The 72,089-nt window shown below is 37.3% G+C and overlaps 2 protein-coding genes and 1 long non-coding RNA gene across 9 annotated transcripts; 2 read left to right on the top strand and 1 right to left on the bottom strand.

The window, feature by feature from the left end:
* Positions 1–11,757: 11,757 nt before the first annotated feature.
* Positions 11,758–50,335, top strand: LOC18436688 (alpha/beta-Hydrolases superfamily protein). Of its 6 annotated transcripts, none has more exons than XR_016044275.1 (14): positions 11,758–12,150; positions 12,418–12,507; positions 14,263–14,324; positions 14,717–14,817; positions 29,901–29,990; positions 34,570–34,692; positions 36,753–36,830; positions 42,631–42,716; positions 42,900–42,948; positions 48,557–48,613; positions 48,778–48,831; positions 48,948–49,031; positions 49,453–49,522; positions 49,636–50,335. XR_016044275.1 is itself a non-coding variant. In XM_006846912.4 (14 exons), exons 1-14 carry the CDS (start codon positions 11,894–11,896, stop codon positions 50,104–50,106), a joined length of 1,749 nt encoding a protein of 582 aa, XP_006846975.1. In that variant the 5' UTR covers positions 11,758–11,893; the 3' UTR covers positions 50,107–50,335. The 6 variants fall into 6 exon arrangements, 3 of the variants coding, with proteins under 3 accessions (XP_006846975.1, XP_088707845.1, XP_088707844.1); XR_016044276.1 differs by having other exon boundaries at positions 49,605–50,262; XM_006846912.4 differs by having other exon boundaries at positions 48,701–48,831.
* Positions 50,336–54,432: 4,097 nt separating this feature from the next.
* LOC148779872 (uncharacterized) lies at positions 54,433–55,974 on the bottom strand. The gene is made up of 2 exons (XR_016044278.1): positions 55,706–55,974; positions 54,433–54,760 (listed from the first exon to the last, which is right to left on the bottom strand). It is a non-coding gene; the product is annotated as an uncharacterized LOC148779872 (long non-coding RNA).
* A 7,711-nt stretch (positions 55,975–63,685) lies between these two features.
* On the top strand, positions 63,686–65,986 carry LOC18436687 (BTB/POZ domain-containing protein At3g50840). 2 transcript variants are annotated; one of them, XM_006846911.3, is made up of 3 exons: positions 63,686–63,962; positions 64,065–64,134; positions 64,233–65,986. In XM_006846911.3, the coding sequence occupies exons 1-3, from the start codon at positions 63,886–63,888 to the stop codon at positions 65,742–65,744; spliced, it is 1,659 nt and encodes a 552-aa protein (XP_006846974.2). In that variant the 5' UTR covers positions 63,686–63,885; the 3' UTR covers positions 65,745–65,986. The 2 variants fall into 2 exon arrangements, with proteins under 2 accessions (XP_006846974.2, XP_020524562.1); XM_020668903.2 differs by having other exon boundaries at positions 63,737–63,962; positions 64,035–64,134.
* Positions 65,987–72,089: the final 6,103 nt, after the last annotated feature.

The following is a 72,089-nucleotide window of genomic DNA, read 5'->3' as shown; positions in this document are numbered from 1 at the left end:
ACCAATTTTTGAGTGACATACTCGATATCGAACTCACTCAATAGCATTCTCCACTTCGCTAAACATCTATTAAGGACTGATCTTTCCAATAAGTAGTTGAGTGGATATATTTTTTAGATGAGCTAAGACATAGTGTCTTAATTTTTACGTAGCCCACACAAGCATTAAGCAATGCTTCTCCACATCCATGTATATCGTCTCATAGTCGACCTTGGGTTTATTGATGTAATACATGGTTTGCTCTTTTCCATGGTCATCATATTATCTAAATATTTCCCCCATGGTTTGTCTTTCATAGATATGTATAGGAACAGGGGTTTGTCTGGATTAAGAGGACTAAGGACAAGAGGTTTAGTGAAGTAGTCCTTGATTTAGTCGAACACCTCTTAGCATTCATTGTCCCATATGAATGGGGTATCTTTCTTAAGGAGCCCATTGAAGGGTGCGCATTTGTCTACCAATTGTGAGATAAAACGCTTTATGGCTTCTATGCAACCTTAAAGCTCATAGATTTCTTTAATGTTCCAGGGAGGGCGCATTTCGGTGATGGCCCTTATTTTGGACGGGTCCACCGCAATGCCCCTTTGGCTTACTATAAAGACTAGTAATTTATCAGATTCAACTCCAAATGCACATTTTTGTGGATTGCTTTTGAGTTGATGCTTCCAGAGTCTTTCAAAAATGGTTCTCAGGTTAGTGAGGTTATCAGACCTGGCCTTTGACTTGACCAAGTTGTCGGCGACGTAGTCTTCCATGATCGTCTGCATTAAGTCATGGAAGATGCTAGTCATTGCTTGTTAATAAGTTGCCCCTGCATTATTTAGGCCAAAGTGCATGACATAGTAGCAGTAAGTTCCTTGTTATGTTATGAACGATGTTTCGGTCTGGTCTTCTTTTGTCATGAGGATCTAGTTGTAGCCCGAGAAGTCGTCCATGAACGACAACATCTCGTGTCTCGCAGTGTTGTCGACCAAGGAATTTATATTTGGTAGGGGAAAGTTGTCTTTGGGATATGCTTTATTTAGGTCTCTATAGTCAACACACACTCTGATCCTCCCATCTTTCTTGGGTACGACCACTATATTAGCCAACTATTATGAGTAATCGACAAGGGTGATGAATTTTTCCTTGAGCAGTTTATCGATTTCTTCTTTGATTTTGAGCTCAAGTTGGGTCTTTGACGTTGGAGTTTTGCCTTACTGGCTTCACCCCTTCGTTGAACACTAAGTGATGTGACACCAATGTGGAATCTAACTTTAGCATATCATCGTATGACTAAGCGAAGGCATCACGATATTCCTTAAGAAACGAAATCATGTTTTTCCTCTCTTCGGAAGATGGGGAGTTTTCAATCTTGGTTAACCTTGGGTCTTTCTTAAGCCCTAGGTTGACGTCGATTGTCTCTTCGATGGCAGCCGTTGGGTCACCATCAAATCTCTTCTTGAACTGCTCAACATGGGAACTGAGTTCCTCAGGTTGAGGGATTTCTTCGGACTCTTGGTTCTCTTGGTCTTTGTCTAGGTTATCTGATTCATCATCTTAGGCTTTTTGCACCGTTAATGGGCTGTCTTAAATGTTTGCTGTTTTTTTAAAAAATATTTCCTTATTCATTTTTATCATGTTTCGAATTTTCACCGATTTTTTAAATATCACAAGAGGTGTCCCTTATGGGACTCACGAGAGACATATTGGGGACCGGACGCGTAGGGTGGTTAGGTGACCACCATGCGCTTATCCGTTTTTTTGCACCGGGACTTGAAGGTGTCACTGATACGCTTCCAGTGATTCTCAAGATAGGGGAGTGATTGATCAATTTTGTCCCTAGGTTCGAACATGCAAATGAGCACGATTGGCTGTGTCAAAGCCAATTGTGTATACTTTCAAGTCCAGGCTAGCGAAAAGGTCTTCAATTCCAGTTCTTGTGTGTGCTGAGGTGTTGAAGGATAATTCCCCACCATTGAGGAATTAAAGATCACCTTTGACTGTTTTGAAGGGCAGGCATCGAGAGGATCAAGGCTTTGAATGCCTCTAGGTACAGAGCCCGGATGGCATGAAGGCTTCATCCGACTTTGAATAAGGTGAGAACACCTGAGTCCACTTTGATCACCGTCTTCAGTTTTGGATTGGGGTGATTCAGAGATTGCCTCCGTTACACCCTTCTTTTGACTTCACAAGCCTTGACCTGGTTGAAACCTTAAGAGAAGAGCATGTGCCAAGCTTCGAGGGACTCGAAACCGTATCAATATTGACATTGGATGATGTCTTCCATCAATGCGAAAGTTTGAAGAATTTGAGGAACATGGCCACTGGTCTCTAGACGCAAAGTGGTGCAACTAGCTTGCTCGAAGGAAATAAGTGAGATTTCTTCGAGCTCAACTCCCATGGTTAGCTTCCCGTTATCTACACTCGAGCTTAGAAGAGAAAAAAGTTCAACACATACCTTAGCGATGTCGTTCTTGGTTGGAAATTTGAGGCAATGACGAAGCATAGATGCTACCACAAGATTTTAGTATAGCCACGGCCTTCCTAGTAGCAGATTGAATGAGGGTTTTATGTCCAAGACATAAAACTTTATCACTTGGATGATGTGTCTGATTTTGAGTGTAAGCAGTAGTATGCCTTCAGTTTGTCTCTTAGTCCTACTATAAGCAGCGATGTTGAGCTGATATGGCTCGAAATCATCCAGGCTCATACCTATCTGCTTCATTGTTTTCATAGGGCATATGTTTAGGGATGTCTCGTTGCAAACGAGCACCCTCTGTATCTCATATCCTTGCATGAAAACGGTGATGTGCAATGGTTTGACGTCAAAGTGGTTGAAGCTCGCTGGGATGTCATCGTTCGTGAACACGATCGGTGTTAGAGTTGTCAACTGGTTGATCATCCCACTTAGCTCTTCTGGTCAGATGTTGCTTGGGATGTGTGTCTTAGCGAGGACCTTCTCGATCTGGGCCTTAGGTGCTGGTGAGTTGGCAAGCAGCTCCAAGATGGAGATGTGAGCTTGGATCTTGCAAAGAGTCGGCAAATCGTAAGTGGTCGAGTTTTCTCGTGACTCCTTTTGGGGTTCTTGATTTATGGTAATCGCCGGTTGCTTGTGCTCGGGGGTTTGCCCTATTCTTTCAGATCGAGGGTATCGGTCATCAAACAAATGGTCTTGAAAACTCGGCCTCTTCAGGTCAATGAATCTACTTCACCTGCCTGAAGCTCGAAAGGGTCAGCCCTTGCGAGAGTGATGGGCTACTTTGGGGTTTTGACCCCTCAATTGGAGGATGACCCCTTCTCGTTTGATCTGGACCACATCGATTTCTAACACGTCGTCCTCATCATATTGGTCCAACTTAGGTGGGTTGTCGAGGCTTTGAGGTGAAGGGGTTCCTTTTAGAAGATCCAATAGGTCCTCTTGGGGTTCTTGGAGGTGGTGCTATAAGGGAATATGAATTGAGTCAGGTCTTCTTCTTTATCTCCATTCTCGATCATGTAAATGACAACGTTCACTTTCAGGTTATCCTGGGCTTCTGTCTTTCCAGCTGTTTTGACTGTAGTTTCAGGAAAAGGATTTGTGAAGATACCCATCTTTTGATTAGGCTCTTCAACGTACTGATTTTTTGGTGGGATAGTGATATCCCCCTTTCGATCAACCCTTGAATAACTTGTTTCAGATGATAGCAAGTTTGGGTGTCATGCGCGTGGTTTCGATGCCATTTGTACCATTTTCTCTTATCTGTGTCTTGGAATGGTGGCTTGGATGATGCTGAGAGCTAAACCATGTCTTTAGACAAGAGTAATTCCAGTACTTTTTCTTATGGGTCTTTGAGAGGAGTGAAATTATTCTCTCGCATTTGGTTGTTATTTTGAGCGTTGACTCTAGGTCGACCCCTTTGGTTTTGGTTCTGATTGCTTCGTTGAATGGTTGAACCTCGAGTCGACTGTTAATGACAATTTCATTAACTTGACCGGAAGTATTTCCCTTGTTGTTGTTATGGTTGTTCTTATTTATCTTATTTTGGGGAGTGGTTATAGGTTAGGTCTCGGGCCTGGTGCTAAGGGGTGTTCATCTGGCCCTTTCGTGACGTGCCACTTGCTCAATCATGGATTCAAAAGAGTAGGGGATAAGACCTTGGTTGAAGAAGGTCCTATATTCAGCAACAGTATTTTTTGGAGCCATAGAGATCTTGGCTGGGTCTGTGAGTGAACATTCGATGACCCGTATTGTCGCCTTGTGGAACCGATTGATGAAGTCCTCCAAGGATTCTCTCGGGTTTTGCTTTGTTGCATTGAGTTCACTCGGGAAGAGAGGTCTTGGTGTCGATCCATAGTAATGGGAGACAAATAGGTTCAACGTTTCATCTGGAGTGATGTGCGGTTGAATACACATCATACTTCGATGCCAGGTCAGAGCCTCACCGAACAACATTTGCAAAAATATGGTCTTCAGATGATTTGGCCTATCTCGTAAAGCTGGAATAGAGAGGAGGTATGCATAAACATGAGTATTTGGATTACTCTTCCAGTTGAACTTGTTTCGAAATTTCGAGATTACGAATATGAAGGGGAGGTCATTCATAACTCCGAGGGTCTCATGAACATAGGCCTTCAGGGCTAAAACTTTGTGAATGCCCAATCTGACAAGCATGTCTTGTATTGCTTTCATGGTGTCTTTGTATTGGGCATTCGGCATGACGGTAGGCCCACCGGGTGGCGGGTTTCCAAGTGTAGACTAGTGAATCAAGGGTTGGGGTATGTATTGTCCTGTATGGACTTGAGGTTGATGAGTCACAGTCATCGGTGTGGTTTGGTATACATGGGCATGAGGGATGTATTGTCCCATAGGTGCCGCCACAGGTTACGAGAATTGCATTGTCTGTTGAACCGGATGGATTACTGGGACCGATTGAAGAATCAGTTGACTCAGTTATCATATGGGTTGTCCTATGACACTAACTTGGTTTGGGATCAACACATGTGATGGGGTGTGTACAGTGGAGCTTCGGTCAACTAAACTTTGAAGGGCAGCTTGGACACCTACATCACCTAGGGGTCAATTCAAATTGATACCTCTGTTTTGCATGGCATTCAGGTTATCATGAGTTGTGATATGGTGGCTTGAGGCCGAGTCAGATCCCTTAGACCTAGGTGGGTCTTGGTTTCCAGACCGTCGTGCCTCGGGGTTATCTTGGGCTGAGCTATGGGAATGAGTATTTGACACTGCATGAACTTCTTACCTCACTCGACTCCTACTTTCGTAACTTAAGAGCCCTAGCAGGACGACTCCAGGTCAAACCCCTTAACCATTCAAAGTCTTTCGGGTAGAGCTAGCTTTTTGGGCTACACAGATCTCAGGATTAAGAGCTGATCCTTGAGACTCTGCCTCTAATTAAAGACTTGGGCGCCGAAAAATGGACGGACCCGGGTTCTAGCCATAATCCCATGGGATTGAGGCATACTAGTCTCTAGGTTTCGGAAGATTATGTTTGGAGTCGACTGTTGAATAATCATCATGGTCACCTTTAGTAACCGACATGGTGACTCTCTTTGAATCAGTTCTTGAATCAAGACTGAGGGTGAGATCTAGACTCAATGGCTTAAGATAGAACCTATTCTAGTTTTAAGGGCAAACCCTAAACTAAGACCTATGCTTGGACTAGACCGGATGAATCTCTTTAGACTCGATGGGTTTTGGTTTAGACCCTGAACTAAGATAAGCCTAGTCTATCTCTAGAGGCAACTCTTGAATCTAGACCTAGGTTAGAACCTAGACTGAAATCTAGACTAGATGAGCACGAGTCTTGGCTCTAATCGAGAGGGGGCCCAGGTTCGGACGTAGGTGTGAACTTGGTTCGGACTTGGGTTAGGCTGGGCACAAATATGGGCTTGGACCTAGAGGGTTTTGAATTTAGACCGGATGTGGACCCGGACTGAGATCTAGGTGAGATTTGGATGAGCCATGGGTCAGACCAAAAGGGTGCCTAGGTTTGACCCTATTGTGAACCTGGTTTGGACCAGGGTTGGGCTGTGAGTCTAGACCCGAGCCCAACAGGGTTCAGCTCGAACCAGAAGTGGATCTGGACTAAGATCTAAGACTAATCAACTCTGATAAGCAAACAAAGCACTCGAAAGTTTTGCCTAACTACATCAATGCGGCTAGGTTGAGTGGGTGCCCACGTAGGTCCTGGCCACCTGTTAAAGGAATTAGCTAGGTCCTACTGCATGTGGAGTTCCTTTGAGGCTAAGGATTATGGAGGGGTGCTCACAGTTAAAGTTACATGAATCCCAACCACCTCAGCTCTTAAGGCTAGGTTCTCCTCACAACAGTTAATGCCAAATTTTGGGGATTTTCAAAAAAATTTGTTGCTTTCACGGGCTTCCCTGGACCGTTGTGTGTAAGAATGTGTAAAGAAGCATGCAACTGAAAAAAAATAGCAAACATGCAAACACACATTACAAGAAAGAAATGTGAGTACTTGGCGCAAATCATGCCAGGTGAGGTGTGCTTCGAGTCAGATTTTGACCGACTGCAAGCACAGTTCAGGTGTGGGGGTAAATAACCCTTAAGAAAATCAACAGTTATGTAAAGTGGAACCAGGTACAACCCATGCCTAGTTGGGTGCAACCCGAGTCGAGGGTCACTCGATCAGGATATAGTTCGAAGAGGGTGCAAGCAACCCTCAATATATATATATATATATATATATATATATATATATATATATATATATATATATATATATTATTTTTGATGAAGCAGGGTTAAACTAAGCATGATAAAGCAAGGAAATCATGGTTTCTAACAATATTAATTAAAATAAAATGAAATAAAGAAAGCACAGATAAGAAAGACTTGCCTCAAGCAAAACATTTTTTTTGTATTTTTAAAATTTTTATTTTGACTTAAAAACTGGTGAGCAGAAAGCGATAAGGTCATGGAACAGTCTATGGGGTCCCGAGATTTTTCCAAGACCTCTGATTTTGGGCGACACTAGATTTACTTCTAATACGAATAAATAAATACAGAAAAAGAGATGCAGAAAGAGTAAAAAAATACCAGACCAGGGCATTGGCCCAGGACCCTCGAGGCTTCGAGGCCTCGTATCAGGACCGGCTGAGTTTATGTCGTCCGTCCTCTTTATCTCTCTTCAGGTTTTGATAAGGCCTTGGCTTGGTTGGATGGATTTCTTAATCTGAGGGTTACAGGTGGCCTAAAGCTGAGGTTTTCTTAGATCTAAGTTTTTCTCAGGTCTCACAATCTCAAAGTTTTTTTTGGGCATACAAGCTAATAAGGTCTAAAGAGTCCAACATAAAATTAACCCGAAATGACATTTTTATAATCTAAAAATCGTTTAGAATGGGTAACAAACCATAACCAAAAGATTTTCCAGCCTAGACTGCTGTTTTAATGGTCCAAGGCTTGGGTGACACTACACTACCAGTATCGCCCAAACCAAAATGGTACAAGTTCATTGAACATGGCAAAAAATGATTCGGGAGGGTTTGACATGCAGAAACTGGGCGACAATTGTAGACTGGAATCGCCCAGACCAAATATGCTCAAAATTGGCACATTCCAGTTTAGGGTGATTTTGGGACTGTGGCGGTGCCTGCCAAAAATGAGCTGCTTTTGGTCAGTCTGGGCTGGGTGACACCACTAGTGTCGCCCAGACCAAAACTGCTCAAAATCGGTAGATTCCTATCTTTGCTGATTTTAGGGCTGTTAGGATGTTGCCTGCCAAAAATCAGCCAATTTGGATTAGTTTGGACTGGGCGACACCAATGGTGTCACCCAGACCAAATATGTCTAAAATCACTAAATTCCAGTTCTGGGGGGATCTACGGGCTCTTGTAATGCTGCCTGCCAAAATTTGGGTCAAAACGAGATGTTTTGCTATTTTTAATTATTATTTTTTTACTAAAACAGGGTATTCTACAGGATTTTGGATCACAGGGTAGGCATATGGACTATGGTGGTCTACGATCAGGGGGTTTACTAGGATAGTATGTTCCTAAGGGTTCAAAAATATTATAGAATTTACCAATTTTAAAAATTGGGTGTCTACATGAATCTATCACATCCCTACTTATGAAATTGTGAAACTTGTGAGTAGTGATCCATTGCCAAGTTATCCAGTCTTTATTAATATTTATCAAAATGTGCAAATTGTTTGATCCAAAGCAGAGGTTTCAAATGCAGTGAATTTGCCTAGTGTAGATAAGTGAAATTCTTTCTGAGAATCAAATGGAGTTTAGTGCATGAATTTGTTTTAATTCGAAGTAGTTTATTAGTGCACATCACTTGTAACATCCTTGCTTATGAAATGTTTAGGATTTATAATTTTGTTTAATGCATATGAAATGCTCTGAATCTGTGACATCCTTGGTTATTAGTGCACATCACTTGTAAGTTGTAACATCCTTTTTATGAAATGCTATGAATTTGTAACATACTTGGTTATTAGTGCACGTCACTTGTAACATCGTTGATTGTGAAATGCTATGAACTCTAACATCCTTACTCATGAACGCACATAACTTATCTTTTCTAGCATACTTGTGTGGTTGAAAATTGATTTTTTTTAGGCCATTTCTTAAATTACATAGATGTGAGATTAAATTTCAATATTAACCATGCATTATAACAAATGCGTTAGATAGGTAGTAGCAAGAAAAACTTATTCAAAAAGTATATATTACACGCATCAAATCATGAAAATACATTAATGCATAGTTAAAACAGGTTGTTTTGTGTTTTCCCAACATAAAATTGGCTTTTCCAATACCAAATAGGCAAAAATAGCAATACCACAGTTTATCAAACAGGGTTCCTATCTTTCAAGCGACCAATTTTTACTTTCCTCACATATTCCAGGAAAGTCAGCAACACGAAGAATACCAGAAAAACTTCAGCGAAAGTTATCAAAAACAGCCTTAGACAAGCTTTAAAAAAAAGAGAAGCAAATATTGTGGCAGGTTTTGGACGAACCTAGCCATATAGTATCTTCAAGGAACGATCTAGTCCCCGCTAATTCCCAACAATTCAAGAATTGGATTGCAAGATTTCGAGCTCATGAAATCTTTATAGTCCGTACTAGAGTGAATGAAGGACTCATGTAATCTAGCCGAAGTATATATATATATTTTTTCATGGCTTAGGTCATTTATATGTAGTCTTTTTATAATAAAACAACTTCAAATAAAATAAAGAAAAAGAATACAACTAGGATCTCAAGAACTTAAAACCATTCAAAACCTTTATTTTAATAACAAAGAAAAAATACAACCTATGCTTGGGAATAAAATACATAATAAGTAAATATGTAAAAAATAAAAGAGAGTGCCAAATATTATTCAACCAGGCTTCTTTCGATAGCACGGGAATAATGGTCAACTTTCAACTCAAACATAGATGAACCCCTTTTGATAACCTAGTTGAGAGATAACATCTTTTTTTGTTTTTTTTGAATGTTAACAATAATTATTCATTAATAAGGAAAAAAACTCCAATAATACAGTTACAAAGAGATCATCTCTTCTACCATACCCTGAACCCTTAGCCACAACACAAGTTGAGAGAAGGGAGAGATGAGAGAGCTCTAAGAGACCAAGAGAGTGGGACGTGCCCCTTTGTTTGCAAAAGGGAGAGAGAAAGTTTCCAAGAGAGAGGGAGAGAGGTTTCTAAGAGTGGGGTGTGCCCGCTATATGGGATATGATAGCGAGATGGAAACTTTTTGGTGCAGAGAATATTGGGTAGGGTGTTCCCCTATTTATAGTGCTTCAAGGGTTTTAGGGGTTTCCATGGCTTGCCTCATCATGTGAGATTAAATATGCAGCATTGATCTTGGGTAACTTGTGGGGTGAGAGATATGAGCCATCAATTCCATAGATAGGCCATCAAGATCATATGAAAGGTGCTAAAACTATTATCTCTCACTTTCTAAACCATTTTCCCATCAATTAATTCAAATAATAAATTAATATATGATAATATTATGCTTTTTATTTTATGCTCAAGCCTTCTCACATGTACCAATACTTTGATTCAAAATTTCCTGAAGGCACAAACTTTCCAAAACACAACTTTCTTATCCCTCAAGCCAAGAGCTTGAGCTCTTCAAAATTGGAAAGCCCTCAAGGTGGAACATGCCACCCTAGGTGGCACACAATGGGCCCCACCCAAATTGTTATAGTGGGCTTATTTATATTATTGGGCTTCCCATGCAATATAAAATACTAAAATTAATATCATGATTTTTAAAAATTTATAAAATTATATTTGAATATTTAAATCAATATAAAATTAACATATATGTTTATACAAATACAAATTTGACAAATGAAATATCCAGCGATTTAAAAAATTCAATTAACATTTCTAAACAATCATATAACATTAAAACAAAACATAATTAAATATAGTGATGGAAAAATGATCCGTATGGTCTAGAAACAAATATATACTAGGGCACTCTATTTTCTACTGTAGACCACGGTTCACACTTGCTTTTTCAAACTGACACTATGTTGCCCATGACCCACAATCGATGCAGGAGATCATTAGTGGGTCACCAAAGTCTAGCCAATGGGCAAGGGGTTGTAGTATTAGTCTATGGATTTCAGGTTCTCTCCTAAAGACGAAATTAAAGTTACCTAGACCTGATGCAATCCATTGCTCTATGGTGCATAAGGGTTTATCTCTCGCACATGCACAAACTTCACACTGAAAGGTGATTCGCTTTATTGAAAATGACTATTATTATGCATGTTGTGTGATAGTATGCAAATGAGGTTTTGGCCCTATCTCTGAAGGCCTTTAACACACAATGGTTACACAGTCCTCACTCTTCCGGCCATACTCAAATCACATCAAAGGATGACCCTTTATAACCTTTATCGATTTATTTTTTATGCTTAGATAATATGGGTTTTTTCCAACTAGATTGGTCTAGCTTGTAAAGCTCAGTCCGGTATCAGCAAACATAATTTGCTTAATATGATCAATACAAGACCATATTCCCACTAAGTTTATATTCCACTATATATATTTATTTACAAGTTAATGGCCACACACACCCAACACAGAGACTATGTGACATAAGCTTTTATCATATTCAAATGAGACACACCCATTATAGAGACTATGGGACATAAGCTTTTATCATATTCAAAAGAATAAATAATGCTTCTATGGAGAGTGGGTAATGAGATTCTACTCTCCATCGGATAATTGATGGAACAGAAACATGGTAGTAGACCAATATAAATCGCTTATGAGAAGGCTTACGCTTAAAACCGCAAGGGTTGAGCTCAATTTTCTCACCTACTCTTTCAAGTTAGAAAATCACACACTATCTCTCCATCAAATCCATAGTGACGTGGATTAAGTTATTTTTTGACCCACCCCAGCTCAGGTGGCATTATGACGGAAAGGAGCACTGTACTTGAGAACTTCGAGGTAATAAAAATCCATTTTTGAGACATTTCATTATAACATTATTAAAAGCGGTCTGCACATAAAATTTTCCTTTTAAGATTTCTCCCTCCTCCAATTATGCAGGAAAGTCTTCTCTCCCTTTCTAGAAGCCGTGTACAATTCGCGGTTAAGTTCTTCACTGCTCCTTATTCGAAACGGAAAACGGATCACCGTTCCTTTGTACACGCAACAACGTGGCGCTGCGATGGCGCCAAGTTTCAATTTTCCAATCAAATTTCATCCCTCTTTCTATCTCTTCCCATTGTCTCAAGCCCCGCTTCTCTCTCTCCTCCTTTGTCCATCCCCTGTCTCCTCTTTCTCTCTCTTGAACGCCTGCATTTGGGCTTTCTGGAAGCTCCGCCCTGAATCTCATAAATCTTGCCGAGGACCTGAGGATTCCAGGACTTCTGCATCTCTCTCTCTTTTTCGCCTATGGATTGCTCGTATGCTTTGGAGAGCTCTGGTTCATTGCTCCATCTATTGATTCAAGCAGCTCTGCTTGTCTCTCCATGGCAATATTTTCTAGGGATTTCAGTTGTGTTCTTGATTTTCCTTTCCAATTTCATGGAATTCCATGTATTTTCTGATATGATGCGAGGCTTTAAAGGAGATCGCGTCAAGCTAACCTTCAATCTTGCTTCAGAGATGGCCAATGGTTTGCTATGGAAGTGTCATCATCTTCACGGGAGGTTGGTTCCTGGCTTGTTTGATTTCTCTTCTTGTCTGATATTAGATTGTTTTCTGTTACTGTAAATTTTTATGTTTTTTATGAAATTCGGTTTCTTTTCTTACTGTGAAATTGTTTCCTGTTACTGTAAATTTCTGAATTATATTATGCGATTTTGTTTGTATTCTCTCTGTAAATCTTAAATATTTTCTTACTAAACCTCTTTGTTTTGTTGCTGTAAATTGCTGAAATTTTTATCTCAATAAAATGATTGTTGTTTTTTGTGCAGGTATACAGCGACACCATGGCTAGCTAGTCCTCATCTTCAGACTGCTTTTCTCCATTTCTTTGGCCGCCCTCCGATTTTTGAATATAAAAGGTGAGCACTGAAATGCCATATCATATCTTAAAGCAATTTCAGTTTTTTACAGTCTGTTATCTACTTTTTGTTTAAAAAAGTAGAAAAGAGTGGTTCCTAGGCTTTCTTTTCTGTTCCTTATACTCTTCTGATTGTCTTTTTCATTTGGGATTCAGTGAGCATGTACTTCTGTGTAAAGGCTCTTTGTGCTTTGATTCCCAAATATCCTAAAAAAATACTACGATCATTTCTTCGTTATTTTGAAAATTAACAGAATATACTATTAAAATATAATAAATGGGCAAGTTTTTCAAAACAGCATATGAATCAATCCATCCTGATTATGCAGCAAAATGATATGCGTAATCTTTTTTTTCTTTTTCTGAGGGTTATAAAAACCATGTCTGCTTCACATTTGTCTTCGTCTAACCATGTGATATTGTTCAATGCAGACAAGAAATGTTAAGTGGGCAGTGTCCTAGAACATCTAGACCTTTATTCCCCCATGCTCTTTTCCCTTGCATGTTAGCTTTTTCATTCTCCGCTTTGGGAATGCAGTATGGATAGGCTAATTTTGATGTGTTCCTGCATGATAACTATGATTGTGACACTTTCCCCTATCAAATGTCTAACTATGATTGTGACACTTTCCCCTATCAAATGTCTAACTATGATTGTGACACTTTCCCCTATCAAATGTCTTTAGAAAACCATTGACAGAACTCTTAATACTTGTTCAAAGGGTCTATGAAGATGTTTTAATATTTCGATAATTATTTTTGGGACAAAGCAATATAAGAGGATAATGTCTAACCTTTGGCCTTTTGCATAAAGTGCAGTGGAATCAGTGTTAATTTCTTGTGAACATGGCTATCGCTATTTCTTGTGTTTGTATTTCTGTAGGAATTTGCAATTCTCAGAATATATGGATTTCGACCTGGTTGTTGGTAAATGATCGGGACACCCAATAACAGATAGTGGATAGTTGTTTGTCTGTAACGCAAGAACGTTGAATTTCTCTTTTGTGATTACTTGTAATGCTAAACAGAATCATAAAGTTGTTCACCTTGTTGTGAAACTACTACTCGAATATTACTGTCATAACTCTGTTCCATCCTATAGTTAGATTTTCAAACATTGGTTCATCATTATTCTCTTGCTTGTCATAGAAACAATGTGCTATGGCATAATTCACGTATTGTGAATGTGTTTCTTTGCTCTTGTTGGAAAGAATAAAGGGTATTTGGTCCTGTGGACTCTATGCTGGACTTCTTGTCCCCCTATGTGCTGACTTTTCCATGGTAACTCTGTGCAACCGTGCACACCCATAGAATCCTACTTTGTTACTGTGTTTCCCTTGCAGGGCATGGTAAGGTAAGCTTTCTTTTAAGGTGAAAACTGATCCATATGCGCTACATGTGTGACAGATTTCTCACTTCTCAAATTACTAGACACCAATGTGGCCTCATTTTGTAATTTCATTTTACTTATCACATTTTACCTTTGAACTGTACATTAGTTTACATGAATCTGTAGTGACTATTTGATTATGGTATTGAAGAAATCGTTGCACATGTTCCGTTTTTTAGATTTGTGATAATTTTCAGTAATTGCATTTGAACTTGGTTGAAACTGCACTAATTGCATACTGCACAATGCGTAATAAGCAGATGAGTTGAGGTCTTGAGCTAGTATGCCCGAGTGTTATCATATTTATGACAATGATATCTTATCAATTGGGGCCACCATCACCTAATGTTGAACTCTTTGTTACAGGCAGATGTTTAGCTTGGGAGATGGCGGAACTGTAGCTTTGGACTGGCTGATGTCAGATGATGGTTAGTGTCCTATCATGGTTGGAACTTGGCATTCTTTTTTGACCTTATCAGGAGGACCTTGTACTCCATAGGTTCATGTCTTATGCTTTGGGTGCATCTACTCACCCCCCCCCCCCCCAACTTCTCTCTCTCTCTCTCTCTCTCTCTCTCTCTCTCTCTCTCTCCCCCCTGATTGGTATGAATTGTTTTCCTTCTCACAACCACCATTATGGGGTAGCAACCTTTTGTGTCATCAATATTTCGTATTTTGGTTCCTGATTTATGCTTGTTATGTTGGAACAAATGACATACCATGTTTAAGTTTAAACTTTAGGGTCATACTTATTTTGTTGAAAAGAATATTTCAAGTGACGTCCAAGGATCAATGGGGTTGTTTGGTTTCAATTTTACAGTTTCAAGGAATGGATTCAACTTGAATCAAGCAATTTCTAAGGATGACATAGCCCCAATTGTGGTGGTGATTCCTGGACTGACGAGTGATTCTTCTTCTGCTGTAAGTTCTCTTTCATACTTTAGCCTCGTAGATGCACACCAACTTATAATGTGGCGGAAAACTTCTGTAGCCTTTCACGGATACCTAATATTTCTATTCACATCTGGTGGGGCACGCCAATCTTCTTTTGATGATTGCCTTCCTTTATGGGCTTTTGAGCCCCAATATGTTTTCAAACACAAACATGGGGTTGCTTTCTCTTCTTTTTTTTTTTTTCCGGCTTGTCCATGAAGCCTATAAGTTGTTGCTTGAACAGCCAAGCTTGTAGATGGATATGCACGTCCAAAAGATCTGGCAGTATTGATGAAGCACCTTGACTTATATTGGATATAAGTTTGGGTTCGTTCTCTTGCTGTTCCTTCTTCGAGGAACTATGTTTTTATTTCCCATCCGCCATTCTACATATGTACTTTAGGACTGATCTTTTTTTTTTGTTGACATGCACTTTATGACTAGTGTTATCTGGATTAAGCAGATTTTATAGGTTTTTTGTTAAAAGAAAATTGAGATTGCATATGCCTGAATGGATCAATGGATACAAATGTATAATAGATTCGTTCTATCTTTGGGTTAAACTTGGTGCGATTATACATCATAAGTGTCTAATGGTTACAAATTCATAGTTCTGATCAATTGTTAAGAGGTGTCCTGAACGCTAAAGCGGTGAAACAGATTTGACTGTAACTATTATGAATTTTAAGTATCTTTTCACTCAGTGTTTTAAAATGCGGCGGCATCGCCGCATCATGCGGGATGCGCTCGCATCCGCATCGCAAACTGGCGCATATGCGCTTTTGACAGATGCGCTCGCATCCGCATCGCAAACTGGCGCATATGCGCTTTTGACAGATGCGACCGCATATGCGCCGCATCATGGCCGCATCCCGCATCATGGCCGCATCGCCTGCATCTGTTTTCCACGGAAAAATTTATCGATTTCGGTCTTTTTGAACTTCCAAAGTTTAGGGAAACTGTTTGGGGGGTTATTATACCCCTTAAATGAAGATTTCCATCCACTTTTGTGGCTTTTTTTGCATCAAATCGAGGGAAAAAAAATTTTTGGGGGAAAATTTTTTTTCATCCAAATCTTTGATTTGGCAGTTGTTTGATACTTGGATGTGTTCACTTGATGCCTTTGGTTGTTGATTTGGGGATGCTAAGGTGAATTTGTGATAAGAAATTGGGGGTTTAAGAGGCTGTGAAGAAATCGAGCACTACTTCACAGAGTCGATAACTTTTTATTCCTTCTTGTACAATAATACTGCTGTACTTATTTTTGGGGCAATGTCTTCTTCCCAATCTTCTAGTAACAAGGATCGAGCTTGGAAATATGCTAAACTAAAAAATCCGAAAGATAGAAATTGTGTGGTATGCTTGCTCTGTGGAAATACTTATATGGGTGGTATTTTTCGACAAAAAGAGGATTTAGCCGGAATTTCTGGGAATGTAAGAGTATGCCCACAAGCTACAGATGATATAAAAAAGGAGATTAGAGAATCTTTGGATAGATTGAAAAAAGATAAAGAGAAGAAAAAGAAAAATAGAAAGGAATTACTTGATGATATGCAATTATTTGATGATGTTGATGATGATGATGATGATGATGATGATATGTCTGAAGTTGCTATGAGGCAAAGGGGTATTCATATTCCAACCTCAAGAGAGAGGGTTATAAATATTGGTGGTAGTGCTAAGAGAAGCACACCTCTCTCTAAGGGACCAATGGATTCTTTTTTCACCCCTAGCCCCAAAATTGTGGTTCAGGAGAGAGAAAAAAACAAAACCAACCACAATTGAAAATAAATATAGGAAAGAACAAAGGAAGTTTGTATATAAGTGGATTGTAAAGTGGATTTACATGGGCGACATTCCTTGTAATACTATAACTCTTGATAGTTTTGTATGTATGGTCCAGGCAATTGGGCAATATGGCCCAGGACTTATTCCTCCTTCACTACATGAGGTTAGGGAGCCCTTGTTGAAGGATACTACTGTATTTGATGTGAATAAAATTTGATTTCTCAGAGAGAAGGGTGGGAGAAATATGGGGCCACTATTATGTGTGATGGTTGGTCCGATGGGAAATCAAGGGCATTCATTAATTTTTTGGTTAACTGCCCAACAGGTACTTTTTTTGTTAAGTCTATTGATGCATCAGACAATTCACATGATGGTACATACTTATGTGGCTTGATGGATGAGATTGTCGATTTTGTTGGGGAGCAAAATGTGGTATAAACTATCACTGACAATGGTGCCAACTATTCTGCAGCTGGGCATTTCTTGACATTGAAAAGGAAGCATATGTTTTGGACTCTTTATGCAGCTCACCGTGTTAATCATATGCTTAAGGAAATTGGTACAACATCTTTATTTAGTGGGGTGATTTCAAGAGCTATATTTGTTGTTGGATTTATTTACAATCATACCATAGTCTTAAGCATGATGAGGTCTTTTACAAAGAAGAGAGAATTAGTGAGACCAGGTATTACTAGATTTGCCACGTCATTTCTCACTCTTCGAAGCCTAGCCAAGCAAAAAAGTGCCCTGAGGACTATGTTTGCTTCAGAGCAATGGAGTCAAAGCAAGTGGTTAAAGCATAAGGATGGGAGAAAGGCTGAAAAAATTATTCTAAATACATCTTTTTGGAGTCAAATAATTATTGCATTGGAGCTGGCTCGCCCTTTAGTGAGAGTGCTTCGACTGGTTGATGGTGATGCGAAGTCCGTCATGGGCTACATACATGAGGTAATGACTAGGGCAAGAACTGAAATAAAAGATATTTAAAGGATGATGAAAATATGCTGAAGGCTATACTTGAAATTATTGATAGGAGATGGGATATCTAGGCACCTCCATTCAGCCGGTTACTTTCTAAACCCATCTCTTCACTAAAACCACCCATCCATTGAGTCAGATCATGTAATAAATGGTGGGTTCTTAGATGTGTTGGAGAGGTTGATAATAGACAAAGATATCCAGGAGGAGATCTAGAGTCATGAATTGATTAAGTTCAAGTTAGCCTTGGAAAACTTTGGGAGAGATATTGTCACTCGAAATAGGGACACTACAGATCCAGGTAAAGGCCAAAAGCCCAAAAATAATCTTTCTTGTCTCTTACTTTATGTATAGTTCCATTGTTTATTTTATACCCTTAATTTTTAACTATATTATGAATTATAAAATATTATATAGCTGCATGGTGGGCATTATATGGAAGCGAGACACCAAATCTACAACGTCTCGCTATTCAAGTGTTGAATCTCACATGTAGCTCATTTGGTTGTGAGCGCAATTGGAGTGCATTTGAGCATGTAAGTCCTTTACTCCTTATTCCTTAATCCTTATTTCTTGAATTTCAAATTTCTAATCGAAAATCTAATTTATCTGATTTCAAATTTCTACCACAGCTCCATACAAAAAAAAGAAATAGGTTGGAGCAGAAAAAGTTGAATGATTTGGTTTATGTGTGGTACAACGAGCAGCTTAGGCAGAAGTATGAAAACGTACGAAGCTCAACCCTATTCAATTATGTGAAGCTGATGGTGATTCCATAAGTGAGTGGACCATGGATCCAAGATAAGAGCGTGTGTTTCAGGGTGAGGATCTTACATGGCTTGATGTCGAGCTAGCAACAGGGGCTAATGAAGAATATCGACCTAACACTGGAGCACAAAGGAGTAGAGGAGCTGCTGGGTCTAGTCGCACTCGCACATTAGCTTCAGAGGTCAAGGAGGAGGAAGCTGACTCAGAGGAGACCAATGAAGAAGAATATATAGAGGCCGTCGAGGATGATATTGATGATGCGCATGACGACTCTCAAGATGACTCGTCTGATTGTTATTTGAAAAAATGAAGTTCAAATTTCAAAATTGACTCTCAAAATGGATGATTGTATTAAGTTATCAACTATTAACTCTTTTTGAGCTTGACTTTTGGTTTGTATTTTGTAATATCACTATTTTGTGCTTATGGTTGTACTTATGGTTGTTGATGGTTGTGCTTATGGTGCAAATTTGTGCTTATGGTTGTTGATTGTTGAATGCTTTATGAAGCTGGTTTCTAGTTTCTAGTTTCTATCAGGGGATAGTGGATAACTGGATACAGAAATTCCGACAGCTAATAGTTTTGAAGTTAATCATTAAACTAAAATGGCTACTATCACATAAATCACCGTCATATTTTTTTCTATGCATTAATTTATTTTTTTAGATTTTTTAGAATTTTTTTACTTTTATTGATCGCAGCATCGCAATAAACCTGCATCCGGGCCACATAGGCCCACCACTGTATCAGGGCCGCATCCCGCATTTTAAAATATTGTTTTCACTACATTTTCCAGTGGCTCTCAAAGATATTGTGTATCTTATATGCCTTTGAGAAAGTAGTTGTAAGGCTTCCCTCTTCACCAAAACCTATTATTTTCTTTCTTTTTTTCTTTAATCTACATTGAAAATTCCTACTTAGCATTTTGTTGTCTTTGACTTCGATACCTTGGGAATAACCCACAACTGCATGTGCATAATGTCTTAGCTGACTAAGTGTATTTGTGTGGCATGACATCATGGAATTTAAAAAAAAATAAAAAATAAAAAAAAATAAAACTTGAAGTGAATTCAAATTTTTCATCTAGTGGGTGGGAGGGACGGAAGGGGGGGGGGGAGAGAGAGAGAGAGAGAGAGAGAGAGAGAGAGAGAGAGAGAGCAATGAGACCTCTTTCCTTCCATAGATTAATGACATACTTTTAGAGAGACATGATTTCTACCCTTATCAATTGATGAGAGAGTCTTAGAGAGATATAAAAGGCTCACGAGCTCCAAAAGTGCAGCAGAACAAATTCGAAGAGTTCCAAAACATACAGTATTTGATACACTAAATGTTCGGATTCAAGAGAGCTCCAAAACCCCAACAGATCGATTTCGACGCCACTGGAAAAATGGATTTTCGAGCAATGAAAGGAGCCAGCTTTCAGAGGAGGACCGCAATGAATGAGCAATGAGAGAGCGACCCAAGTTTTGAAGACTTTGTTGGTGGGAGATCGAAAATCCTTTTTTTGTTTTTATTTTTATTTGGAGTACTTCAGCACTTGTTAAAGAAGTACATCTTCAGCATTATTTTTTTCTTCAAAAAAAAAAAAGAATTCAAAATTTTAACTGAATAAATATGTTGCATAATTGGGAATATGGAAAGTAGGACTTCCCTGTGATCACAGTCAAAAGAGAACCCTCTCATTATATACTGGGTTTACGGGTTAATGTCATGTTCTTTGTCCCTGTACCTGGGTTTTGAGTTTGAATTCTCGGCTTGCTGATCGAAAGAAAAGGAATTGCTTCTTATAAACTAGTGAAGAAGCTTTTCATCTTCTGTTGATTGTTGAATACTTAACCTTCAACTCAATAGGTATATCACTACCTTTCTGTGAATAAACTGAACCTTTGATATGCAATTCCTCTATCAGAATGATTAATCGTGGTTCCATTGAGGTAATAAAACTAACCAATATCCCTTTTATAAAGGAGATGCATTTACTCTGATTAACTGAACATAGGATTAGCACCTTTAAATAGGCCATTGCAGCAAGGTTGTTGTCCAGGCAGCCAGACATTTTTTACAAATACAATATAGTAGTGAGATTGTTTATTGTGCTTATCTTCAGTTGTCTGAAGTTTTTCAACGTTGGTTCAAAAAGACAACAATCTTGCAGTGGGCGAAAGGGACTTAATGCTTCACACTTCTTGTATATGATGACTGAAAGGTTTCTTAAGGGTGTGTGGCACTATTGCGAAGAATCATTGGACATGCTCCTAAGAGCACAAGATGTCTGTCCGTAAGAGGGATGTCTGTCCGTAAGAGGAATACCTGCTGTTGCTTATTGCTGAGGTGAGTTTGCACATGATGAAATGGAAGTCGTGCATTTTGCATCTTAGGTGGAAGATGAAACAATCGGCTAGATTGGGGGCTTTTGGCTCAGAGAGAACATAGCCTTCTCCGGCTAAATGATGAAGACTAGAAGTCTCTAGATCTCAGGATGGGCTAGGCAAATTGTGAGACCAAATTACATCGTCTTGTCGGCTAAGGTAGTAAAAGACCCTAGGATGAGAGAATTTTATACTGGGGGAGTAGCGTACAAGATCAACTCAAATGAAGGACTTTGCAAGTAGAGATGCATAAATAATGGTATTCAAGCAAAGAATCTTACAGATGGCATGCCATTCACGGGCTTAAGAATGTCAGGCCATGGACAAGAACGCGTTGTGATGTGTGAGACTAGGATTTCAAACCATGCTGAAGGTATGATATTTGAGGACAGTGAAAAACATAGAGAAGAAGGGAGAAAAGAGTCACACTATTCTACCATGAAAACACACACTAGGGCTTTGCCTAATTCTTGTATTATAACATATAGTGTTACATCTTAAGTAAGGACCGATTTACCCTTATACATTATTACAACAAATGAGTTAGAATTTATGAACCACTTAAAATACATACAAATTACATAACTGCCCTTCATTGCAACTTGACGTATAGTTACTCTAATTGCCCACTAGGGTTGCGATTCTGTTTTTGGAATCTCGATTCCGTGTTTCCCAAGACGAAACTCGATTTTAAAAGAAAGGAATCACGTTCCTAGTTTCTTGAAACTCGATTCAATTTAGTTTATGAATCTTGGTTCCTGGAAGCCTGGAATCAAAATTTCATATTGCAAACTTTGTGATTCTTAGCTACACAACAATGCGATTTTGCTTGTGCAAAACATTGATTCCAAATTTTTAGGAATTGCGAATCCATGTTGTTTGGGATCAAGATTTTATATCACAGACATCGTGACTCTTAGCTGCACAACAATGTGATTCTACTTGTGCGAAACGTTGATTCCAAATTTTTAGGTTAAATCAATCATTAAACATCTGAATAACTCAATTTTCAAAAGTCAAAACTACATTTAACAAAGAGGAATCTCTTTGTCATCTATTTATTTTATAATTCAAGGAAAGGAGGGAGCTCACCCTTGTTCTCATTAGTTGTATGTCGTAGGCCAGCTCCAGGCCTTGTAAGCGAATGGTTGTTGGTAGACCGAGTCCATTGTATGGGATTGTTGACAAAGATATCATAAAGGTTGACATTGGTAATTGGACTAAATATATACAAGCCAAAATTCAATCTTGTAATAATGATAAAATTTAAATATTTTCTGGATAGTTCTCTCATATACTGGAGGGGATTGGTGCGCAAATCCAGTATGGGGAGAATCTTGATTCCTGAATGGTGAGAACCTTCATTCCAAGTTGATGGGGAAAACGATTCTAGAATTTTAGGAATCACGATTCCAATCTCATGAGATCTCGATTCGACAATCCATTGAACCATGTGGTGTTAGGTGCGATTCCATATAGGTATGGAACTCGATTCCAACATGAAGGGACATCGATTCTTACAAATAGGGAACACGATTCCTATTTTATTGGAATGCGATTCTGATATAGTGCAAATCAGGATTCATAATTCCGAATCGTACGGACAACGATTCCAAGATTAGGAAACATCTGATAGACGCGATTCTGATTCCTAAAATGATTCGGAGTCACAGGCTTTTCCAACAACTATAATCTGACGCTCCTTCTCAAGTTGTACATCATGTTTGAACATGTACAACTTGTTCTTTAGGAACTTATGGCTATCTTTTGCAAGTTCTTTTTGTGAAGATATCAGTTATTTGGTTTTTTGGTCCTAATAAAGCGAGCATCTATATCCTCGGTTTCAATTTTCTCATGAAAAAAATGGTAATCTATTTGGATGTTTAGTGCGATCATGAAATATTGGATTAGCTGAGATTGCCTTAGCACTCTTCTTATTGTTGACTTGCATATTTTTGTTTCAAGAAAAGAAGAAATATTTTGTATCCATGAAAATCTCAAAAACTATACCTTCTAGTGCTCGATACTCAGCCTCAGTTTTAGAACTTGCAACGGTTTTCTGTTTCAATTAGATTTTTACCAAGAAAGTTGCAATAACCTAATACTGATCTTCTAGAATTTGGATGTCCTAACCAGTGTGCATCAAGGTAGCAAACTTTGGAAGCAATATTCAATTTATTTGGGTTGTTTCTTTTATAGAGCAGCCCATGATTCGCTATTCCTTTCATATATATGATTATTCTCTTCAATGCTTCCATGGGTGCATGCATAAATTGACACACTTGGTTGATATCATATGACATATCAGGCCTGATGAGAGTGAGATAATTTAATGCCTTTGCTAAATTATTGTTTCTCTCTGGATTATCTAAAGATTGTTCTTCAGATATCCTTAATCTTTTTATTCAGAGTAACTGGTGTACGATATGGTTTGCAATTTTCAAGAAGGTCTAAAGCAAAATTTGTCCTAACTAAATTTTATTTTCATTTCGATCTACTCAATTCCTAGGAAGTATCGCAACTAATCTAGGTCTTTCATCATAATTCTATCTATAGTTACCTGATCGCCTATGAGGGTAGCAATTCCGTCTCGGAATATCGATTCAGCGTTTCCTAGGGCGAAAGTCAATTCTGAAAGAAAGGAATCACGTTTCCTTTTTTGCAGAACGCAATTCCACCTAGTTTAGGAATCTCGATTCCTAGATTGCCGGAATCCAGATTTCATATCGAGAACTTTATGATTCTTAGCTACACAAGAATGTGATTCTGCTTGTGAGAAACGTTGATTCCAAATTTTTTGGAATTGCGAATCCATGTTGTTTGGAATCAAGTTTCTATATCGTAGACATCGTGATTCCTTACTCTACAACAATGCGATTCTACTTATGCTAAACGTTGATTCAAAGTATTGAGGAAATGCGAATCCATGTTGTCAAGAGTAAAGTGAGCATAGGGAGAGCAGAAACCCTTCGATGTGTGCTCAATCATGAATGAGCGCGACATGTATGAGAGCGTGAGAGAATTTGAAGTTGTTGCACACGACAGTAAAATAAAAATTTAAAATATGTGTGAGCATAGGGAAAGCAGAAACCCTTTGATGTGTGCTCAATCATGAGTGAGCGTGACATATATGAGAACGTGAGAGAATTTGAAGTTGTTGCACATGGTAATAAAATAAAAAATTTAAATATGAGTAATATGTAAGCATAGGGAGAGCAAAAACCCTTCGATGTGCGCTCAATCATGAGTGAGCGTGACATGTATGAGAGCGTGAGAGAATTTGAAGTTGTTGCACACAGCAATAAAATCAAAATTTAAAATATAAGTAATATGTTAAATTTTTTATTTTCTTATTTACTAATTTCCATCTTTCATTCCATGTTACTTTTTAAGAACTCTTAACCAAGAATAAATAATACTAAAACAATATGTTACTTCAAATTTAATAATGTTTGGTAAATGGTGTGGGTATTAAACTACTAATGTAATAATATTTAATATATGATCGGCACCATCATTTGTTCAAGTTGAATAAGAGGATAAAAATGCTTTTCTTTAGGTAAAATAAGAAGATAATAAGGATATGAGCGAAGTACCCTTTGTGGTGTTTTAGGTTAAATTAATCATCAAGTATCAGAGAAATTGACTAAAAATTGAATAACTCAATTTTCAAAAGTCAAAAGACTCAAAACTACATTTAACAAAGAAGAATTACTACGCCATGTACTTATTTTATAATTCAAGAAAAGGAGATAAAGGGAGCTTGCCCTTGTTCTCACTCCTTGTATGCAGTAGACTTGCTCTAGACCTTGTAGGCATAATAGGGTATTCGGTAGACCGAGTCCATTGTATGGGATTATCCACAAAGATATCATAAAGGTTGACATTAGTACTTGGAGTCTTGGACTGAGTATATACAGACCAAAATACAATATTGTAGTAATTGGTAAATTTATATATTTTCTTAATACTTCTATCATATACCAGAGGGAATTGGTTTCCAATTCTAGTAAGGGGAGAATCTCGATTCCAATATGGGGACAATCACTATTCCGGAATGGTGAGAATGTTGATTCCAAGTTGATGGGGACAACGATTCTAGAATTTTAGGAATCACAATTCCTTATGTTTAGGAATCACGATTCCAGCGACCATCGGTCATGTGGGATTCTATATAGGTATGGAACGCAATTCCAACATGAAGGGACATCGATTCTTGCAAATACGAAACACGATTCGTAATTTTTTGAATTGCGATTCCGAAATAGTGAGAATCAATTTTCTTAAATTCGAATCTAACGGACATCGATTCTTAGATTCCGAAACTTCTGATACACTCGATTCCGTGATTTCGATTCCATAAACATTCGGAATCACAAATGTTTCCAACAACTATAATTCTATCATGCAAAAATTTCTTGACACCTTCAATGAGGTCTATTGAACTACTAGTGATTATAAAGTTATCAACATAAAGCAGTACGATAATAACACATTCCGTGTTGTAATAAATAAATAGTGAATGATCTGATGCTGCCTCGATAAAACCACTTTCTTTCAGCGCATTACGGGAATATTGAAACCACATTCTTGGAGCTTGTTATAATCCATATATAGATCTTTTCATCCTACAAACATCAGTCTTTGGATTTATTTCATGGGAACCTGGTGGTCGTTCCACGTGGACCTCTTCGACCAACTTTCCATATGAAAAAGCATTCTCAGCATCTAACTAGAAAAGAGACTAACCATATGCTAAACCAAGGGAAATAACGACACGAATTATCGTTAACTTAACAAGAGGACTAAAATTTTCATCATTATTAAGTCTATGTTGTTGCCTAAATCCTTTTGCAACCAGCCTGGCTCTAAACCGTTCCACACTACATCTGACTTGTACTCACTTTGTAAAACAACTTGCAACCACAAAATTTTTATCTGCAGGTCTGGGAACCATCTCCCAAGTCTAATTTATGTACATAGCCTTAATCTCTTTTGCCATGGCCTTGACCAACCTTTTATCTTTTCTTGCCTCAATATAGGTTATGGGATCTTTGATTTTGAGAATTTCATGCATAAAAACTGTGTGATAACTTACCCATCGATCAATTGGTTGCCTCGTTCTGATAGATCTGTGTGGGTTTTGAGTGCTCTCTCGAATTTCAATTGGCCTATCTTCTTGGTGCTCTGTAGGCCTTCTTCTTTGATAGACCATAATATCTTGTCTAATTTATGAGGGTGTTCAATTTTATGAGTTTTCTTTTGAAGTATGAATCTACGATAGTTTTCATTTGGACCATGATATTCTTCATTTGGATTATATCTTTTATATGTTGAAATTATGTCATTCAAAGGGCTTAAAATTTCGACATTTGAATAGCTCTTAACTTCAATGGGAGTAATCAAGTGACATGACTCTAGGATCTTGGCACACTGGGACCAAGAGTCATGGAACCCCGAGTAAGTCATGCAGAGGATTTGTGTACATGGAAGGTACCGAGAGGGTTGAGAGTTACTTCTTAGTCCGGTCGGTGGTCGCTTCAAAAAACGTGCCGCATAAATTTAAAAATATTTAAAGAAACATTGAGACTCTAAATGAACAACCAGAGGGCAAACACATTCGAGACCAATTCGCCTATGTATTCCATATCATAGAAACACTGGTTTTATATATATTATTGGGTACACAACAGTTTCAAATTCACCTATTTATTTCTGGAACTCCTCACGTATCTAGTATATATGTTAAAACCCTTTTTGTTTCCATGATATAAAACTTAAGGGCGAATTTGACCACGTTTGTGTTAGTCCTTTGGTTTATGATATGGAGTCATAATATCTCAATCATATTTCCCTAACACTTTTACCGCAAAGATAGATATAACTAGGGAGTAGAGCATTAAATTCAAGAGAACTTAGCCCTGAATATTAAAATTCAAGAAAACTCAGCCCTTTGAATATTAAAATTTAAGTAACATCTTCGCCCTCATTTTCATAAGGCACAAAGCCTTCAGTACGTTCGGGATTTGCAGTCATTTTTTATTATTATCCTTAATATTATTTTCTTTTTTTTGAGAAGTCTTTGGTTTGGACAACTGATGGTTACAATATTAAAGCATCAAATTACTCAACATCCAATTTCAAGTTACAAGTTGCAATCATCTTTAGATCATATGTTTTTATAGTAAATAACAAATAAAAATAAAGTGGCATATGTTATTTATAGGCTGGTTTCATTAATCGTGTGTGTCGTAATGATCATTAGAGAGATTGTAAGTCGAGAAATTTAAAACTACTGTGAACGTACATATGTGCCAAGTTGATCAAAGAATGGGCCTGAAACTCTTTGTGGCATTATCAGACTGCTGGTTTGGTAATAAGTTATAAATGATTTGGTAATACTTTATTTCCAAGTAGAACAAAGAATCAACCTTTTAATTTAGTATTAACACCTTAGGCTTTAGCACAACAATTTGCTCCCCGTTCAATCGTCACTCCCCATCTTTCTCTTTCTAAATCTACACTGTGTAATCCAATCATTTGCGGACTTAATGGTAGGTATTTCATTCTTGATCCAGTTTATAATTTTTTTTTTTTATGAAATTTGGAGCAGTGTTATCTTAACCCTCCATTCAAATTGGACGGTTGGGAAGCATTACACTTTGTTTATCGGGGGAGAATATCATGGAGACCCTTAAAAATCTGTCGCCATCTATCCATATGTCTGCTTGATGCTTGATTATATAGGTAACAAATCTCGATTGCCGGATGGGTCGAAACTCGAATCCAAACCGCTATGAATCTCGATTCTAATCTAGGTTGAATCTTGATTACCAATTGGTACGAGTCTCGATTTGAAATGCTAAGAAATCTCAATTTCGAAGACGCAAGAATCTCAATCCCATATTGGTCGATTCCAAATATGTCGGAAACTCGATTGCATAGAGATAGGAATCTTGATTCCATCAATGAAGGGATCTCGATTCTATTTTTGTCGAATCTCTATTCCCATAAGATAGGAATCTTGTTTCCCCTGATTCCTCTTGTACGAATGTCGATTCTGAAAACATGAATCTTTTAGCTGGCCACAATTCTACGATTCTGATTCCTAAGGCGATTAGGATTGGGAATCCTTTTCAACTACTGTGGTCTATATGGAATGTTTGATACTCTATGGGCAGTTGTTTAGATCCCACCTGGATGCTTTATGGGCAGTTGTTTAGATTCCATCTGGATGCTCTATAGGCAGTTGTTTAGCAATAGAGGATTTAGGATGGGTCCAATTTTGAAGAGCATAGAAAGTTCTAGGATGTGATCGTAAGTTTCATTTTAAAGATTCTGTTAATTCTTAGACATAGAACTATGATTTTGATTCTCCGTCTTTCCAGAATGATAGAGAAGGTCTCAAGGGCGTGGTGAAGACTATGAAACGACCCATTAATCAATGATTTATGATGTGGCATTTGGCTGGTCTCAAAAGCTATGATACTGGATACAACCAGATTCATTAGATAGGCATTATCTATTGGGAGCTTTGCATGTAGTTAAATTCTTGCAATAGGTGCTTCCCATGCAAAAGGGGGTTTGGAGAATCATGAACATGTATTTATATGACACACATTCACAAGAGCGTCTTGGAAGGGAATTGTATGCAGATTCAACACCGAGCCATTCCCATGCCAGCCTCCAAAGGTACATGACATATTGGTTCCAGTGGAAGTACAACAATAGATCTTTATTCATGCTTTGGAAAGCATATCTACCAAATCTAGTTTGGTCAGCTTGGCAAGAAAGTAATGGGGGCACCAATGATGGATCATCCTCCGTTATCCATAAGGTGATCCAAAAACACTATGGAAGATTAGAAATCGCATATTGGAAGGAAAGTTCACCTCACCAAGAGTTGAGATAGAGAACTATCTATGTTGGATGGGAATTGCATTGTGAGAGTCAGTTTAGGAGTGTGTGTGAGAGATTGGAAATGTGTAAAAAGAAGGCCACCATAGCCTCTTCCTCAATGTAAGGAGAGAGTGGCAACTATACTGGCATGCACCTTATCATAACAGTAAGGACCTGGTCCAACCATTGTGCATTTGTTTATAATATTGATACAAAAAGGGCGGGCCACTCCAAGACCAAGACTAGTTTAGCCAAAAGAAATGGCGACCAGGGTTGGGGCATCAATGGTTATGGGGGAGTTTCCTCAACAAAATATCCTAGTCTCCATTCCCACTGTTAACACATCAAAATAAAAGGAAAAAATGTGGTTTAGCAAAAGAAATATCTTATAAACATACTACTCATTTAGGATGTAAACTTGTAGCTCGAGAGTTTCTACACCGTACAATTGGTGCATGCAATGTTTCATAAATTGGATTGGCTGGATGATTGGCCTTGAGGAAATCCTTTCTAGATCGGCGAACCGATGATCTTGATCAGCAAACCAGACTCTGATTCTCTTGCGAAAATGGGTCCCATAAAAATTAGATAATAATTTTAATTTTGGAAAAATTAGAAAACTGAGCAAACATGATAAAAAAATTAAAATGGTGGCAACTGGGTGATCCAGAACACTCAGTTCCTTGACCAATTCTCCTGGTTCTCTGATGAAACCAGGCGAGTCCATCAAAACTGTACCGATTACCTGTTCCAACTGGGAAACGGGTCGCTTCCCATCGATTCCAAATCCAGATCAGTGAATTTTGAAACATTTAAGTGCATGTGAAGATGATATTGACTTTGAGAGTAGCCAGTTCTTGCTTTTCTTCATTCATCTGTTGGCCAGAACCAAATATCATGTTATAGGTGAACGTCTGAAAGAGCTAGTGCGGCTTTAGCTTGCTGTTTAAGACAAATCCTTACTACATGGCCTTGTGTTGTATATGAACATCACAGTACCCCAGAGTCTCTATATGGAGTTCTTGGTTTACAATTAAAACACAAACTGATTGTGGTTGGTTAAATGTCATTGAAACAGGTCCTAGCTTCTGGTGATTTAACTTGGTAGTTTCTATGTGGTAAAGGGGGCCACTTTTACTGGTCTAGGAACCTGATTGCTGATTAAATTTGGATGATTTCTATACAATATTTGTGTAAGCTTTTTTTTTTTTTAGGGTGTATGGTTTTCTGTTACAAAGTCATTGTGTTCTATGTTTGTTGTTGCAGTATATCAAGCACCTTGTTTACACGTTTGCAAAACAAGGATGGAATGTAGTTGTGAGCAATCATCGAGGGCTTGGGGGTGTATCTATGACTGTAAGTTTCTATGGCTATGGCACTGGCTGTTATAGAACACTATTGGTGATAAAGTCCTGATTATTAATAGTTTCATGTGGATTGTTTTCTGTTGAAATCTTCAACCCTGATAATGACTTCACAAACATGTTGGCTATTGGCTCTAAGAGGTTTCGATGCATTTTAGGAAGTTTGTGCAGGCTTATTGAACTTTTTCGTAGGCAAACAGTGGATTCAAACCCGATGTGGTGTTGCTGCAGACTTTAGAAATCATAAACTGAATGCAAGTTTCTGCTATTTTGACGGTTACTAGGGCCCTCAGCAAGTTTCTCTTTGTTTTACCAACATAAAATTCTCATTCACTCTTGAATATTATTATCGACGCCTTTTACTGATAAAAGGCTTGATATGTTCTACTATGAATTGTTGTTCTATTTTATAAATGTGTTGATATCATTTCTATTCCATATGGCTGTTTTTTATTGGAAATTAATAAAAGTTATGTCAAAGAAGCTAAGAATAGTATCTCGGATATAAGAGATATAGAATCCATGTAGCAAATATCTGACAACCACATGAATACCTACTTCTTAGTATGATGACTATTTTAACCTTTTAAACTTGGCTCTCCCTCTCTCTCTACAGCAACGTTCATCCCATATGTCTCTCTCTCTAATGCCTAGCCAGCTATTCTCTCTCTCCCATCTCTAGCCTGAGTTCCTCTTTAGAGAGAGAGAGAGAAAGAGAGAGAGAGAGACAGAGATTGAGAGAGAGAGAGATCTTGTGATCTAGTGTATTATCCATGACACCCATGCGATTGCTCTCCACCCATGACTCCCTCTCCACTTGATTCAAGACACGATTCCATCCCACCAGCCGATTGATCCTTTCCACTTATAGGAGTGGGACCACGAAAGAGCTATCCGCCGTCCATTGAAAGAGATTAGAGAGAGAGAGAGAGAGAGAGAGAGAGAGAGAGAGAGAGAGAGATTGGTTGTTTTAGATGCTAATTTTAGTATCTTTTGTAGTTTTTGAATTAATTTCCCTTTTCAGTAGATCATTTTGATTCCTTTTTTTCATTTCATTCCATCATTGGTCTCTGGTAGTTTAACAAAATTCATACATGGGCGCCCAATCTTCTTCTTTTTTAATTAGTTGTTTCTTTCTCCTCCCATCTATTGGAGGAATATTTCTTTTGCAGCTCCCTTGTAGATGAGAAGTGCTTACATTTATTATGAGAACCAAGTCAAATTAGGCTGCAAATTTCATTATTAAGGCATTCTCTGAAAATGTTTTAGTATTTTGATGTCACATAGCAATTTTCTTGCCTTCAAGGTTTCTCTCTGTTGGTAACTTTTTGTAGTAATGAAATGCCACTTCGATTAATTCTGTCCAGCAATTGACAATGTAGCCATGCGTTACAACTCAGTACTCTGTTATGCCAGAATTTGATTTTTACTCCTGGAAATAGTTAAGGATGAATTCAGGAATCCTCCATATTTGGTCGGTATTTGTGTGATGTAGAGAGAAGCTCTGATACCAATTGATTCAGGGAAGATGGGAAAGAAATACATAGATCAGAAAATGAAGATAAAAAAAAAGATGAGGGGTATCCCTCTCTTAGGGTTTGGAAGCAAGTCCACCACAAAAGGATCTCTTCACAAGACCCAAAATAAAATCTTGTTCTCTACTCAAATTTTTTTTGGTCTAGTGGTTACATATCTAGAGAAGAAAACAACGCTAAACCCTAACTTGTATCACCTAAGAAATCCTCATCCTCAGAGCCTTTTCGCAACTATTTGGGGTCGGCTACAACCCAAGAAATCCTAATCAATACTAAATCTTAGCCCTTAATCTTAAAATGAAGGAAAAAAAAAAAAAGAGAATCCAATTCTACCCCTCAAATTTTAGCAACCAAATAGACAAAAATAACCCTAAAGAAAAGTAGAAATCCAAAATAACCCCAAACCTAAAATCTAGAAAATAGTAAAGCAAAAAAGTAAAAAAAATTAGTATATCATTCTCTCGGTGTTGGCAGAAGCTCGAGGACCTCGAGCTTATGGAATTCGAAAATTTTCCTTCATTGTCTTTTTCACTATGTTTCACCCTTTTCTTATCGAATTTTTGGTTGTTGGACTTAATCCAACAAATTTATGATATGATTGGAAAATTGACTAAAGGTACCTCGGTGCTGGTCCTGCCTGAGCAGGGTCTCAGGAAGGGGTGGGCTGGAAACGGTTCTAACCTTTGGCTTATGCACAAAGTGGCAGCTCTTAGGACTCGAACCCACGCTCTTGTGCTAGCTACCCGAGCCTTTTACCATCACACCAAGTGATCGATGACGATACTGAAATTTTTGGTTGTTTCCACCATTTGTTTTTCATGCCTCACAACCAAATCAACTTCTAGAGCATTTTGTGTTATGTGACAAGAGCTTGAATTGGTGATCAATTTTTTATTTTCTAGCTCTTCATAGTTTTGTTCCCCATATTGCATTTTGTCAGGCTTTTTTTTAGTCTCTCAATAATTTGATCCACACGCTCAACAACTGCATGGTTAGATGATTCTAATGGATCATGGTGTATGGATTTCAAGGCTCTGATACTAATTAATGTAGGAGAATCTCTTATATCAATTGATGCATGGAAGATGGGAAACAATTAAATAAATCATAAAACTAAAATCAAAATAAAAGGATGAGAGATTATACCCTCTCAGGGTTTGCAAGGGAATCCACCTAAAAAGATTTTTTTAAAAGACCCAAAATGAATTATTCTTCTCTTCTCTTCGCTACATTTTTGTGATCTAATAGTTACATAATTATTAGAAGAAAAGAAAGCTAAAACCTAACTTGTTTCCTAAGAAACCTTAATCAAATCCTGACCCGTCATCTTTTAAAAAGTAAACTTCTAATTCTATCCCTCAATTCTCTCCAACTAAAACATAACACAAACATCCCTAGAGAAACTTAAAAATCCAAAATAATCCTAAACCAAAAATCTAGAAAATAGTAAAGTAAAAAAGTTAAAAAACTCATTGCAACAATGTGGAATGAAAAATTGCATTGATTATTAAGGGAGATGTGGACATGTGTTTCACTTGTTGCGTGACCATTCACATTCCTCAAATAATACTGCTGCTTGCTGAGATGGCAAGAAACCAAGTTCCTCTTCTACTTTTATTGAAATAAATAAACAAGTTTGATGTCCCTACCACCCTGGTCTTATATGGGTCACTTAAAGTGCTTTATTAGTGGTCAGGGAGAGCAAATATATAATTTGATATCTAGGTCAAATTTATATGGATTTATCAGTGGTTTACACGTTCTTAACGTTGTCCTTTTGTTTTTCCTGGTTTTGCTCCACCCAGAATGGAGTGCCCAGGTTCACTCCTCTTTCGAATGGCTACTAAAATGTTTTTGTATCATTTCTTTCTTTATTTATTTATTTTCCCTCCCCACTTATTTTCATATTGACAGTCCAAATAGATTATGCTTCGTGATTGCATTTAAGATGCTTAAAGCTCATTAAATGCAAGAATTTATGTTTTCTCTTGTTGACTTCAAATAATTGGGATAAAGCTTGGATGATGATGAAGAATGTACGTTTTCTCATGCTGGCCATTTTGTGTTTCTTTGAACAATAAGATGCATTTTGATTTCTGGGGAGTATGATGTTGATGCATTTTGATTTCTGGGGAGTATGATGTTGATGCATTTTGATTTCTGGGGAGTATAATGTTGGCTATTTCCCATGCCCGTTAGTTAGTTTTCCTTGAAGAGTAAGCTGCTTCCTGATTTTCAGCATTGGTTTAAAACCATCCCATCATGTCATTGTTGGCTGTGGTTTTTAACCATGCCATATGTGTCATTCAAATCTATCATGGTGAACTCCACTCTATTTCTTCATTTGGAGATCATACCCAGTGTTTCAAAACGTGGACCGCCCAGTGCCTGGGCGGTCGCTTAGGCTGTCCAGGGGGCATGGGCGCATCGCTCAGGCCTAGACGCCAAAAATAGGTGACATACCCTAGGTGCCTGCCTAGATGCTCGGGAACCTGCCTAGGCCCTCGGGAACCTGCCTAGGCACTCGCCTGAACCCGCCTAGGCGGCCGCCCGGGCGGCCCTCTAAGGCCTGCACCCACCCAGGGGCAGAAATGCGGCTCCTTGAGGGTATTTTTGGGTCATTGTTTTAATACTAAAGGGCCGAAATTGTGGGTTTTAGGTTTCAAATGAACCTAAAACCCATTAGAGGCTATTTTAGAGAGAGAGTCCCCTCAAAAAAAATTTCTACTGGGCCTCTTAGGTTCTGGGCGCCTGCCTAGGCGTTGGGCGGCCTGGACCCCACCGACTGTCTAGGTGCTGTCTGGCGCTTTTTGAAACACTGATCATATCTTATTTGAATATTATATCATAGTAGTGTTCAACCTTGACATAGTGAACCTGTCAGTAGTTGAATAGAAAGCATTGCAATTTTACACTTTCAAATTCTTAGGTGAAATTTCTTTTACTTGTTTTGGAAACTATGCATTTTTTTTTTGTGGAGCTAGTTATCGATCTATATTTCCTATCTGAACTTTATCCAAAGCCTTTTTTTAACAGTCTGACTGCTTCTATAATGCTGGATGGACGGAGGACCTGCGGAAGGTTATTAGTCATGTTCATCACGAGTTTCCGAAAGCTCCTTTATTTGCTGTTGGGACAAGCATTGGGGCTAATATACTGGTAAGTATGAAATTTTGTTATTAGTGAAGCTTCAATTATTTTTATTTGTTGAAATTGGACAACACTGGCAACATTTATTTTCTTCAAACTTTTTGATAATGAGTAATGGCCACTAATTTGATGCTCTTTGTGGGATCCCTTGGTAATATACATCAATAGCATTGCTAATTCACATTGCAATTACCATGTTTCTCATTTTTAAGCATTACTATCTTAGTGCAGATCAATTTTTGTGGTTGGATTCATCATGTACGAGACTTGGATATTCTTTACCTGTTGGGCGATTGAATATCTCGAAGAGGGCAACTTTGTATGGTTCTTTAATCTATTTTTATAGGTCAAAATAAGAAAAATATTTGAAACTGCACAATGTTATTGATTACAGTGAAAGAAGAAAATACTATTCTGCACTTGCTGCTCGTTGCTCAAAACAAGTGAAATACTTTATCATCCAAACTCCATAAAACTTACACATGAGCAGTATCAATGTTTATAATAAATAGTTAACAGATAATTATCTCAGTTCTCTTTGCATAGATGATTTAATGGATTTCAGAACATGACCCGCACCTGATGGTAGTGCATCTGTGCGAGCCAAGAGGCCTTGGGAAGTAAGTGAATGCGATGTTCTTAGGAGAGATACGGCAAGCCATAGTTAACCTGATCTCCCAACCTAGGCGTCGATCCTACTTCGAGATCTTTCACTGGGATAGGGATATCCATGGAATCTCAATATTTTAAGTTTTGTGATCTTGAACCCCACCTTTTGGATGTCGCTTGAAGGGACAAGTAGAGTCCAAGAAATGATTCATTTGGATCGTAAAGGCAAATTACATACACACTCTCCCTATAATGCTTTTGGAGGTTGTAAAGCATAAACTTGTAAATAAAGCAGCTTAATATGCTTTTGGAGGTCGAAGTACGAAATGGTAAATAGCAGATTTCATCAATAACAAATCAGTTCCTTTGTATTGTTATTAATTATTCCAAAGTGCCGCGTCATAATAATTTTTTAATTATATTTTAGGGGATTATTGTTTTATAAACTACACCTCATAGGGACATAAAATATATTTATTTTAAATATAATGTAATTAATAAATACTTAATTTTTATTTCCCTTTTTATGCACACTTTTTACAATATTTAGTTGGATTATTGGATTTTTTTTATTTTTAACAAACTTTGCAATTTCTAAAAAAATGATTTAGTAATTAAAGAAATGTATGGAATGCACTTCTGACTTAGATAGGTTCTAGCAAGTGACAATCCCTTGCTCCCACTCCCACATGCATTGGCACTCATGCTCCCACTTTTAAAACTATGGGGCAAGCAGAGGCCCTTTTAATGTCAAGAAGCATATTTTGAACTGTGAAAGTTAGGTAACTCGAGCTTCAAGAAAGGTTAAGGGTGTATTTTGGTTTCATTGGAACTCTTAAATTTTTACAATGGAGACTCCAATTCTCCATGAACTGGTTATAGATTTGAGTCATTTGACATCAGCAATTTAATCGGATTCATGTGGTTGAAGGGCATTGTTTGGTCTCTCTCTCTCTCTCTCTCTCTCTCACTCTCTCACTCTCTCTCTCTTTCTTTCTTTCTCTACGAACTAAAAAATTGATTAAAAATTTTTTATAGATATTATTTTCATGTAATAATATTATTTCACTTCCTCTTTGTGTTGGGAATATTCTTGTTTGCTACATCATATTTATTGTGCTCATGCACTTATTTATCATTTTAGAATTTGGATATTTAACATCTCAAGTTCCCAATTTGTCCCCTTTAAGATTGAAGCAAACTTGTTAAATGTAGTAGTTTATGCACTAATACGCATCTTTATGGGAATAGACTCCACTTCTTTTGATTGATAGATGACATCTATTAAGGATATAAACATTTCTTGCACATGACCTTATTTCAACTATATCAGATGATATTATCATCATTAATTGAAATTTGTCTGAGCTATGTTAAATGAATAGTGTATGTCCACCATTCTTTGGGTTCAAATTGGAATCCATTAACCATGAAGTTTGAACCCTGATAACTTATTTCAGGTGAAGTATTTGGGGGAGGAAGGAGAGGATACTCCTATTGTGGGGGCTGCATCCATATGCTCTCCTTGGGACCTCGTGGTAAGTGTTATAAGCCCTTTTTTCTCCCATTTGTTCCATCTGTAAACTTATATTCGTTTATTGTTTAGTATTAACCCATTAAGGTTATAGATGTGATTTTTCATGTATCACAAAGCAACTTAGTCCTTTTCCTAATATGGTGTAATGGCTTTATATCAGTGAGTTTATGAAATGCGATACATGGTGGGACTTGTTCCTTATCTGCTTTTTATTTATATCTCTTCTTAGTGCCAGGGTAGATGGCTAAGTTTTAGTTTCTATGTGTCAATTGACTCTATTTTGCATGATACTCATCTCGTTCTTTATCAAATCAGATTATTCATCTTCTGTGCCAAATAATCATAATCCCACTAACTTCTACTTTTTAGATGCTGAAATATTTGAATTCCAAGCTCTAGCTCATTGCCTTTCAATTCTTTCATCTTTCTCTCCTGTCTCTCTTACTATTCTTCTCTCACCTTGAGCAATCCTTTCCTTCTCTCTGTTGTCCCTCTGTCTCCCAAAAACTTCGATTGTCTTCATTGGCTAAGTACAACCGTTATCTACTCATATGAATTATTCTTGGAGTAGATTTAACTTCTCCAAAATTCTCGTGAGCTAGAGCAACCGTAGGATTTTCTCTCTTCAAAACTGTTCCAAAAAAGCTCTGATACTTCTATTAGCTCACTCCCGTGTCCCCTGCTTCAAAATTTGATCTTATTCATTCCTTGTGAAACCCATGTCTAATAATCTTTTCTAAGTCTTTTCATTTCTTGCCCTAATTTCCCTTTCATCATGTACTTATTTTTATTTGATAAACACGAGTTTTCCAAAATTTTAATATAGCTCCTAAGTTGCATGCTTATTAGCTCTACTATCACCAAACTGTGGCTCCCTTTCTGCTCTTCTTCAGCCAGTATGAATGATGCAATGTTCTCATCATCCTTCATCCTTCTTGTTCTTTTCCTTAGTACTATTTCTTTGTCACTTACAGTGTGTGCGACACTCCCATATTCATTTTCTAGGAGCAACATCTCTTATAAAATCAAGAAGCATTAATGTGGACTCTCATCCCAACCCAGGTTCCTCATGTGCATCAGTTCATTTCTCAATATGGCATACTTGGCTCCCATTGACCCATTCTTTTAGTTTAACCAAGACATAGGGAGGAAGGAATTGGCGCTTGGCATAGGTGGTCAGAGTGGAGTGGCGGAGCAACAACATGACATCAACGGTTCCATTCCTTACTTATTAACACTTCAAAAGTGGAAAAGAAATAAAAAACAAGAATTAAGGAATATGTGCTTGCATATCTTTACTTTCTTCCTATAGTATAGTTTTACTCTGGTGAAGTTTTTAATGTTGGGATCATGGATAAGGGAACCATGGGTGGAGGGTGCCGTTCCTGCTCCGGAATCTTGATCCCACGGTTCCTCCTTGGAATCTCATAGGGATATCGAATTTTCATTTTTGGTACCTCGCTCTTAAAATCTCGGGATCTCACTATCGAAATTTTAGAATCTCGCTCCCAAAGATTTGGTATCTCGTTCCTAAAAATTTGGTATCTCGCTTCCAAATTATGTGGACCACGCTCCAACCATTAGGGGATTCCAGTGATCCCCGCTCCTATCAACTGTGGTCCAAGGTTTTGGTAATGTATAATCTTGGGATCCATATATGTGGAATCTACTTTAAAACAACCGACGAATCCATTTTCATTTGAAAATAGATTCCCGGATCCATCAACCATGCTCCAAGGTTTCGATACATTAATTAGGAATCACAAGTTCTATGATTTTAAAAATTTAAAATCCAAACCATTATTCTTAATTAGTAAAAAATCCAGTCCATTATTCTTAATTTTTCTATATTGACCCATTATTTTATTAGATTCTTTATTTATTCTTTGTTTGTATAATATCTAGTCCATTATTCTTAATTTGTCTATATTGGCCCATTATTTTATTAGATTCTTGATTGAACTAGACATAATGTAGACTAGAGTGACCCCATTGATTCAAAAAAAGAAAGAAAAGTTGTAAGCCACCGTTCTTCTTGTGAGACTATATGTTTCAATTTGAAGTCCTTTTGTTGTAGAGTTTTAAGATAACTCACAATCATGAATACTCTTAGTTGTGAGATGGGAATATATGCTTTGATTTCAAGCTATAAAAAGCTTACTAAGCTCTTTTACATGAGAGAGAGAGAGAGAGAGAGAGAGAGAGAGAGAGAGAGAGAGAGAGAGAAAGATTGAGAGAGAGCTTCATTCTTTAGCTCTTTTACATCAAAGAGAGAGAAAGAGTTCATCTTGTCCTTTTTCCTCTTCGGAGGGCCAGCCTTTGCGAAACAATGGAAGCGGAGGAATCTACAATCGAAGAAGATGACCCTTGAGTGGGAGGAATAGGAATTTGGGTTGCCAAGGACTCAAAGGGATTGGTGCATGCCAAACTTGTGTCATGACCTGGAAATATAGTGGGACGTGTAGTCCTTGGTAATAGAGCACTCTGACGAGCCTCATCATCTACATCAAGGCGGTCGCTTAATTCTTCTAATGCCCCAACATCGTCCTCGAGGTGGTCATCGTTAGGATGAAAATCCCAACATTTGTACTTCTCTGTATAGTGTCTACATAACAACCTGTCATTGTAGTGGGCATAAATCAATGACTCGGAGCGTTGAGCATTTAACCTGTTCCGCTTAACACTCTGAATGTATATATGTACTCTAGCACCTCTCAACACATGACGAGTTGACACTCTGAGACAACACCTTAACAGCTAGTGAAGACAATTCAAGAACCCCACCACCATATAGATCCCACCACGAAACATTTGAAATTGTTTCTGTCGGAAATCGATGCCGTGAGTGAAAAAACTCTTTTATTACTTACAAAATCACTGATATGTTGTCGTATTCTACCCCTCATTCTTGTCTGGGTATAACCTCTCAAGCTCGGCAAGATAAAACGCTGATACTTCTTTATAGTGGTGCGGCTTATCCTCTTCTCCCCACCAGGAGTTGGCAACCATTCCTGAGAGTGATACTTGGGACTTAAAACATATGCCAAACAATGCATTGGAAGATTGGTCTGATCCCATCTATCAATAACTAACTTATGCACTTTTTGGTACAAAATAGGATCATCATAAAGGGCCACTGCAATTTCACCCAACATTGTATCCATGCGCTCGTATGCATCCCCAATCATAGCCATGTCAGTGTTAGCGACCTTCATCATCTTCCATATTAGCCTGGTAAATCGAAATATGTTTTTGTTCGTTAACAATTATCATCCATAATTATACGATGCACCTCAGCATGATCAATAGCTCCTACAACCTATCTGAGACCCTCCCACTCTTCACTTAAAACCAAGGATGTCAAAGCACCCTCAATTCCATAAGACACCTCAACATTATGTAATGGAACCCAAATCTGGTTTTCTTAACCATAAGGACTTCAAGATTTGAAAAATCCCTAAATATATATGGACATTTGGTGTGATTGCGAATATATTTTACCACTTTCTTGCCATCCTGGTAATGACTCCGCACAAAACTAATAGCTGGGTTCGTCTTATTTTTGTCAACGATGTCTTTCATGAGGAGGTGCATAATGTGTGCTAAGCATCTAGAGCAAAAAATGTGTGGATGGCGGCGTTCGATAATTGTCCATGCACCTTTGCAATTTGCAGCATTATTGGTAACCACTTGAATTACATTTTAGGGTCCAATAGAGTCTATCACTTTCAAAAGAATACCAACGATGTTTGGACTAGTCTTCTCAATGGAAGAGCAATTATGTCCATTGAGGAAGATTGCCTTCCCCCCAGAAACTACTAAAACATTAATCAAAGACTCATTTTTTACGTTGCTTCATCTATCTGATATAATTGAAACTCCGTAAGTTGTCCAATCATTCCTTAAGGGAGCCAATGCTCTCTCTATTTTGCTCCTCTCCTTATCCAACAAAGATGTCCTAATCCTATCATTTTTAAGAAGTCATGTAGCCTGTTGGCCCATTATTTATAACATAGACCATTTCATTTCATGAAATCTAGGGCCATTGGCGACGTTGAATGGGATGCCATGAGTATAGAAAAAGCGTGCTACTGCAGCATCAACTTCTCTCTCTTGTGCATTATAGATATGAGAAATTTTTTCCTTTTCCGTGGATCGTGGTTTCATGAGGAATAAGGAGGTATGGGAGAGAATGGAGTTTTCTGCTTCTTTGCCTTCCCATACAACCTAACTGCCTCTTCCTCTTCTTGTTTCAAACCCTCCCTTTCTTCTTTTGACCCTTTAGAACTTTGTAATTCCCTGAGATGCTCGCCCCGGGAACACGCCCAATGAATAGGTTTGCACGAGCTTACAAGCAAGTATATGGAGCTTCTTTGCAATTGAAATTGCAGGTCCACTTCCTAGCCGCTCTGCCACTTTTTTTTGGTTTCTCACCCACCCTTGTAACATATCTCCATAAGGGAGTGGTTGTGACCTCTTCAACATCATCGGCATGATCAAAATCAAAATACAGGTTTTTCAAATTTGTTTGCCATTCCTGCCATTATCATTTAACATAAAACATTAATTTTTTTGATGTAAAAATTTATGTAAAAATTACTTTCTCTCTCCCACGCCCTCTCTTAATAAAAAAAAATCTCCATATTTCTCCCCCACACCTTCTCTTAATAAGATATACAAAAAACTCTCCATATTTCTCTCCCACGCCTTCTCTCTCTCTCACTCACTCATGCACTCACTCACTTTCTCTATCTCTCTCTCACCTGGCTCACTCTCTTTCTAACAATTCCTACACTCTCTTCTGCTTTCTCTCTCAATCCCTATACTCTTTCACTCTCTCTTTCTAGGAAATAGAGTCTCTCACACTTGCTTTCTGCACCAATTCCGCCAAGCTCTCTCTCTCTCACATGACTACCTCTCTCTTCCCATGCCTAATTATATCTCTTGCACTCGCTTTCTCTCCCAATTGCGCCAAACTCTCTCTCTCTCGCGTGACTCTCTCTCTCCCCACGCCTACAATATCAGCTATCTTTATCAGACACTCCTCTCTCTAGCAATTTCACTTCTCTCCCATCGACAAGAAAAAAAGAAGCAATCATACATCAATCTTAATACTTAAACCGATAATGAAACACATTCATTTACGTAGTTTTTTTAACCTAAAGTTTTACACATTAATAAAAAGAGAGAGAGGAATAAACTTTTCCTGTGAGACAATGAGAGTGAGTGAGAGACAATTTCCCGATCTCTCTCTCTCAATTAATCCATGAAACTCTTTACAGTTACAAATTTTTTTTAAAAGTATTGGGAAAAGTTCTTCGATTTGTCACTTTTAATCTTCATAGCCTTTTAGTTTGTAGTATCTTGTATTACAAATTGAAGAACTTCAACAAATAAAATTTCCGCCCAAAATTTGTTTTTGATTCAATTGATCCAAGAAAAGCCACGGATGTGGCTGAAAAATGTTGTTTATGTGGTTTAATACCCCCAAACCCTTTCCCCCCGTTTTCAAAGGTCAAAATGACCTTATTGTCCCCTACTGAAGGGTATAGTTTTGAAAAAAAATGGCGGACAGAATAATGCGGCTTGATGCGGAGGATGATGCTCTGATGTGGGCGCATCTCTCCAAACCGCATATGCGGGAAAGTGCGATGCGCTGGGTGGCGCATAGAGCCTGGTGCGGCCCTATTTTAAAACGCTGATATAACCTATGTTGCCACATAAATTTGTAGAATTTAAAAGTATACGAGGTCTATCAATTTATGAAAGAAGTTACTGATCTTCTTCTGCCTTCATTGCAGGTTTGTGACAGGTTTATAAACCGTAGGCTTGTCCAAAAGTTCTATGACAGGATTCTCACTATTGGCCTTGTGGGTTATGCGCAACTGTAAGTTTCAGAAACCTTCTTGTCCAACTAGTTGTGCTATATGCATCAAGATAATTCAAGAATATGCTCCGATAATGTAAATGAATGACATTTTGCACAACTAGATATTTGCATTTGAAGGTGCTTATATCATATGCCATTGCTTTCGTTTTGGTGACAAGTTTCTTCATGTTCTTCTTGTAGACATCAGCCCATTCTTTCAAGGCTGGCTGACTGGGAATGCATTGCAAAGGTTTGCTTCCTTCATAAATGTTGCTTTCTTTGTTGATAGACATGTTATAAGTTTTGTTTATTCTCTCAGTTCCATATAATATTTCAGTCTCTTTTGTGGTAAAGATCATAGGCACCTAATTTTATCATCATCATTTGAGCCTTATCCCAACTAGTTGGAGTCGGCTACACAAATCCTATTCCACCATTCTACCCAATCAACGGGTCATACCCACAGTAGGACCATAATTCACCATATATTTTTTCACGGCTTCCATCCATATCCTTATAGACTTTCTCCTTGTCCTTTGAGAGCTTTCCACTTGAACCAAATCGCACCTCCCAACTGGTGTTGAATTAAGCCTGCACTGCACATGGCCAGCCCCCCTAAGTCTACTTTATCTCATCTTATCGCGCCTATTGAAACCACACCTAAATTCCCTCAAATATATTCATTTAGAATTCTATCTTTACTTGGCTTGCCACTCATCCATCTCAACTTCACTCATCCTAATTTATATGATGAATTTTTGAAGTTTGAAAGGTTTTGCGTGAAATGTTGCATGGTAATTAAGAAAGTCCAAACCCTGAACAGTGAACTCTTGATCAAAATGTCATCTCTAACTCTGATCCTGTTGGTTGTGTGATGGTCACTTAGTTTTAATGTAAAAACGGTTATTTTGTTGTTCGGTTGGATGATCTATTTTATGTGATCTTTGTTTAGCCACTTCGTATCAGGATTAGATATTCTTGCGCTTAATGTCATTGGTGTACATGACGAGCAACGCAGGTAGTTAAGAAATATCATGAATTACTCTTTGCGAGCTTGGGCTTTCATACCTTCATCCAATTCACCACTTGTTTGATGCTTTTCCGTTTGTTTTCTTGCTCAATTTGACTCCATAATTTTGTAGAGCAACTTGCCATGGTCATTTTGCAACAAATTTGGATCAAGAACTCTAAGATTTGAATGAGTTATAATCATTTTTTTGCATTTGGCATCAAATTTAAAAAGAATCCAAGACATGCAAGCATTGAGGAAATTGTCAGGGACCACAATGATAAGACGCGTATGACTCAAGGCCTTTTCATATATGTGCTTCCAATGAAGTTGTGATCGAGGTTATGCTCATTGGACTCAAGATATGTGATGCTTAAATGGAAGAAAATACTCGCAGATGGAGACTAGGTTAGTGCAGGCATTTGGGGCAGCACCAAGGAGTGTTCATGGCACCCATTCAATATCCTTAATGAAATCTACAACCTAACTAAAAACATAAAGGGGGTTCCTTTCCATTCCTCGAGAAGGGAAACTAAGTAGAGATGAACTCTTTAGCGAGGGAGGGAGTTCCAAAAAGTGTTTGATACTAACAAATTTTGATGTATAAAATAGATTCTTGAGTCTATTGCAGTAGACTCCAATTTTGTAAATAGAAGTGTTGCATTTACATTTTGATTTTTTGATACCCTAACCCTTAAATAATGATAGTATTCTAATTTTCCTATTTCATGAGTAAAATTATACCAGTGAAAAAACAGAAACGATTTTGAGTTAGATATCTTATGTTTTTCTCCAAATTTTCCTGAATGGAATTTTTAATGTTTGTAATGAGCTAAAACATGAGCCGCCAGTACATTGAAAAGTATCAATTATTGAATTTTTAGTAGGAGGCATCATATGAAAGAAAAATAAAAAATAAAAGAAATATTTAGTGGATTGTATGGTTAACAAGCAACAATTAGGCCTCACACTACTGCTAAAAAATGCAATAAATATCTAACTTCTTTATTGGCAATAAGCAGTGAAAGATAGGTATTGAGTTGAAATAATGCATTATTGCCCATATTTGGATATCTCAAATCAAATTTTGGATTTCATATTGTCACAAGTTGATGGTTCCCCCCCTCCCCCCCTTGATAGGCTCTTGCATACATGTCAAAGCATGATAGGCTCTTCCTATAGAATAACATGGGTGTGCTTTTTTTGTGTGTTTGTTTTTTTGTTGGGGTGTGGGAATTTTTGGTGTTCCACAGGAGCACCAAAAAGTATATATTCCTTCATCCCCGTCCATCTCCTTTTTATGGGGAGGGAGGGAGGGAGGGAGATGCTGCACAGTAACCAAGAAAATCCAAACCTTGAGCACCCAACTCTTAATCAAAATGTCATCTCTAATTCCAATCGTATTGGTTGAGTGATAGGCACTTGGTTTTAATGCAAGAATGGTTGTTTGACTGTTCAGTTTCGTTATCTATTTTATGCAATCTCAATTTAGCCACTTTTTACCTATCTTAGGCTTAGAAATTATTGCTTTTAATGTCATTGGTGTACATGAAGAGCAACTTAGGTGTTTGAAAAGATTATATTGAATTACCCTTAGAGAGGTTGGGCTCTCATGCCTTCATCCAATTCACCACTTGTTTGGTGCATTTTACTTCAATTTTTTCTCAATTTAATACCATAATTTCGTAGAGCAACTTGCCATGATCATTTTGCAACAAATTTGGATAAACAACTCCAAGATTTGAAGGAGTTATGATCATTTTTATGCATTTGGATTTTACTTATGAAAAAAGCAAATTAGAATATTATCATCATTTAAGGGTTTTCAATTAACAGAATGACTTGCCAATACAAGTCAAACTGATAACATTTTTTCTATTGTTTAATGTATGTCATTTATCAGAAAATCAAAATGTAAATGTATCATTTCCATTTGCAAAATTGGAGTCTACTGCAACAGACTCAAGAATCTATTTTATACATCAAAATTTATTACTATCAAGCACTTTTTAGAATTCTCTCACCAGCTAAAGAGTCTGTCTTTACTTCCCTCCTTGAGGAATGGAAAGCAACCTCTCTGTCTTTAGTTAGGTTATAAATTTCATCAAGGATATTGCATAGGTGCCATCGGCATGCCTCCTTGGTGCAGCCCCAAGTACATGCCCTAACCCACTCTCCATCTGCAATTATTTTCTTATATTTAAGCACCACACATAGTGAGTTCAATAATCATATCCCCTGCCACAGCTTCATTGGAAGCATATATATGAAATGGCCCTGAATAGCACATAGGCGTCTTACAATTAGGTTCCCTTACAATTTCTCCATACCTGCATGTCTTGGATTCTTCTAAAATTTGATGCTAAATGCATAAAAATGATCATAACTCCTTAAAATCTTGGAGTTCTTTATCCAAGTTTATTGCAAAATGATCATGGCAAGTTGCTCTATGAAGTTATGGAGTTAAATTGACTAAATTGAAGTAAAAAGCACCAAACAAGTGGTGAATTGGATGAAGGTATGAGAGCCCATGCTCTCTAAGGGTAATTCATTATAATCTTTTCAAATGCCTAAGTTGCTCTTCATGTACACCAATAACTTTAAAAGCAATAATTTCTAAGCCTAAGAGGGGTAAAAAGTGACTAAATTAAGATTGCATAAAATAGACAACGAAACTGAACAGTCAAACAACCATTCTGGCATTAAAACCAAGTGACTATCAATCAACCAATACGATCGGAATTAGAAATGACATTTTGATCAAGAGTTGGGTGCTCAAGGTTTGGATTTTCTTGGTTACTGTGCAGCATCTCCCTCCCTCCCTCCCCATAAATAGGAGATGGACGGGGGTGAAGGAATACATACTTTCTGGTGCTCTTGTGGAACACCAAAAATTCCCACACCCCAACAAAAAAACAAACACACAAAAATAGCACACCTATGTGATTCTGTTGCAAGAGCCTATCATGCTTTGACATGTATGCAAGAACATATAAAGGGAAAAAAAGAAACCATCAACTTGTGACAATATGAAATCCAAATTTTGATTTGAGATATCCAATTATGGGCAATAATGCATTATTTCAATTCAATACCTATCTTTCACTGCTTATTGTCAACAAAGAATTTAGATATTTACTGTATTTTTGAGCAGTAGTGTGAGGCCTACTTGTTGCTTGTTAACCATACAATCCACTAAATTTTTCTTTTATTTTTTATTTTTATTTCATATGATGCTTCCTACTAATTCAATAATTGATACTTTGCAATGTATTGGTGGTTCATGTTTTAGCTCATTACAGACATTAAAAATTCCATTAAGGAAAATTTGGAGAGAAACATAAGATATCTAACTCAAAATCGTTTCTATTTTTTCACTGATATAATTTTACTTATGAAATAGGAAAATTAGAATACTATCATTATTTAAGGGTTAGGGTATCAAAAAATCGAAATGTAAATGCAACACTTCTATTTACAAAATTGGAGTCTATTGCAATAGACTCAAGAATCTATTTTATATATCAAAAGTTGTTACAATCAACCACTTTTTGGAACTCCCTCCCTAGCTAAAGAGTCCATCTCTACTTAGTTTCCCTCATCGAGGAATGGAAAGGAAACCCCTTTATGGTTTTAGTTAGGTTGTAGATTTCATCAAGGATATTGAATGGGTGCCATGAACATGCCTTCTTGGTGCTGCCCCAAATGCCTGCACTAACCTAGTCTCCATCTACAATTATTTTCTTCCATTTAAGCACCACATATCTTGAGTCCAATGAGCATAGCCTCGATCACAGCTTCATTGGAAGCACATATATGAAAAGGCCTTGAGTCATAAGCATCTTATCATTGTGGTCCCTTACAATTTCCTCAATGCCTGCATGTCTTGGATTCTTTCTAAATTTGATACCAAATGCACAAAAATGATTATAACTCATTCAAATCTTAGAGTTCTTGATCCAAATTTGTTGCAAAATGATCATGGCAAGTTGCTCTACAAAATTATGGAGTTAAATTGAGCAAAACAACGAACGAAATTTTTCTCTCCTAATATAAGATTTCTCTCCAAATTTTCCTTAATGGAATTTTTAAAATGTTTGTAGATGAGGTAAAACATGAGCCGTCAATTCTTTCAGAAGTATCAATTATTGATTGTTTAGAAGAAATCATCACAGAAAATAAAAATAAAAGAAAAATCTAGTGGATGGTTAACAAACAAGTAGGCCTCATTCTACTACTAAAAAAATGAAACAGTAATTATCTAGCCTCTTTTGTTGACAATAAGCAGGGAAAGATAGGTATTGAGTTTAAATCATGCATTATTATCTCAAATTAAATTTCGGATTTCATATTGTCACAAGTTAATGGGTTTTTTTTTTTCCCTTCTCTCTCTTGATTTGCTCTTGCATACACATGTCAAAGCATAATAGGCTCTTGCAATGGATTGGGCAAATTGATCTTATACTATCGCTCAGTTATATCTGTACTGGAGGATAATAGTGTTCTATTGTCTTCCAATTATGACTCAGTAATTTTGTCCGTGCATTTAGTACAGTAATGAAATTTTACTTCTTCCTGTATACATATTCACATAAAGTCCATTAGTCATGATTGCGGTTATGATTATTTCTGTTGAGGTTGGCAACAGTAATAAGTTCCCGAATTGGTCTCTCATATTTTGTGTCTTAATTACATTTAATGGTACTGGATGAGTCTGTAGATTGTGGCACACCTGAATTTTCTCCCTTGATTTATCTGCAATGGATTGTGCTTGCTTTCAATATATAGGAAATATATAAAGTTTAACTTCTTGTCGGATATTATTTGACATTGTTTTATCATCTGACAGTCACGTTCTGTCCGGGATTTCGATAATCATGTTACATGTCTTGTTGGGAAATTTGAGGTATCGAGCACAAGAAGCTACCTTTTGTTCAGTGCTTTCTCCTTCCTCTTTACTTCAAGTTTTTAAGAAAGGACTTTGCTTACTCAGACTGTAGATACATATTATCGGCGTTGTAGCAGTGTTAATTATATCGGTAATGTATCCGTTCCATTGCTATGTATTAGTGCTTTGGATGATCCAGTTTGCACAATGGAAGCCATTCCTTGGGATGAGTGCAGGTATTAGATAAGTTTTCCAGATTATATCATATAAGACGCCCACCTTTTTAGTGAGTTTATACCCCTGTTTAACTTCTAGCTGCAAATTTGGTTGATTGAATTTGTGTCATATGCAGGGCAAACAAGAACATTGTTTTGGCTACTACAACACATGGAGGGCATCTTGCATATTTTGAAGGACTAACTGCAAAGAGTGTCTGGTATGCCATTCTCCTGTTATTTGACTGGAGCCAACGGTGCATTTGATTTTTGGAAGTTTTTGGAAGTGGGAGAATGTCTCAATAGCTTTCACTTCCGTGTTTGAATGCACCTTGTGAAAGCTATGAAGTGGAAGTGCGGCATTCCATGCCTCTTTCTTTTAACGTCAAAATGGGGCAATTTTTTTTGAAGCCTCCCCATCCATCGTAAATGATGGAAGGGGTGTCTTCCACATTGCATGAAAGTGGGACGCGTTCCAAGTCCCAGTTCCACACTCTCCAAGTTTCCAAAGGCTCCCTTAGTGTTGAGATTCTTAATGCTTTAAACTAGAAATCATTCTTGAAACTGATGCCCTTTGTTACGTTACGTCCTTATTATCGTTCTCATTTTCATAACACGTCTGGGCTCTTCCTTGCACTACAGGTGGGTAGGAGCTGTTGAAGAGTTTCTTTGTGCTCTACACTCTAGCCCATTCAAGCATAAGCAGAAAAAGGTACCATTATATTCCCCTCAATTGTCTGTGATGATAATTGGAATTATGTTGAAGCTAAACTGTTTTCTGATGTGGTTTTAAGTCCTCATGGTATCTTAATGCTACAAAAGCAGAATGTTGTGCCATGCTCTGCACTCGAGTCTTTGGTTGATAAGGGTCCATATGTAAACATTTTGGAAGATGGAATGGTAGCTGCCGTGGCCAACAGTTCTACAAACAATGATTTCATGGAGGCAGCCTCTGAAAATAACCAGTTGGTTCAAGACCCAATAGCCGAAAAGAATAATGGAGACTCAAACAACAAGGTAGGTGGAGAGACCCGATCAAGTGCTGAATTGGTTCAAGAAGTCTCTGAGTCTTCCAGTGAAAAACCCGAGCACCATGCTAATACAATGGATCGCAATGATGTGATGGGCCCCATTAAACGTAGTATAAACCAGCTGTCTCGTAACAATAGAAAATCAATGTGGGTGCTTGTGTATATAGCCATTGTAACTACATGGCCACTGGTTGGTTCAGCTCTTATCATACTAGCTAGAAAGAAGCTCAGAAATGTGATACCAGCTTCTTGGTTTGAGAGGTGATATTACACAGCGTGATCTTGTTTACTATTTTCATGTAAAGACAGAATAAATCATTGGCATAGATATAATGACATTTCTATGTGAGATCATTACAGAGGTGACAGCTCCAGAGCCACCTTAGTTTTTCCATTAAGGTATACAGAATTTACATGAAAAGCCTCGTTCCTGGAGATCAAACTAGGAACTCTACAAAATTATTATTGAATATCAGAAGTTACAAGCTTTTAGGTATTTCTGGTACTAAGTTTCTCTCTTTTTGTCTTTTTCCTTTTGTTTTGCAAAATTTGTGAAAATACATCTAGGAGATTTAACTATTGAACATTTTACTCATGTTTTGAATTAATTCGAAAATACTCATCAAGATACACTTGATTTTGATTTAGAATGGTAAATAAAGGGTAAAATGTTAAATAGTTAATACACGAGGTTTATTTTGATAAATTTTCACCGCCTGCCTTCGTTTTTCTTATGGTAACTTAGAATTATATATTAATCATCTTTGACTTTTCAGGTGAACCAAAATATAGTCAGGAATAAATTTCCAATAGCAAAATCATGAATCAAATGTAGTTACTTACGAAGCTGTATGGCTAACTCCTTGGCCAATATCAACAGCTAACAGCGTCTCTATAAACATGCGTGGATCCCATCTGCACTCCGAGTTTGTGTAACCGGGTGAGGTACCACCACATGGCTCTTAAAAAGTTTGTAGAACTGTTGCTCTATGATTTCTCACAATCACATTGGTGCTTGCTTTCCTCGGTTTACCATGAAGTGTTTACATAAAAATTTCAATGCTTCCTGAAGGTGGGGGTGTCTAGCTATTAGGGGTTTCATTATTACAATCCGATTGTAAGGCCCCTGCCCAAATGTTTCTCACACAGAAATAAGTGGTTGTAGAACTCATGTTTTTAACACGAGAAAAACATTTGTCAAAATAAGACCGCTCTTCGTCACATTAACCTCACTAAGTAATTTACCCTGACACAGTTGCTAGGCACATGCTTGTGCCTTAAGGGCATTGGGATGTTTCATACCATGGGCAAAACTTGATTAAAGGTCTCTATCTATCTAAGAACAAGAGAGAAAACGAAAACAAAAGATGCTTGAATTATTAATCCAAATACCTTGGTTTTCTTTCCAGAGCACATCTACTATGCTCCCTTAGGAGAGAGTGTTTACTCCTACTCCATCAGTTGGAGCGTTGGGTTTTTTCAATTTGAAAATTTGGGAATTACTCGAGAATTGATAGATGATTATTCTGGAAAAAAAAATTGAATTTCAATTTCCCTTAAGTTAGATCTCACCATCAAAAAATTGGATGGTCTCTATTTATTCTTGAGACATTATTTTTTCAAGTGCATGAAGGGTACAATTAGGATTTTTTTTTTATTGCAGTTAATGGATTGAAGAAGTTACATCCCCAAAATTTAGGGTACTAAAATTAATTCTAGGTGGCGTCATACCAAAAAGAGTAAATTGACACTACTGCCGAGGTAGTAAAATATATGTTGGCTTCTTTATATAGAGAGTGGTGTGGTATCTCTACTGTACCTGAACCATTAGGTTGGTGAACTAAGCCATAGAGTGTTCTGACACCCCTCTATATATTCATTCAATTGACCAAGATACACTGTCCCTCTGTCCCAAAACTAAATCACTAACTTCAGCAAATACATCTAGGAGGACAAAGTGAAGGGTTTGTCCCCCAACTATTTATCTTTCCTGTAGACATCCTACTATTCCTAAGGAATAATGATTTACACTTATCTATTTTTTCTGTAAGACTTCTTATTAGAGATGATCCCATATCAGACCCATACTTTGCAATAGCTACCTTCCTCCATGATCAATTTGGTTCACTAGTATACCTCCACTACCACTTAAGTAAACCAACTCTGGTCATCAATTCCAGTCTTCTTATCCTTAGGCCGCAATCCTTTTGTGGATCGGATCACACATCTTGTCCGACTGTATGAGATGTAAAATGTTTACTCCTTCCTAATTTCCCAACAAGAATGATCTCATTAGACATTCCCATGTTTTGACTGCCTACTGGTATATCCTGAATGGTACATGCAATATATATCTAAATTAGATAGTGTAGATTTAATTACCATTATCCTCCTTCCAAATGAAGTATTTGGTCTTCCGGAGGCCAAGCTTCTTTTGAAACATCTCTATAACAGGATCCTATGTTGAGGTTGGAGGTGCCTTTGAACCGAGGTTAGGCAAAGTATTTACAAGTATAGAAACTATCCTACAGACGGTGATTGCAACAAGGTGTTCCATTGTCATTTTCACGCCCAATCCAATCCTTGTGAGCCTTGTTTTGTCCAAATTTAATCTCATACTTTGGCAATATCGGTAAGTTCCGTAATTCAAACTCCTCTGCCAGTAATAACAAGATCAAGCATTTGTTGGAGGTAATTCAGCAGGACCACAACTACTTGGTGTATAAGACTACCAATGGGAATGATGCCCTCCAATGTTTCTATAGAGTCCTTGGCACTTGCGCTATGAAGGTAGTGTTCATTGCAAAAATATACTTTTCCCCTCCAATGGAATTCTTCAAATAATGTGAATGCACCTTCTTGGATGACTTCCGAAAGTATCTGAAAAAAGGCTATTAGAAAGCCATCTATCTAGTCTATGGGCTCTATCACGAGCCATTCTAAGTACTGCTGCCCTAATTTCTTCCCTATTGAGAGCTCTCTCAATCCATTTAGCCTTTTCAACAAGAGGAAATTAAAAATCTACTTGTGCCATGGAGTTTTAAACCTTTGCTCAGCAATACAGGATTTCTTGAAATTTTCGACAATAGCCTCTTCAATTGCATCCATGTTTTCACAATCCACCCCTAGGAGTGGGCTTTGTATATTGTTTACCCGCCTTTGAGCCAGCAATACTATGAAGGAAACTAGAGTTTTATCACTCTACTTGAGCTAGTAGATCTTGGATCCTTGGAGCTAATATGCTTCCTCAAGCTAAAGGCTATGTAACTCTTAAGTGCTACCTTTTCTTGAAGGAGGCATACTCAAGTCTGGTCCATTTTGATCGGTATTGTCTAGGGCTCCAATGTGCCTTGAAAGCTCTGATAGTCAGTAAGTAGATATCTTAACGACTGAACCCATTCAAAGGCTATCAAAACATCTCCATACCATCCCAAACTATGGGACTTGTATTCTTAGGGCCATTATATTCATCTCCACAATATTGGAGAAATTTGGGTAATTGTTATGTCTTGAGAAACTCTAGTTCGTCAAGAAGGGTTTGACGACCGAATTATTTGAAGTGTCATCAAATCATATTGAGATGAGTTGAAGCTTTGCAGATATCCATGTTAAGGCTTTATATGCCTCTAGTCCAAGAATTATAAAAAATGGACATATTTTGATGCATCTCATGATCCACTCATTGTCAGTATGTGCCCTGATCAACGGACCCCCTCATGATACTTAGGGGATAGATGTGAAATCTGTGAGATGATCATATTTGAGGTGTATTAATCACCTTCCCAAAGTCATCGATCCCCTCATGATACTGGGAGGATAGATGTGAAATCTTTGGAATGATCATATTTGAGGTGTACTAATCATCTTCCTAAAGTTTCTGTTCATTTGGAGATGTCTTCTCAAAGTTTCTGTTCATTTGGAGATGATTTGGCCCCTCATCGGAAGTCAAGGCTTATGTCCATTGACTATTAGGCACATATACAGTAGCCAAGATGACTGCAGTCACAAAAGTAGAGATTTCTCCCAATCTAGAAAAAAAAATTCTCATGGGACTTAAACTATTACATTCTTAAATCTCCCTATCAACCATAGGAGGGTGGCATTCCAAGAATCTCCCATGTGAAAGCGGATGAAGTTGAAATAATGTTCATCAAACAGTCTCAGAGTTTAACACCCAGAGCCTCCTATCTCTCGAAATATACGAGTTTCTGCACCAATATTTGTGAAAGATGTTCCCTATACGCTCCCATATAAGATCGCTAATATACTTTTACGTTGTAAAAGTTGTTTAAAACTGCAACGGCCTGATCTGTTGCCCAAATCTGTGGTAGAAAATCATCAACTTCGATTGGGCATGTCACCCTCTTTCTTGATTCATTTGATTTGAAGTGAGACTTGCGCTATTGGATTCCTCTCTAAGTCGTCTATCCCCGTGCCAAGTTTCAGGTGTAAAGGACTCTCCATCAAAAAGCAACATTAGTTGAAGTGAGAAATGCTAAGACAGTTAGATTGGATTTACCAATGGAGTCAGCAGAAATTGCCAAATCCCTATATTTGCTTATGACAAGATCATATCAAAATGGGGTAGCTATGAGGTTGAATACAAATTTGATTGAAAGGAAGACTATTTAAAGAAGATTTTAATTTAAATTAGATTGAACTTTATCTCGTGCAACCAATATGAGAGAGAGCAGCTCGAACCATTCAATCTTTGGATAAACCCATGGAAACTTCAAGTTTATCAACAAGAAACCAATATATAAGTTTCTCTTATGCAATAAAGAAGAGGGAGTGATCTGTGTGGTTCTTACACGCACCATACAATACAGTAGAGAGAGTGACTACCTACTCTTAGAACTTTATCGCATGTCTAGAGGGAGTAAACCTCATTAGTATTGTTGTCTCTGCAGCATGTGGATCTATAAAGAGAGAAAGAAAAATAAGACTCCCGAAAGGTTCATATTTAAAGAGGAGCGAAGAAGTGCATGTAGAAGGTATATCGCCACATACGCCCCTCGGGGTTCTTTCAAATTGTACATCATAAGAGACTTGACAGCTTCCACTTTATGATCTAGCTATTCCGAGTTAAGACTCAAATAAAAATAAAAGAAAACTTAAAAGCAAGTATTCAAAAAAATAAAAAAAGGTTTTCAAGGCTTTTTAAAAAGATAAGTGTTCATTCCTGACGGCGGTGAAGCATGAGATGGACTTCAAACACAAACAGTGGTAGATCATGGGCTCTGTCAAATTGTGATCCACGAGAGAGACTAGCTGGTGGACCGTTCCCTCATGGACCACCCGCAATGTTGACATGTCAAGTGACTAAACTGAAAATCAGCGGCAAGAGAGAGAAGTTTTGAAACAAAAGGGGAGAGATTTAGATAAGGTGTGCGTTCCAACCTTAAACAATCCAACTACGGTGCACCTTCAAATTTTATCATAATACATATTTTTTATGTAAAATATTCTTAGCATTATCTCAAAATCTATTTTTATACCTAATTATAAAATTTTAAATTTCAAAAATGGTTAAAATCAAGTAGATCTATAAACATATGAAAATCTTGAAACTGGACGGTGTAGATAATATGTTGTAAGATGCACTACTTTTTGTACTCAAAATCTTTTTATTTTTCATAGTCATATATCTTGATGTCGAGATGATCAATCACAACGTTTTTCAACATTAAAACAACTTTTTTCGATGGATTTTTGAAGTGCACCTATAGTTCTACATTTTAAGGTTGCAACCTTATATAAACTTTTTCCTTTCAATAATGACTTTTCAAGAAGAAAGAAACGCAAAACAATATATTCTAAGCATGCAAACTAAGTAAAAAGAAAAAAGTACGAATCAAACTTACTTGTGGGTCAGGCCCATAGGCCCAGCACCGTGAGTCGGTGGCCTGACTTAGGCTTGGGATAAATGCCCTTACTTTTCTCCATTCTTCGGAGTTTGCCGGTATGAATGAATAGTGTCTTTGACTAAGTCTCTTTGTCTGGTTGAGAGGTGTGGGTCTAGGTTGAAGCGAGTGGCTTGGAATTGGTCTTTAAAGATACATATAGGGGAGCATGGTCGTTTGGACTTTGGACTGTTTTAGATATGAGGTTCTGTCTAGGTTAGGTTCATTAGGCTTTAAGGTATGCTCAGAGATCTTTAGAAAGCATAGATTAGGCTTTTGGCCCTTAGGGTCTCGGGGGTTTAGGATTGGATAGTTTGTCTAACAGGGCTTTGCCTAAGTTTACTGGGTCTAGATCCTAGAGCTCGAGAGTGAGGGTCTTATTTATAGGGGAAAATGTCCTAGTAATGTCTCCAAAAAGTGGTAGCTCAATCTGGGCCATTGATTGCCTGTGAATAAACTTTATTTGCTTGCACCTAAATCTTAGTTGCTTGCGAATAACGTTTACTCACAGGTGCCAATGGGCCCGACATTAATGGTTTTATGCCACCTATTATCTCTTGTCCATTGGAGTACTTCTAAATATTGGAATGGAAATTTTGGGACTGTTTTGAGGGCGTAATGGGCATTAAGGTGGGGTTAAGTGAATTAAAAATTGGTTCTTATTCGGGTTTGACCTTGGTTTTAGAACTTTGATTCAAGTTGAGACCTGTTTAGGAAGATTTTAGAATGGGTTTAGGTTAACTTTGGTACTTAGGCCCTATTCTAGGAAAGCTTAAGTGTGTTCTTAACTTGATTAGGAAAGTCTAAGGATGTTGCGTGCTTATTTAGAAAGGTTTACAGTGAGCTAATGAATTAGACTAGTGAAACTAGGTCAGTTGGATATTAAATGTGGTGAGTCATTGATGTTTTATGCAATATGGGAAGGGTTATGGTGCATAGAAATAGGATGTTTTAGGGTACATGGGCATAATTTGGTTCCTAATGCATTTTAAGCTAGGGAATGGGTTTTTGGTGAGATGAAATTTAAGGTTTTAGTTTTGGGATGGTCCTAAAGGTGGTCTAGGTTGGTTTCTCACGGTTTTCGGGTTTTCGGTATCCTAGAATCTCGTCAGCCAGGAAATGGGTGTCTACAATAAGTATACCAAAAAATACAAAAAAAAGAAAAGAAAACTGCTCTTGATGCAAGCTAGGCCCACAGGCCTGACACCCAAAGTTGGGACCCAGATTAGACTTAGATGGTGAGGCATTCTTCTTTCAACCCTTATAGTGTACTTGTACTAGATACTCTTGATTTTAGACTTGAACTTGAAAGCGTGTAGACCTAAGATTACTTATAGTTTTCTTGAATTGAGTTTAGAGGTTTAGGGCTTAGGTTTCCCAGTTTTGAAGGGACTAGTAGGCTGTTGGAGCTATAGAGGATAGAAGACCTAGATTTCTAGGGTTTTTGAAGCTAGGAGTTAGAAGGTTAGAGGGGCTCAGGATTCTTTGGTATCAGTCCAAATCTTTCCATTTTCGATCCAAAATGAGATATTTATAGACCAAAGGGGTCTAAATCAAGAAATAACAAGCCTCAACAAATTTGGGCCATCGATGACCAAACGATGCAGTATGCATCTCTAGCTACACTAACCGTGTAACTGGTAATACTTTGCCTCGAATTTTATGGGAAGTTCTGTATGTTCCTTTATATAAATATCCTGTTAGAATGTTAGCACTTATGGGAACTAGATCAGTCAAATTTAAATCCTCTCAATTTTTAAGCTTGAAACCAAACATTTTGGATGCTGGCTTGCTAAATTGGTTATTGCGGAGTATATTTAAGATTGTTTAAGGTGTATTGACTACCATTACTGTGTACTAGGGATTATTATGCTAGAATGATTCACAGGTTCTTGGGAATTCTTTTAGCCAAAATTTGAGGGGTGTTTACATTTAGCCATTCTACTGCTGCATTACCCATAGACCCATTTTGAGTACCTCGACCATTAATTGAGTTTGATACCCCTTGGTCTTCCACTAGTATGGGGCTCCAACCCTTGAACACAAGATTGAGGTAGGGTTCCTTTGATTTTATGCACCTTGAGCTAAGGGCTTCATATGAGGGTCTTCTCATCAATCCTGAAAAACCTCCCACGCAGGGTTGTAATGAACATCACCAAGAGTCGAGAGAAATATCCTAAGCACACAACGAATAGGTGTCCGGCCTAATGATAGAGCTACAAATCTAGGGAACGTTGAAGCACCTCCATACCTCAGGTGTTTTTGGTAACCATTTTGTTGGCCTCCTTAAATGGAATTCTGAGCACCAAGCAATGTATGTGGAATGAGATGGCCAATTGCATTAAGGAAGTGAAGTATCAAAAGAAGTTTTAGGAGAAATTAGAGGGAAAATAATTTTTTGACGGAAAAACCTCATGGTTGAGTAAAGAAGTTCAAAAGGCTATTAACAAAAAATAATCATATTATAAAGCTTGACAATGTAATAGAAATGAAAAAAAATTAGAAGAATATAAAAAAGCTAAGAAAAATATTAAAAAAATAAAAAGGCTAAATTTAAAGCATATGAAAAAATATACAATAAACTGTGGACAAGAGAAGATAAAAAAGATGTCGTCAAACTAGCAAAACTGAACCAGAAGAAGTGTAGGGATCTAAATTATATTATATGCATTAAGAGAAATGCATATAATTCCTCGGTAGTTCCCATGGTCATTATTGATTTAAACAAAATATACGATAAGGTATCTAAAAATTTAATTTGGCAAGTGTTGGAAAATAAAAGAATTACTAAAGCCTATATTGACATAGCAAGAGATATGTACGAGGGAGCGCTAACTAGTATGTGAACAATTAGTAGAAAGGCAAGTGAGTTCTCAGTGGCAATGACTCTACATCAGAGGGAGCCCACAAAATGAGGTATCATGATGGACGAATTAACCAAGCACCTACAAAATGTGGTACCATGATGTATATTGTTCACGAATGATATAGTTTTGATGATGCTAGAGGTGGTGTCAACACAAAGTTTGAATGTTGGAGGGATGCTCTAGAATCTAAAGGCTTTAAAATTAGCTGGATTAATATAGAATAGAGCAAGCTTTCTATGCTTCTCCTACAGCATAGAAGTTCTATCCTCCCCCTTATCCAACCGTCCATTCTGAATTGAGGGCTAAGATTGTCCCAATCACAATGCCACATCTCTATACTATTTTACTTTTAATGCTTTTTTATAAACTATTTTGACACCAAATTTTGGACGTCCATTGCTCTATTAAACTCACACTAGCGAAAAATATAAATAACATATTTTCAATAAAATAAAATGACCAAAATACCCCTAAAAAATTAAAGGGGTATTTTGATAATTATATTTTATCAAAAAAATATTTTTAATATTTTTTATAGGTGCACCCCAATGATTAGATGGCACATACTAAATTTCATATTCATACAATTTGTATAAAAAAAACTAAAAATAAAATACTTTGAGACGTAGGATCTAAGATCAAAAGATGAGTGGCTCTCTTGATCAAAATTAGACAGCTGAATGATAGGGGGAGGATAGAACTTCTATGTTGTAGGGGAAGCATAGAAACCTTTTCCTATAGAATATATGGATGCAAGTTTAGTAATAATAGGAATAGAAATGATGAAGTAATTAAGATTGATGGTTGTCAAGAAATACCTAAAAGATATTGTTTATGATATCAAACATTAATAATCCAGGAGAATGGGGAGATTAAGGAAGATGTTGTACATAGAATTAGAGTTGGGTAGGCGAAGTAGAGATGTACATTTGGAATTTTATATAATTGTCGTATACCATTGATGTTGAAAGAGAAGTTCTATAAGGCGATTATAAGATCATCTATGCTTTATAAGACAGAATGTTGGGCAGTCAAGAAACAACATATCTATAAGATAAGTGTAGCTCAGATAAGGATGTTGAGATGGATGAATACATACAAGGGAACTTAGGTGTGGTTTCAATATGTGATAAGATGAGGGAAAGTAGACTTAGACAGGGTTGGTCACGTGCAGCGTAGACCTAATACATAATCGATTGGAAGGTGTGATTTGGTTCAAGTGGAACGTAAATAGAAGTAGTAAGAGAAGATATGGTGGCTTTTGGTCTTACTAAGGATATGACCCTTAATAGAAGAGAATAGAGGAGCAACATTCTAGTAGAGTCGACCCCAAATAATTGAAATAAGGCTTAGATGATGATGATGACTCAGACGACCTTCTCTTCGGGGCCTAGATAATATGGAACTCTTTCGTTTAGCAGTTTTTAGCTAGTAAGCGGAATGAATGAAGAACCTAACTATATGCCATTCATTGTAAATTTATTTATGCCTTAGGTCTATAAACCTAACTTCAACAACAATGCATATTTCATGATCCTTGTTAAAAAGAAGAAAAAGGAAAAAAAAAAGAAAAAAAGATATTAACCATGTGTCTCAATATTTCCAAAGAAATAGTGTACAAAATTAAATCATATGCAAATTTTTATGGATACTGTAGAAAATTGAGAGTGTAGTTAGAATGAGGTTATCCTCTAAAGTTCCCCTCTTTGGCCAAACTAACTGCTTTCGCATTTCTGTCAAAGCATAAACTATAAGTATTGTAGCTTTGATGAAACTTTGAATAATATAAGTGAATGGTCTACAAAAATAATAAAAATTACAGTATTAGACTCTATTTTCTTCTTTTTTTTTTCTTTTCTTTGCTAGATTCATGATCATGGTGGTCTGGATTATAAACTTTCCAATGTCTATCTCCAAGATGAATTTTGGAATGGCAGACTCACTATAAAAGGTATATCCTTGGACTCACCTAAGCCCCTGCCGTTCAATGAATGCAAAAGAGCATTTTCTCTTCTTTTTTTTGACAAAGATTCATCATATTATTAATGGTAGCTACTGAAAATAAATTGCATCAGTCGAAAACATAAGCGAAGACAAAAAAGCCCCACCTTTAGCAAGGGAGTCAGCTAAATCATTAGCCTCCCGATACACATGAGAAAAGGAAATAGCGAGAGGCACAACAAGATCTATAATCTCCAACCATATCAACCTAAGCTTCCAGGGAACTGGCAATTCCTTTTTGCACCAACCATTCAAGGAGTCGCCTTCAACAATGCAACTATTGGTAAAACTTTTGGAAATTAAAAATCTAAGCCCTTGCAATAAGGATGCTAGCTCCGCATGGTTAGCCGTAGCTGAACCTAACGAACCAGCATACAAAAAAATGACAGAGGCCACCTCATTATGTAAGACGCCCCCAATTCCAGGCAAACCCGGATTACCAAACGAACTCCCATCAAAATTCAGCTTGAGTTATCCAATATGAGGTGGGGACCAGAAACAACTCGGTTTCATTTTGATTTTCCCCAAGAGGAAAAGGTTGCAAAGATTGAGCATAACAGTTGTCTGTGAAATGCCCCACCCTTCCTTGGTAGCCGAAAACCAGAGCCAAACAGATCGCTTAATGCTATCCAGTAAATACTCTTCAGAGATATTCAACCCCTCAAAAGTTCATCTATTTCGTTCCTTCCAGAGTTCCCATATCATAGCCCCTCTTGCAGTTTGCCACACCCGAATGCCACCAGAGTGCATATGGGGAAAGGAAAACTGGGTCACTAGATCCACCACCCAAAAGGGAAGAGGAGTCTGAATACCAAGGAGGCCCAAAAACCAGTGCCAAAGCTTGGTAGCAACTTTACAATGAATGAAGAGATGACTACCGGTTTCCTGGTCTAATTTGCACATCAAACAGATATTTAGTAGCACTTTACCCCTTTTAATTAAATTATCTACTGTTAATGTTTTGTTAAGGGCGGCTAGCCAAAGAAAGGCTTGCACCTTGTGAGGAATAGGTCATTTCCAAATTATAGCCACCTGAGGTAACGACCATCGCCATCTGTCGTGAAAAAAAAGCCTATAGCAAGATTTCACCGAGAATCGGCTATCACTCTCGAATTCCCATATGAGCTCATCCGAAGACCCCTGAGATATATAGACTGGTTCCAAAATCTGCAATAACTGTAACCACTGATGAAAAATGAAACCAGACAATCTCTCATAAGGAAAAGAATATTCCACACAACACTGGAACTTCTGGATTCAATCAGCTCCCCAACCTTGGCATCAAGGTAGAGCACCTTTGCAAACAACTCAAGAAAATAGAGCTTCAAAGAAATATCTCCCAACCATTTGTGATGCCAAAAAGAAATGGATGAGCCATTTCCAATCAACCACCAGAAATGAACTGCTATCATAGGTCGGCATCTAAAAATGGGCTTCCACAGGAAAGAACCCTCATTAGATCGGCTGCCTCCAATCCACAAACCATTCCCTGGCTTCCGTCCAAAATCCATCATGGAGATGAATGTAGGATAAAAGCTCTACAAATTGATTTTCTCAAAGATCATTATCTAAAAATTTTATAAATTTTGACTCTTCTTTTAGCCTAAAAAATAGTCAACGTTGTACTTTTTACACCGATCGTTCCAATTCTTCATAGAACAAAAGATCCTTAATATTTTTTGAACTAATTCATAGATGAAATAGATATACGTAGGTTTTAGAGGTGTTTCCATCCTAAATCCATTGAAAACCAGGGGGATACATACAACCGGAGATGCCCCATTTTTTTTTTTTTTCATTTTTGTGATTCCAATATGACAAAAAAAGCTTAAGCTATCAACCCAAATTTCAATTGTTAGGGCAGGGTATGTTTCATTAAGGTTCAGTTTTTGAAGGACTATATTAGGGCTATGGTCCTTCCTGAGCATGCGGGGATTAGTAATTTACAAATATGTACCAACGGTCACTAAATCCATATTTTTAGCCTTAATTTTCTCCATTTTGACTGGAAAAAGCAAAACCATAAAATCCTTTAAATATTTGTGGCAGAAAAACGTAAATTGTGGCCTAGTTCTTTATAAATGTGGTGGCATGTTCTACTTAATTTAAATTATAAATTGGAGACTACCATATTCATTAAGAAGTTACTTGGTCTTTTCTCTCTTAAGATAATTAATCCAAACATTTTCTAGAACCCATGCTTTTGCTACTCCCACACAAAACATGGGTGGAAATATTAGAAACGCCTGTTGAGCTAGATTCCCTCTATTTACATGGGTGCCTATAAGAAGAGAGGAAAAGTATCCGGTCCACATGGAATGGAAGGGAATACAAGCAACCTTTTCAGTGGTTGGCATTTTATAAGCCAAAAATTGATTTCATAGTTTATTTTCTTATTTTTTATTTTGGGATGTAGGTTTATTTTTATAAACAAAACTAAATAAAAATGATAAAAAAATACGCTAAATAAAAATAACTAAAATACCGTTAAATTTATTTTGATCAATATTTTATTTAAAATATTTTTATTATTTTTTATTTAATTGTACGTAAAGAAATAAATGTAAATCCTAAATTTTAGCTTGGTATTGTTTTTAATAAAATTCATTTTTAGCCCTTGGAAGCAATACGAACCCTATAAGAAAAGCACAAATGGATATTAATGCGGCAATTAGAGTATTTAGTTTTAGGGCTTGTTTGGATGGACCACATATCCTCTTAGCACTATTGTATTCCTCAACTTGTGTGTGTTTTACTTACCCAAAAAATACACTTGTGTGAGTTTAGTACTGCAATGTGTTCATGTGCATCGTGTTTGGTGCGCAACTTCCGTAGAAAACGTCTCCTTGGCAAACGTCGAATAGCCAGAAAAAGAAATAACACTATTCTAAATAGTAGAAAGAATGGTATCCCTATCTGCTGAACCAAACTGTAACTTAGGTTGTTCTAGATATGGAATGCACACCAAAACTACCTACAAAGGGGCATTTTGGTCATGAGAAAAACCACAACGGCAACTTGGTCAGCCCCTACAAATTCTCCACGATGAATGCATCTCGGCATATTGACCGTTCATTCCGGACACGTGGCATCATCATATTACCCCTCCAAAAAAAATTCAAAAGATGATGTATTCGTTTATCTCTGACTAAGGCAGCTGCTACTGTTACTACTACACCACCTGTTTCAAACTTCACATTCTTTTGTTGCCATTTTCCTTCATTTTTTTTAATCATTTCTTTGTGTTTTGGCTGATGGTTTTTCCTTCGTTTTATGATTTTTACTGTGATGCCTTCTGTAATTGCACACAATAGAAGCATGGCATTCTTGGGGAGATCAGAACAACCATGGTAAGCAATATCACTTCTGTTCTTTTCTCAAATTCACAAAAGAAATCTCAAACTCTGATCTAATTTGTATAGAAACGAGATTTTTTTAATTTGATTTTGCAGGTTTTCGGCTAATGGACATCGATCAGACGTAATCATCGACGTCAATGGAGCCATCTTTCACCTTCACAGGGTCTCTCTCTTGAAATCTTATCAACAAAATTGATTACTTAAGGAAGTTGATCTGAAACCCAATTCATCTCTTCTCACATTTTAACTTTGATTCTGCAGGGCCCACTGGTATCCATGTCTGCTAAACTAGCAAACATGCTCATAAACAAAAATTCTAAAATCCCCACCTGTATTACTCTCCCCGATTGCCCGGGCGGCCCTGAACTCTTCGAGCTCGCCATGAAATTCTGTTATTCCCAAAATTCCAATGTAACTCCCGATACTGCCATCCCCCTTTACTGTATCGCAGCTTACCTCGACATGACCAAAAAACAGCACCCCAAAAACCTCCTGAAACTCATTGAAGAATTCTTATACGAGGCTGTCTTGCCTTACTGGAACGAGTGCGTTCGTGCCCTTCGAAGTTGCACCTCTGTGAGCCACCATGCTGTCTCGTTTGGCCCTGTGCGACTTCTCTCTGAAGCCATTGCTGCAAAGGTTGCTCAAGACCCTAGCCTCCTTGGTCCCCAGATGGAACCCGCGACCGGCGCGAAACGGAGGCTCTTTGATTGCTCTCGTGAGGATCTCACGACTCTTAGTCTGGAATTATACAAGTCTGTTATATCCGTGGTGATCTCATCTGGGGTCTCAAGGGAGTCCGTGGCTGGATCACTCTTCCGATACGCATCAGTTGCCGGAAATCGAACCCTACAGAGAGATGTTATCGAGGTTGTCGAGGAACTGTTGCCCAAGGGGGTGGCAACCTGCGACATGCTGTCTGAGCTCCTACGCAGGGCTGTGTATGTGCAAGCCTCAGATTCCTGCCGCTCGGGTTTGGAGCGGAGGCTGAGTCTAGTGCTTGACAAGGCCTCTGTGTCTAACCTACTAGTGCCGGCCCACGGATACTCACGCCACACACAGTTCGACCTCGGCTGCCCGCATCGGATCGTGCGTCAGTTTGTTGAGGCCCATGTGGGCTCAGACCTTGGAGCCCTGTCATCTGTCTGCGGACTCATCGACCAGTTACTCGTAGCAGTAGCTCCGGACCCGAACTTAGGTGTCGAGGAATTTATGTTGATCGTGTCTAGCGTGCCTACCAGAGCACGAACTTGCGCAGACGAGCTCTACAGAGCGATCGACGTGTATCTTAGCACACACAGTTTCCTCACAGAATCGGAACGGGAGGGGCTCTGCAGGGATCTGGACTGCGGCAGGCTATCACCAGAAGCATGTGCGCACGCGGTGCGCAACGAAAGGCTCCCGATGAGGGTCGCTCTTCGGGTCTTGATGGTCGGGCAATTGCAATTGAGGGATGAGATCGTGGGGGTTTCATCAGAGTCAGAGGCTCAGAATGCAGGAGGGTCGTCATCTAATTCCGGCGAGCTGCAGGAAAACATGGGGTGGGAAGGGGTGAGGTTGGACATGGAGAAGATGGAAGGGAAGTTGTTAGGGTTGGAGGAGGAGTGGGTGAGAATGAGGAAGGAGATTGAGGGGGCAGAGAAGAAGGAGAGGAAGAAGGTGAGGAGCTTGTGGAAGGTGGTTTGGGGTGGGCTTGGCTGCAATTCCAATGGTGCATTGCATGTGTCTGAGAAGAACAAGAGGAGGAGGATCCATCTAAGAAACCAGGAGTGAACTTTTTTTCTAGGGTTGGTTTTGATTTTTCCAGTTTCTTTAATCTTCAGTGTGTTTTTCATATTCATTTGTATTTATGTTTCTTTGTAAAGGGCTAACATGTAATCAGCAAGGGCCCTTTTCTTGTCTTGACCATTTTCCATCATTTTTTTCTAGACCATTTTAATTGTTCCAAGATTTTTCTTCCGAAAATTAGTGGCTTAAAATGAGAAATATACTTGCCAAGTATGAGTGGCTCGAAATTAGTCGTCCTCATATTAACTTTGGAGTCTTCTTCAATTCGTTGAGAAAAATCAGTGATTCCACCGATATGAGGGAAGCCTTCAGATTTTTTTTTAATTTATTATAAATAAAATAAATATTTATATATAAAATATACATAATAATGAAAAAAATAAAAAATAAAAAAATATTTTTATATAGCTATTTCTTTGCTAGTCGAAGCAGACTTGAAGCATACTTGAATCTGACCGAAGCAACCTAAAGCGGCACGAATTTGACTAAAGCGGCAATACCGGGCTTCACTTCACTTCAGTTTATACCTAAAATCCAAAGGCTTTTGGGCCAAAGTAAAGAAAATTTGATAACACTGATTCCAACTTTTGCATGATACACTTGATCCTTTAGGGCTTGAGAAAAAGAGGAGACATTATCAAAAAAATATTCTCTCTTAAAAAAGTTTAAAATAATTAAATTTTTTTAAATTTATGCTTGTACGTATTTTTTATTTTTTTAATGAAAAATGACCTTGTGAGACCATCACACACCCATGTGTAGGATCCCAAAAGATCACCATTAAATTTGACACATATCTCTAGAAAAGTCAAGTCCTACACCCATGTAATACCTTTTCTAGAGATCTGTGCCAAATTTAATAGTAGTCATTTAGGATCCTACACACATGGATGTGGGAGGGTCTCGTAGGATCATTACTCTTTTTTAATGATACCTAATATGACCCGGACCTAATCTTCTTCTTCAATATATGGGGTTGTAATCTATGAGTCATTTATCTTCAAAAAATTATAGATACTCTCCAAAAAATGAACTTTGGAGACACACTGCCCTAATACTTTTAGTATCCAAACATTATTTTTTATTACTTTTACCTAGTAAAAAAAAGAGACTAAAATGCCATTTCCCTCTATCTCTACTTGCCCTCTCTCTTTGTCTTTCTGTACACGACTGGAAATCTCTAACATTTCAGCTTTTTTTTATTCTCTTTTTACATGTCCTCTCTCTTAATTTCTTACTCTCTTTGTCTCTACTTGCCCTTACTCTCTCTTCCTCTCTTTACCCGCCCTCTCTATTTCTCTCTCTACGCATCCTATCTCTCCTCTTTCTTTTTCTGTACCTATCCTCTCTCTTTCTCTCTCTACCTGCTCTCTCTTTCTCTCTCTCTACCCACCCTCTCTCTCTATCTTTGGACTTTTTGAAATATCAACCGGGGTTAGGTACACTAGGTGCTGAACCGAAATTTTTTTGCAATCCGGCACATTTTCGTGGCGGACCACAAAAGAATTTTAGTCCCTCAAAGTATTGTGCCCGACCGCCTGGCTTAACACAGGCTTTTGGAATATTATGGTGCCTAGTCGAATTTTTTTTTGCGATCCAACACATTTTTGTGCTGGACAGCAAAAAAATTTTGGTCTAGAAGCAGAAAATACTTCTGGAATTTTCAGCATGTATGGCACACTGGACTGAAATTTTTTTTTCCGGTTCGGGCACATTGTTGTGCCATACCGATCAAAATAATTCTATAAATGTTCAATCTTCCCCGCTCTTCTAACTTAAGATGTTTTCTAAGGTAATTGATTATATTGAAGGTAATACATGATTTTATCCCCATGCAAAAAATAAAGACAAATTATACAAGGATAAACAAGGATTCAAGGGAGTGGTATCCGATCCTAACCTCTACTGGGGCCACAACGGAATTAGAAATGGGGCCATGGTAGAGGACTTTACTACTTTTTAATGGAGGCATAGCTACATTAGAAATTGGGCCATGGTGGAGTCTGCCATTCCAATTGAGCCTAAGTCAGAAACTAGGATTCAAGAGAGCTATCTCTATTCCAAACCTCTGAAACAATAGAAGCTTATCATTCAAAACAGAAAATTCAAAGACTCGTTTTCTTGTTTCCCCAGCAGCGGCATTGGCCACCTTGTTCTATCCCATCAATTCAGCATTCCACAACCAGAAAATGCACAAATTCAAAATACAGTTCATTATCGAATCCCAGCAGTTCAAAGTACAATTTAGATGGTTGGTAAGAGGCTTAAAAACCAATACCATCAATTCTTAAAAAACCATTGATTTTCCAAAAGGTGTGGTTTGTATAGAGCCAAGGCTCTAAATAATCAAATTAGAGCCCACCTTCATATAGTGTCAAGAAATATGGTTTTAATATTGAAAATCTTTGTGATTACCTTATAATGTATTTTTATCTTTAATTATAAATTATAAAGCTTCAAAAATAACGTAGATCAAGCAGATCTATGAAAATCTTGAAAATTAATCGTCAAAAATTGCCTTAGAAGATGTACTATTTCCAAAACTTGAAATCTATTTTTTTCTCATGGCTATGTATCTTGATGTCAAGATGATCAATTTGATAATATTTGGGCATCAAAACAACCTCTTCTAGTGAAAGTTTTGAGGTAGGCTCTAATTTGATTGTTAGAGCCTAAGCTCTATATAAACTTTTCCCTTATCGAAAACCCGCGAGTCCAACTTAAAACCAATAGTTATATGCATACTTTGGTGATAAAAAGTAATCACATATTTATACATAATTTATTTCTAATTCCAGCTTTGGTATTTTCATTTTATTACATATACTTATTAAATTTTTTATTTAAGTGATTGTAAAAAATTTTGAACTTTTCAATAATGGAGTATAGTTATACTTATTAAAAAGTACAATTATTACCCATATTATATAAACTTTGTTTCTAATATAATAACTATTCAAAAATTTGATAATGTGCGTTTGTTTGAAGTCTATGAATTTCCTATCACGTATTTTTCTTGGCAGAAATTTGGAGGATCATGGACACTTCTATCAGTGAATAAAAATAGTATATTCTCATATGTGTATTTGTTGATAAAATATGATGATATAATTGTATTATCATCTATTTTCTAATTTCAATTTTTCTATTTTCAATTATCAAATATATTTATTAGATTTTGCTTTGAATAATTTTAAATTTTTTGAAATTTTCTCAAAGGCTTGCTGATTAAAAAAGTATTATTACACGTATTATATGAAATTTATACCTAATTTAAATAACTATTCAAAAATCTGATGATATGAATGTGTCTTTATGTGTGTGTTAAAATGGATATAAGAAAAACTAGAAGACTTTCACAAAAGTATTATTATTTCAACTTTAAATTGGAATGTTTTTCGACAATCCTAAGAAATCTTACTTAATATATTCCCTTGGCTAATATAGGATTATTTTTAGGACTTCTTGGGAATGTACTCTTTAACCTGGCAGTTAACTTTAAAATAAAAAAAAAATTAAGGCGTTTACGATGAGCCGAAATAAAAGGTTGTCCTCAAATTGAATGTCGACCATCAAATTTTTGAACAATCAAATCCAAGTATTAAAGAACTCAAAATCCTTTGCTTTTTAAATAATCATGATTCTAAGTGGATTCCAAAGTTTTCATAGTTATCGTTTGTACAACAATTTGGGCAATTTTACGTGGTGGTGTATCTTGTTTGAAAAAAAAATTCCAATTTTGTAACCATTCTGATGTTTCAAATATAAGGCATGTTTTCATTTTAGTTTTTAATTTTGATGAATTCTAGGACCATACAATTGCCAATATATCACATATCCCAAGTTCTAGGTGAATCTGACATCGCAAATATTGGACCACCCTAAAGTTGGCCCATTCAATTTTTGAAAACATCCTCTCCATACTAATAATTTATTCAAGTTGGTGCAGTCCGATGTTTCAATCATTGGACTGACCTTTTGTTCTTTATTATTTTGTTTAAATGTAGTTTGATGTTTGAAACATTGGATCAACCACTATTGCCTTATTTATTTTCCAATTACAATTGAATATTTGAAACATCGGATCAACTCCTTCTTTCTCTAAAAGCTAAATGCCTCCTATATAATTTCCCTTTTTACTATATGTTTAAATACATAGTATATTAGTTTCATTCTTCATAAAGCAATTTTTATTACTTATACTTGTTATTAAGATGTTGCATTTTTTTTTTACTAAAAATTGCTCAAAGTTGCATAATAAAATTAGAGGTCAATAAGGGAATCCAAGATGCGCAATATTAAGGGATTCCAAAATGCGTAATAGAATTAGAGGTCAAATCGGGATAAGAACGAGTAATAACATATTAACGAGCTCGATCGTATAGGAATGGACATGACGAAGTTTTCTAGCTTTGATACCATGTGAAAAGCATCAGGTTTCTTGAAGAGACTTAGTGTATATACAAGCTTGCCTTAGATAGACAAATATAGATGACAAGCATAGAAATAAATCATAGATACTTATATCATACCCAGACTTACTATAAAATACAAAATATTGTACCTACCCTTTCCAGATATATTCATTACAATATCCACCTTCCATATTAACATGATAGACAATATATACTTTCCTTTCACATTATTAAGTGGAAATTTTGGTAATTTTGGCACATGAAAAAGAAAAGATGTTCAAATATGAATTATGAGGTTCTTAAGGGAAAATAGATGCGAGATGATTCTTTTAATGCGTTGCATATCTAAAATTTAAAATTATAGCTTTGGATATCCCTTCCTCATCAGGAAGTTCTTAACCCCCAATAGTAGTGGATATCAATTTCTTTGTATTACACATGAAGAGATATCAAAGACTCACTTCTATGTGTGTCATCTGCCTCTCTTTGAAGTTTGAAGTGAACTGAAAAAACTTCCTTCTCTATTTAAAGAGGTTAACCTTGGTGAACCATGTTTATTAGAGAGAGAAAGACAAGAGAAGTATAATTTAGAAAAAAAAAAAAGGTGTCGGGTTATCAAAGCGATGTACTCAATGAATCACAAATTTAAAATTTACTCAAAAACTTCAAAATTACAACTCTTGACTGAAATTACAATAACATACAAGTTCCTTTTCTTCACAAATAGGCAGTAAAAAATACCCCAAATAAAATATACAAGACTCTGAATTAGTACCTACAGTAGTTCCACTTAAAATATCACAAGGAGATTGGCCATAGTCCCACAAAATTACATACATAAAATACTTCTCAAACAATCCCCAACTTAAATACTTCAACAACATAAATTATATAACCACTAATGCATGAAATCGGCCCAATCTAATTACATAAACAACACCAAAGTAGTGCACATAGCCTCTAGATCATGAGAAACCTTTTTCCATATTTAATTATCCCAATGAAGGACTTCATTACAACCCCTTCTATTACTCCATAGGATAGTAAGATATAAGTGGTCTAATCTCAATCTAAATTTCAAGTAAAGCATGAATTATGATGGCTTAACTCAAATCATCATCATAATCATCGAATGGAATCAAAGAACTAACATACCGCCTTAAAATATAAGTATAAGGTGTGTGGCGTCCCATCTAGGTCCTATGGAGTATAGCTTAATGAATAGTATACACAATAAACTTTGACATGGTATGCCCTTTAAAAATCAAGCTTGGGCATTAGAAACATGCCAAATAACTTGATGATATATAGGAAAAATTGTAGAAGAGTTTTAACCAAAATAACTCAAGGTAAAATAGTGCAGGACAGGCTCAAACTAAGCTATATTCACGCCACAATGCCTAGTAACCTATGGGGCTGGAAAGAACAATCAAAGCTTCATGAAATAAGGCTCAAAGGAAAAAATTACCTTATTGTAAAGTTTTAGAGGCAGCAAACCAAAACACCAAAGAAAGGGTTATCCTAAGCTCCAAGGGATGGCCAACAAGATTATACCACAAAGGGCGCTCTCTTTTTCTCCTAGGCCACTTAGGGATTTCCAAGAGGCCACATGTTGGGGTTTTGAATCTCTCTCTTATTTTTGGATTTGGTGATTGAGTCATATTTATAACATGGGAGCAATGGTTTTGGGTTAGCCATTAGTTAAATTGTATCTAGACCACACAATTAGAGTATCAAGGGCTTGAGAGAAGCTTGGTCCTAAACATACAACCCACAAATAGTTATCACAGATGTAGGATTATGATTTCTTTATCTTTATCCCGATGTAGGATTATGATTTCTTTATCTTTATCCCAAATGTGTGAAAACATCTTCAAATTTATCAAATAAAATATATATTATTAACATAATTGCC

This window comes from Amborella trichopoda, chromosome 11, assembly GCF_054954075.1.
Source record: "Amborella trichopoda isolate Santa Cruz 75 chromosome 11, AtrichopodaSantaCruz75HAP2 v2.0, whole genome shotgun sequence".
In the NCBI taxonomy this organism is placed as follows: Eukaryota; Viridiplantae; Streptophyta; class Magnoliopsida; order Amborellales; family Amborellaceae; genus Amborella; species Amborella trichopoda.
This window is presented reverse-complemented; position numbering and strand designations above follow the sequence as displayed.

Excerpts from the sequence above, each read along its gene's own strand:
- LOC18436687 (XM_006846911.3), top strand. The coding sequence starts at position 63,886 with ATGATTTTTACTGTGATGCCTTCTGTAATTGCACACAATAGAAGCATG. Across the intron at positions 63,963-64,064 it reads GGGAGATCAGAACAACCATG|GTTTTCGGCTAATGGACATC; the intron begins GTAAGCAATATC and ends TTGATTTTGCAG. Across the intron at positions 64,135-64,232 it reads CCATCTTTCACCTTCACAGG|GGCCCACTGGTATCCATGTC; the intron begins GTCTCTCTCTTG and ends TTGATTCTGCAG.
- LOC18436688 (XM_006846912.4), top strand. The coding sequence starts at position 11,894 with ATGGATTGCTCGTATGCTTTGGAGAGCTCTGGTTCATTGCTCCATCTA. Across the intron at positions 42,949-48,556 it reads ACTGGGAATGCATTGCAAAG|TCACGTTCTGTCCGGGATTT; the intron begins GTTTGCTTCCTT and ends ATCATCTGACAG. Across the intron at positions 48,832-48,947 it reads ATTCCTTGGGATGAGTGCAG|GGCAAACAAGAACATTGTTT; the intron begins GTATTAGATAAG and ends TGTCATATGCAG.